This window comes from Gossypium hirsutum, chromosome A05, assembly GCF_007990345.1.
Source record: "Gossypium hirsutum isolate 1008001.06 chromosome A05, Gossypium_hirsutum_v2.1, whole genome shotgun sequence".
Taxonomy (NCBI): Eukaryota; Viridiplantae; Streptophyta; class Magnoliopsida; order Malvales; family Malvaceae; genus Gossypium; species Gossypium hirsutum.
This window is the reverse complement of record NC_053428.1, coordinates 14073495-14145357: the sequence shown is the minus strand read 5'-3', so window position 1 is coordinate 14145357 and position 71863 is coordinate 14073495. Positions and strand designations below refer to the sequence as shown.

General features: G+C 32.3%; 5 protein-coding genes and 2 long non-coding RNA genes across 12 annotated transcripts; 6 read left to right on the top strand and 1 right to left on the bottom strand.

The window, feature by feature from the left end:
* Window positions 1-9499: 9499 nt before the first annotated feature.
* On the bottom strand, window positions 9500-10676 carry LOC107961311 (uncharacterized). The gene is made up of 3 exons (XR_001701253.2): window positions 10226-10676; window positions 9919-10111; window positions 9500-9808 (listed from the first exon to the last, which is right to left on the bottom strand). It is a non-coding gene; the product is annotated as an uncharacterized lncRNA (long non-coding RNA).
* A 4322-nt stretch (window positions 10677-14998) lies between these two features.
* On the top strand, window positions 14999-21470 carry LOC107958310 (phosphatase IMPL1, chloroplastic). Of its 2 annotated transcripts, none has more exons than XM_016894037.2 (12): window positions 14999-15259; window positions 16893-17300; window positions 17409-17476; window positions 18247-18380; window positions 18644-18732; window positions 18901-18958; window positions 19051-19103; window positions 19492-19590; window positions 19700-19813; window positions 20189-20290; window positions 20405-20536; window positions 21120-21470. In XM_016894037.2, exons 2-11 carry the CDS (start codon window positions 16995-16997, stop codon window positions 20501-20503), a joined length of 1122 nt encoding a protein of 373 aa, XP_016749526.1. In that variant the 5' UTR covers window positions 14999-15259; window positions 16893-16994; the 3' UTR covers window positions 20504-20536; window positions 21120-21470. The 2 variants fall into 2 exon arrangements, with proteins under 2 accessions (XP_016749526.1, XP_016749525.1); XM_016894036.2 differs by having other exon boundaries at window positions 20405-20544.
* A 753-nt stretch (window positions 21471-22223) lies between these two features.
* Window positions 22224-26064, top strand: LOC107958311 (phosphatase IMPL1, chloroplastic). 3 transcript variants are annotated; one of them, XM_016894039.2, is made up of 10 exons: window positions 22224-22786; window positions 22916-22983; window positions 23605-23738; window positions 23992-24080; window positions 24250-24307; window positions 24401-24453; window positions 24804-24902; window positions 25007-25120; window positions 25412-25513; window positions 25626-26064. In XM_016894039.2, exons 1-10 carry the CDS (start codon window positions 22670-22672, stop codon window positions 25722-25724), a joined length of 933 nt encoding a protein of 310 aa, XP_016749528.1. In that variant the 5' UTR covers window positions 22224-22669; the 3' UTR covers window positions 25725-26064. The 3 variants fall into 3 exon arrangements, with proteins under 3 accessions (XP_016749528.1, XP_016749527.1, XP_016749529.1); XM_016894038.2 differs by having other exon boundaries at window positions 24212-24307; window positions 24788-24902; XM_016894040.2 differs by lacking the exon at window positions 22224-22786 and having other exon boundaries at window positions 22911-22983; window positions 23610-23738; window positions 24212-24307; window positions 24788-24902.
* Window positions 26065-26496: 432 nt separating this feature from the next.
* Window positions 26497-33371, top strand: LOC107958312 (peptidyl-prolyl cis-trans isomerase FKBP17-1, chloroplastic). Its single transcript, XM_016894041.2, has 4 exons — window positions 26497-26878; window positions 27002-27124; window positions 32593-32709; window positions 32913-33371. Exons 1-4 carry the CDS (start codon window positions 26549-26551, stop codon window positions 33030-33032), a joined length of 690 nt encoding a protein of 229 aa, XP_016749530.1. The 5' UTR covers window positions 26497-26548; the 3' UTR covers window positions 33033-33371.
* Window positions 33372-34102: 731 nt separating this feature from the next.
* LOC107961316 (uncharacterized) lies at window positions 34103-36233 on the top strand. Its single transcript, XR_005927113.1, has 4 exons — window positions 34103-34625; window positions 35092-35323; window positions 35447-35696; window positions 35801-36233. It is a non-coding gene; the product is annotated as an uncharacterized lncRNA (long non-coding RNA).
* A 1544-nt stretch (window positions 36234-37777) lies between these two features.
* Window positions 37778-41385, top strand: LOC107958423 (vesicle-associated membrane protein 721). Of its 2 annotated transcripts, none has more exons than XM_016894187.2 (5): window positions 37778-38253; window positions 38656-38797; window positions 38899-39019; window positions 39542-39604; window positions 39920-40281. In XM_016894187.2, exons 1-5 carry the CDS (start codon window positions 38064-38066, stop codon window positions 40070-40072), a joined length of 669 nt encoding a protein of 222 aa, XP_016749676.1. In that variant the 5' UTR covers window positions 37778-38063; the 3' UTR covers window positions 40073-40281. The 2 variants fall into 2 exon arrangements, with proteins under 2 accessions (XP_016749676.1, XP_016749677.1); XM_016894188.2 differs by lacking the exon at window positions 39920-40281 and adding an exon at window positions 41020-41385 and having other exon boundaries at window positions 37816-38253.
* Window positions 41386-56949: 15564 nt separating this feature from the next.
* LOC107958315 (BOI-related E3 ubiquitin-protein ligase 1) lies at window positions 56950-58749 on the top strand. 2 transcript variants are annotated; one of them, XM_016894043.2, is made up of 3 exons: window positions 56950-57388; window positions 57512-57878; window positions 58031-58749. In XM_016894043.2, exons 1-3 carry the CDS (start codon window positions 57333-57335, stop codon window positions 58613-58615), a joined length of 1008 nt encoding a protein of 335 aa, XP_016749532.2. In that variant the 5' UTR covers window positions 56950-57332; the 3' UTR covers window positions 58616-58749. The 2 variants fall into 2 exon arrangements, with proteins under 2 accessions (XP_016749532.2, XP_016749533.2); XM_016894044.2 differs by having other exon boundaries at window positions 57004-57388; window positions 57515-57878.
* Window positions 58750-71863: the final 13114 nt, after the last annotated feature.

Genomic DNA, 71863 nt, shown 5'->3' with positions numbered 1-71863 from the left:
TTTGTATTTCACCCTTTTCTTAAAATCTATTTTCCATAAAAATACACAAAAAGAGTTAAAACTTTATCTGATTAAGGTAGGTGATGTGGTGGTTGTGATTGTGAATGTATATAGAAGGAAGAGGAGTCTTAATTTCATTAGGTTTCTTTTATATATATATGATATAACTATATTCATTTTAAATGTTTTCTTGCATTTAAAGGGGAAAAAAAATCTTTTCGTTATTATTTTTGGTCCCACTTGTGTGTTATAATACAGCTTATGTTTCTTTCAAGATATGGCTTTCCAGATGCCTTATGTTTGTTCCACACATGAGTCTATACAAATTCCGATCCGTCACCGTTTTGAATATTTCTTTTACCTCTGGTCTTCATTCATCATTGACGTAAAATTTACAGAGAAAAAAAGTACAAGTTTAACTACATAACAAGAAAAACATACCCTTTTTAGTTATATGATAATAACATTTTTTTTAAATGATAGATAAATATTAAAAAAAAAGTTTATAATATAGTGAGAGAGAAAGTTATAGCTGAATTACAAAAAAGAGAAAAATAGAAAGATATATGTGAAGAGGTAGTTCTACAATTTAAATAATTATAAACAGAAAGTTATTCCCTATTATAAATTTTAAATCTTATTTTCATATTTTTTTAAAAATAAAAAAAGGAAAAAAAATATTTTCAATTGAGTTGATGTTCAATTAATCAAATTATTATTATTTTTTTGGATCTAACCTGCCCTTAGTATGTAAAAATGTTAGAAGAAATATTATTTAATTCATTCAACGCGTGGAAAAGTTATTTAATTTTTTGTAAAAACCTTTTACTACTCAACTCAATAAATATGAAAAAACTGTTTTCAATATTCTCCCTCTCTTCAGACAAAAACAAACACCCATTTTCAAAATTTTCAAGTTCCCAGTTTTCCAAGTTTATGTAGAAATGGGCATAATTAATCGTTGATCCTTGATTGAATTTCACTATTTGGAAATCAAATTCTAGGCAATTAGCTAGCTAGCTAGTTTTGGTGCACATGGAAAATGACAATAACTGATTAGCCACAGAGGGGAGGGGGGACTTGGTGTTTTGTCTGCTCCCTTTGACCTTTCCATACAAAAATATTTTATTCATTGGAAAATTAAATTTGTTACTTGTCTTATCTGCCTTCAGTATATATTGATATGTCAATGTTAATATTCTTCTTAGGCTTATCCCGTGAGAAGAATAGACATCTCTCTCTCCCTCTTTATCGTTTGCTCATACGCATGTGGAATCTTTTTTAACTTAAATTCCTGTAGTAATTGAATAAGTCAGAGCAATTAAACGCGGATTTTTATGCCTTCTTTTAACTTTTTTCACATCTTGTAATGGCCTAAATCTTGAAAGCACTTCCATACAATAATCACATACATTTCCACATTTCAATGTTCTCTTCTATGCTTCGAAGCCATGCATCGGGATTAAACTTTAACATACATATATAGAGAGAGAAAGAGAGTTCCAAAAACATGTATGTACACACACATATTTCATTAAGTTTCCGAGGACATATGTTTATTTTCGTGTAAAAATTTTGAACTCCTTGAATTGGGTTTTTGGGATATTTTTTAGGTCGTACAACTCTCTCTCTCTCTATATATATAGAGAGAGAGAGATGGATCTTCTTACCATTTTGGGTTGTGAATGGAAATATCAGTTATGCATGCAGAAACAAGGAGAATAATACAGCTTATGCACTGTGTATATGTCTGCTAGGAGTTCATGAATCTAGAGCTGATACATTAACAAGGGGCCAAACAAGAGGAACCTTTTTTTTAAAATTTAGAATATCTCCTTTTCGTTATATATTTGAAACCCCAAATTAATTTAATTAATTCATGGTGTAAAGCAACATTAAATTTCAAATCTTAACATCTATGATCTTTCTTTTCTTTTTACTCTTGAATTATGGGATATATATTTGTAACCGTAATTTTCTCAAATCTAAACTTGAATAATTCACCAAACATTTACCGTGATTTTTGCCAACGACATTGAGGTATAGAGGCGTGAGACAAAACTTTTTTGATTTGTAGTTTGAAGAAAATTAAAGTTGATGATGATTAAAGGAAGGGTTGAGAAACTTTCTTTTTGTTTTTTTTCCCTCATCCATTTAAACAATGTTTTAGGGTCCATCTAAAATGTGATTATGTTTCTATGTTTCCTATGTTGATCATGCATTATTGAAAAGTTAATGGTAGCTTAAATAAATATATATAGGAATTAATATGGGCATGGCAAACATGTTTAATCAAATCCAATTCCATATGAATAAATAATATAAATTAATGATCATTATTCAGATACATTAACTATATGATTACTAGCCTCTCTCTTTTTTAATAATTATTAATCCCAATTGCATTATTTGTATTAATGAGAATTTGACTCTATAATGAAAATTTAAGTAAAAAGTTACTGAACTGTTTTACCAGAGGAAAAACAAATTCAAAGTCGACATGGATTTGAGCTTCCTATTAAACATATCAATCATTGTGTTAATGCCATTAATTAGCAGTTGGGAGGTAGCTTAGCTAACAGTTTTAACGAATGTATTAGGACCAAGTCTTGATGAAAAAGGCATTAGGTGATGTTTGGTAGCATCAACCAGGGTCACACCAAATTTTAGCAAATAATTAGTTCAAGCATTAATTGGGACAGATCCTTTCTTAATTTAGTTATCTTGTGACATACTTTTATATATAATAAAAATAAAAAGTCACAGAATAAGTTAATTTATGAAAAAAAAGGGGAAAGTATTTAATAATTAATTATATATTTAAATCATTTGACTTATTATCTCATCCATGTATGAAACAGATATAGGAGGTTTTTTTTCTTTATATATATATTAAGATATTATGATATTTTATTTCTTAAAGGTAATTTTATTTTTATTTCTAAAAATAATGTTTTTTTATTGGATTCTAAAATTAATGCCAGTTATCTTATTGGAACCCACCCATTGTTTGAAAAGTCAAAAAGGGTGGGCACCGAAAGTAGAAAGTAAAATTGGTTGGCAAGTTGGGTTAAAAGTTGGCATGGGATAATTGCAATTTTGGTCCCTAATTGTATAGGGACATTGCAAGTTGATCCTTGAACCTCAACTATAAATAGGCCTAACCATTTCTTACTTTCTTCATCCCACACTTGCCATTCTCTACTTAAGGCAATTGTTCTCTCTCCCTATTTGTAAACTTTCACTTGTATTTTTGGAGTGAAATATATTTGGTAGTGCCTGAGGACGTAGGCAAAATTTGCTGAACCTCGTTAAAATTCTAGTGTTCTTTATTTTTGTTCTGCATATTTTGCAAGTGTCATTGTAGTGATTTATTGTGCTATTAAATTACGATAGAGGGATATTCTGGCTAGGAAAGATCTGGTATGTAAGCGATCCTCGTGATCCACCTCTCTTTCCTGGGAATTGAACTTAGTGTGATTTTTCAGTACAATAATTTTACTCTTTCACACGCTTCCGCGCAACAATTGGTACCAGAGCCAGGTTCGTACTTGGGGAATACGACCGTTTACGGTACTATTCACGTATACGGCACTATTCACGTATACGGTACTATTCACGTATACGGCACTATTCACGTATACGGTACTGTTCACGTATACAGTAGTTGGGATTGAGGAGAAAAATGGCAGCAGCATCGTCATCAGCAAGGACTACTGTGACAAATGCAAAATTTGAAGTAGAGAAATTTGACGGTACCAATAATTTTGGTATGTGGCAGTGTGAGATCCTGGATGTCTTATGTCAGCAAGAGCTGGATATAGCCCTTGAAGAAAAACCTGACAAGATGGATGACAAGGAGTGGGCCAAGATCAATAGACAGGCGTGTGGTACAATCCGCCTATGTTTGGCCAAAGAGCAGAAGTACTCCGTCATGAGGGAGACATCAGCGAAGAAGCTGTGGGATACATTGGAAGAAAAGTTTCTAACGAAAAGTCTTGAAAATAGGCTTTATATGAAAAAGAAACTTTTTCGGTTCACTTATGCACCCGGTATGTCGATGAATGACCATGTGAACTCATTCAATAAAATTTTAGCAGACTTGCTAAATTTGGATGAGAAATTTGAAGATGAAGACAAGGCATTATTGTTGTTGAATTCCCTTCCTGATGAATATGATCATCTTACCACCACATTGCTTCATGGGAAAGATTCAATCACATTTGATGCAGTCTGTAGTGCGTTGTATAGATCTGAGACTCGAAAGAAAGATAAAAGAGATCACAGAGATACAACTGCAGAAGTCTTAACAGTAAGAGGTCGTTCACACAGCAGCAAACCTGGTAGAAGGGGTAAGTCCAAAGGGAGACCCGCCAAAGATGAATGTGCCTTTTGTCGTGAGAAAGGGCATTGGAAAAAGAATTGTCCTAAGTTACAAAAGGGCAAGTCTATTTCTAATGCATGTGTAGCGGAGCATGATGAGGAGTCAGACTTTAGCTTGGTTGGCATGGCAATGGCATGTCAAACGGATGAGTGGATATTGGATTCGGGATGTACTTACCATATGTGTCCTAATAAGGACTGGTTTTCTAGTCTTGAAGAACTAGAAGGTGGAGTTGTTTTTATGGGCAATGATAGTGCCTGTAAGACAATGGGTGTAGGTACAATCAAATTGAAGAACCATGACGGCTCAATCCAAGTTCTGACAGATGTTCGCTATGTACCCAGCTTGAAGAAAAATCTCATCTCATTAGGGGCCCTAGAATCTAAAGGGCTCACAATCACTTTGAGAGATGGATTACTAAAGGTAGTAGCTGGGGTATTGACGGTGATGAAAGGCACTAGAAGAAATAACTTGTACTATTTAAATGGAAGTACAGTTATTGGATCAACATCAACAGCTTCTGCGAAAGATGCAGATTCAGAGGCTACCAGGTTATGGCATAGGCGATTGGGACATGCTGGTGAAAAAGCTTTGCAGACTTTGGCGAAGCAAGGCTTGTTGAAAGGTGCAAATTCTTGCAAATTGGAATTCTGTGAACATTGTGTTCTGGGCAAGCAGACGAGGGTAAAATTTGGTTCAGCAATTCACAATACGAAAGGAATTCTGGACTATGTTCACAGTGATGTGTGGGGACCTACCAAAGTGGCTTCTTTGGGAGGTATGCACTATTTTGTCACTTTTCTTGATGATTATTCAAGAAAAGTATGGGTGTATCTAATGAAAAGAAAAAAATGAAGTTTTGGATGCATTTCTGAAGTGGAAGAAGATGGTGGAGACTCAGACAGGTTGAAAGGTCAAACGACTTCGATCAGATAATGGTACTGAGTACAAAAATGATCCATTTCTACAAGTATGTCAAGATGAGGGCATTGTGCGACACTTCACTGTTCGAGATACACCACAGCAGAATGGGGTGGCAGAACGCATGAATCGGACTATACTGGAGAAAGTTCGATGTATGTTGTCCAATGCTGGATTGGGCAAGGAATTTTGGGCTGAGGCAGTTACATATGCGTGCCATCTAATTAACCGATTGCCATCAGCTGCAATAAATGGAAAAACTCCTATGGAGATGTGGACTGGTAAACCTGCTACTGATTATGATTCTTTACATGTTTTTGGTTCCACTGCATATTATCATGTAAAAGAATCTAAGTTAGACCCAAGAGCAAAGAAAGCATTATTCATGGGTATAACTGGTGGTGTAAAAGGATACCGTCTCTGGTGTCCTGATACAAGGAAGATTGTTTTCAGTAGAGATGTAACTTTTGATGAATCAACCATGATGAAGAACGAGGATTCACAAAAGGATGACAAAACCAGTAGTACTTTGCAGCAGGTGGAGTTTGAAAAGGTTAATGATGATCCAGCTAATATTGAAAGAACAAATGATGAAGAAGTTTCGACCCAAGAACTTCTACAGCAACAAGATTCAATTGCATATAGGAGGCCAAGAAGAGAGATTCGTAAGCCTGCTCGCTTTGACGATATGGTGGCCTATGCACTTCCAATTGCAGATGATGATGTTCCTTCCACTTACACAGAAGCAATAAGTAACTCTGATGGTGTAAAGTGGAAGCAAGCTATGAATGAAGAAATGCAGTCTCTTCATAAAAATAGGACTTGGGAGTTGGTGAGACTGCCCAAGGGAAAGAAGGCAATTGGATGCAAATGGGTATATGCAAAGAAGGAAGGATTTCCTGGTAAAAATGAAATTCGATACAAGGCTAGATTGGTAGCAAAGGGTTACGCTCAGAAAGAAGGAATAGACTACAATGAAGTGTTTTCTCTAGTTGTGAAGCATTCGTCTATTCGAATTTTGCTAGCCTTGGTTGCGCAATACGATCTTGAACTAGTTCAGCTTGATGTGAAGACAGCATTTTTACACGGTGATTTGGAAGAGGAAATCTATATGACTCAGCCTGATGGATTCAATGTTGCTGATAAAGAAAATTGGGTTTGCAAACTGACAAAGTCGCTTTATGGATTGAAACAATCTCCGAGGCAGTGGTACAAGCGATTTGATCAGTTCATGAAAGGGCAAAGGTACACAAGAAGTAAATTTGATCATTGCGTATATTTTCAGAAGCTACAAGAAGGAACTTTCATATACTTGCTCTTATATGTTGATGATATGCTAATAGCATCTAAGAGCAAAGTTGAGATTGAGAGATTGAAGACTCAACTCAATCTCGAGTTTGAGATGAAAGATCTAGGTGAAGCTAAGAAGATTCTTGGCATGGAAATATGTAGAGATAGAGCTCATGGCAGAGTTAGCTTGTCTCAGAAGCAGTATTTGAAGAAAGTACTACAGCAGTTTGGCATGAACGAGCAGACCAAACCTGTAAGTACCCCGTTGGCTTCTCATTTCAAGCTTTCTGCACAACTATCTCCTTCGACGAATACAGAACGAGAATACATGTTGCAAGTTCCGTATTCTAATGCAGTGGGTAGCTTGATGTATGCAATGGTGTGTACAAGACCCGACATTTCACAGGCAGTTAGTATAGTGAGCAGGTATATGCATAATCCTGGAAAAGGACATTGGCAAGCTGTGAAATGGATTCTACGGTATATTCAGAAGACCGTGGATGTTGGATTACTGTTCAAGCAGGATAATACACTTGGTAAAGGTGTTATTGGGTACGTTGATTCTGACTATGCCGGTGATTTGGACAAGCGAAGATCAACCACCGGTTATGTGTTTACACTTGCTGGAGGACCAATAAGTTGGAAGTCTACACTACAGTCTACAGTTGCATTGTCAACCACAGAAGCCGAGTACATGGCTGTAACAGAGGCTGTAAAGGAGGCTATTTGGTTACAAGGTATGGCTAAAACCTTGGGGTTGGTTCAGGAGCATATTAACGTGTATTGTGATAGTCAAAGTGCTATTCATTTAGCAAAGAATCAAGTCTATCATGCACGTACAAAACATATCGACGTACGATTCCATTTTGTGCGGGAAATTATTGAAGAGGGGAAAATTTGTCTTCAGAAGATCAAGACTGCAAATAATCCCGCAGATATGATGACTAAGGTGGTAACAGCAACCAAGTTCGAACATTGTTTGAACTTGATTAATATCCTGCAAGTTTAACAGTTGAAGAAGGCACTATCAAGTATTGTTGTCAAAGGCAGAAAGAATTGTGTGAAGATAAGATTATCCTAATCAAATCTTCAAGGTGGAGATTATTGGAACCCACCCATTGTTTGAAAAGTCAAAAAGGGTGGGCACCGAAAGTAGAAAGTAAAATTGGTTGGCAAGTTGGGTTAAAAGTTGGCATGGGATAATTGCAATTTTGGTCCCTAATTGTATAGGGACATTGCAAGTTGATCCTTGAACCTCAACTATAAATAGGCCTAACCATTTCTTACTTTCTTCATCCCACACTTGCCATTCTCTACTTAAGGCAATTGTTCTCTCTCCCTATTTGTAAACTTTCACTTGTATTTTTGGAGTGAAATATATTTGGTAGTGCCTGAGGACGTAGGCAAAATTTGCTGAACCTCGTTAAAATTCTAGTGTTCTTTATTTTTGTTCTGCATATTTTGCAAGTGTCATTGTAGTGATTTATTGTGCTATTAAATTACGATAGAGGGATATTCTGGCTAGGAAAGATCTGGTATGTAAGCGATCCTCGTGATCCACCTCTCTTTCCTGGGAATTGAACTTAGTGTGATTTTTCAGTACAATAATTTTACTCTTTCACACGCTTCCGCGCAACATATCTAAATAAGGGTGAATATATCTCAAAGATGATTCTATTATGGATTAAATTAATTTCTCTATTATTAAATAAATTAATTTTATCTTATATTATTAAAATGAGTAAAATAAGTTCAATTTTTTTTAAAAAATTATCATTATTATAATTAATTATACTTCTTTTACTCCTAATACATAGATAATACAATTATTTTTTTGGCAAATTTAACCTAATAATATATTTTCTACAATTTCATCAACTAAAAATAATATTAATCATTACAAATATATAATAAACTATTTTCAAACAATGCATGCATATTCTAGAAATTAACAAAATATTCAACATATTTCACAACAATTATATTAATAAATCAATTTGTAAACATAATTCACAATATATTCAACATATTTCACAAAAAATATATATTTTAAAAATTCTTAAACCATCATCATATTAAACTATTTTATTAATATGCTTGGATTTTTAAACAAAACTTTCATCAAATACATAAGTAATATAAAAAATTAATTATCTATATTCATGGATAATTTACAAGTGCTATTGGAAATTACAAAACCCTAAAAAAATAATAATTTAATAGTGCTAAAAAATAATAAAATTGTCTAATTAATCGTAAAGTAACTTTTAACAAACTTACCATAAAATTATATAAAGAGATTAAGTGGGTGGGACTAAATGTTGGTTCAATAAGGATTGGTGGGGGTTGGTCTGAACATGGAAAAGTGTAAAGATATTTCTTTATCCATGCTAAGTGCAAATGAATCTCTATATTTGGAATACTATTATTTTTTTAAAATAATTTTATTATAAATTCTAATCTTTTTTTAAAGTAATACTTAAAATTACTTATAGCCTTTCCCTAACATGCAAATAGTAAGATAATAAATTTTAACGCACTCAAATTTACTTATTTCTACATTGATAATAATACCTATACTAATAGAATTAAGACTTAATCGATAAAAACTATTATTTTAATCTGTCTAGATCACCACCAATTGTGTTAATTATGTGCCGGGTCGTACCCCTCTTAAAAACATGGAATTTCATGCTGTTTGAGTTAATTTTAGTCCTACGTCATTTGCATAAAAAAATTTTAATATTATTTTGGTAAAAATGACAATTGCTTGTATTCGTTATAAATGCCGAAAAAAAACAGCAAATTTATCAACTGCTTAATTCGAAAAACCATATAGAAGAAAATTCATTTATAAATACAGTGACGAAAGGGCTGAAGATATATCATGCATGACAGCTCAAATGAAGCATCGGCAGAAGGGTTATTTCTATGTTACGGATCCCCAAAAGAAAATTACAAATTAATTTGTAAGTTCGGCCGAAATACGACCTTAAAACAAATTTCTAATAACAAGATTGTTTTATTGTGAGGTGAGATCAAGACTTACATGTAATGAAAGGAAGTGATGAAGTAAATAAATAAAATCTGTAAAATGAAGAAAAAGAGGAAAGCCGGTGAGCCAAGCACAGGCAAAGGAGATGGTATGAGTTATGAGTCCTCACTCAAAAGCAGCAACAATCTAGGAGGCAGCAGCAACACAAGGCAGCACAACTGTGTCATCAAAAACTCACAAACCAAATTAATTTCATTAATCAACACCAACTATTATGCATTGTATAAAGAGAGAGGAAGGAGATAAAAGAAGAAAATGTCGGCTTTACCATCCCTTGCAGAATCCACTTCCCCTACGCTTAGGCGGTGGGGGCACTTCATCTTTCATGGGGTAAGCTACAGGCGGTGGAACAACTTATGGACCCTGGACTTGAGGAGGATAGTATGGTTGAGCCATAGGTGGAGGACAAGCTTGCCCTGGAGCCGCCGAAGGATATGAAGTTGGAGGTGGAGGATATGCCACTACAAGACGCACAGGAACCCGTTAGTTTAACTTAAAACTTTGCTTCATTCTATTTAAATATATACCGGACATATATAGAATGGGTTGCTCTAATTTTCATTGTTATTAACTACCTGGTGCTTGTTGTCGATTGTAGTAACTCATGATCAGACAAAACTATGAAATCTTACAAAACTGGAATCCTGAGGAAATCCTAGAAATGAAATGATTGACCTATAATTAACGGGCATGCAGTGGTATCCCCCAAAGAAATGAATTGATAAAGTTATATTTATACATCAGATTTTATAATCGGCGACTGCTGAATTCTTACTTATAAGCCTTTTGGTTTATTACATGCGGCGCGCTTATTGACTTTCCCTCTTCGTTGATATGGCTGAGTCAAAGTTTTAGATTGATTTCCAGTTGATTGAATCCAAGAAAATAGATACAGGAAGGTGGTATGGCAGCCTAGTTTTATTACAAATCAAATCTATGCTTCCTTTTTTTCTTGTTTTCATCCATTTACACGCTAAATTGGAGAGAATAGTGTTTTTTTTCTTTTTTGGCAAATTAAAGAGAAATAGTTGAGTTTAAAGACTTTCTAGAAATAATCAAAATTCAACCAATGGAAAATGAAGCAATGACTTAGCTTGCCTCTAGATAAGTCTACCTCAAAGTTGGAAAAAGCATTGAGTCTGATATGAAATGTAAGGGTTGATTTTTGGTTTAATTGAGCTGGATTCTCAAAATTCATTTCAAATTCAGTTTCTCATTTTCACTTTATATGATTTTACTCATTGTTAAGAATATATTCCATGACATTAAGAAAGTTCAATTACTTGTAGATATAAGCAATTTTAGTCTTTTCTATCTGGTGTTTTAAAAGTATCTGAATTTATTAAAACAAACTATCAAATTATTAATTATCATGTATATTGATTTTTTTTTTGGCTAAAGAAAATTTAATTAAAGATCAAATTATCAACTTTCGATAACTGAACCAAAAAACCAACCCAAAAAAGGTAAAATAAACAAAAGATACTTAATGGTCTTGCATGCTCAAATCATCGATGCCTCAATTTAAAGTCGTGCTTTATCTTGAGCCACCCACCAGCATCCGCCTGGTGCGTGGATAGTGCACGAGGCTCGAAGAATGAGGACCGATGGAGAGAAAACTGAGGGCGTTGAATTCTCCAAGCCGTCAGGAGGTGTAATCCACTTGGATGGAAGAGTATCAGGTCTTATCCTCCTAACCTTCAGACAAAATCAATCCCCCTCCAAGAACAAAGTAACTTGAACATATAGTAGTCAGCACGAAAACCAAAACCACCCCACCCCTCTGATAGGATCAATGATCCTTTAAGACCTGCTAATCTTGTTGGGCGCTGGAGGGTCACACAAACCTTTCTATAACTCCTTTAATTGAATCTAGTTTCCGCTTAATAAATCTAATAGCAGAAGATTTTCCTCAAATCGATTAAAGATTAAAATCACATTTCAACATCTCCCTGTCTTTCTTTCTCTTAGGCTTTGCTTTGTCTTTCATAACCTTCAATCCCGTATAGCTCTTTTGATTTGTAGAAAATTTTTGAACCTCTTTGTGCAACTGCTTTCCATGATTTCTATCTCAGTGATGCTCCTAGTCTTAGACTTGAATTACTCTTTAGATCCTATCCCCACCTCATCATAAATCACTTCTAATGTTTCTACTTCCGTGTTTATCAGTTTTTCTTTATTTTTTTTTAACCTAAGTGGAATTTAATAAAGGAATAGTATAATTTTTGATCCTTGACAATTAAGTCTATTTTAATATCTAAACTTGAAATATATAAAAAAATTAATGACGTGACATAATTTCAGAGTATCATATTCAGACTAGTGGTTGAACTGATCAAAGTATTGAATCACGATTTAATCAATTCGGCTATTAAATCAATAATAATTAAATAATTAATTAAAAATTTATAAAAAATCTAAAAAATAACTTTTTTATTAAACCAATTCAACTTGTTCATCGGTCGATTTTTGTCTTGTTCAATAGGTTCAACCTCTTTATTCGAATTGTTATACTGATTGATTCTTGGTCAAATCGGTCTGGTTGACTAAGCCGATTTTGTTCGAATAACATAGATCATATAATCAAATTTTGACAGAATCAAGTTAAAAGGATTAAAATGGATCTAGATGTCAAAATTAGATACCAAAATAGATAAGAAAGAGATTATAAGTATCAAAATATATCTAGTTGCCAAATTTAAGAGCCAAAAAATTATATCACCCCTTTGATAAAATACATGGCTGAATTTGATAAAAAATTTATGACATAATTGGCCTTTATACTTTGTTAAATATTCTAATGTGGTAGATGTAATTTAAAAAAAATGATCATTTTATTAAACTAAAACCTAAACCTAGCAATGTTAAAATTTTGCTAACATGCATGCCAGGCAAAATTATTGACTTTTGACTCGTTCCTTAGGAACCTCTGCGCAATTAATTTAAAATATTTTTTAACAAAACATTGCGTGAATGTATGACATTGATCCACGTGTTAAGTGAGATCAAAATTTAACGCCCTAAAAAGGTGAAATTATATAAGCTCTTCCTATTACCTAAGACATGGCCCAGCCAATCAAAATAAACCAAGTTATATTTATTTACATGTCATATTACAGGTAAGCATTATTTTTAACCCAATCATTAACCACCAAAATAGAAAATAAAAACAAAAACCCTGCTGACTTTCTACCCAACTTCACCCCTACCAAACCACTGTTAAAAATTGCCAGAAACACCTTAAAAATCTAAGCAATTGAAGTGTTTATACATCAATCAAAACATCTGGGATCGAAGTAAGGCTCTTTGAAATTCGACATTTATACAGAAAATTGCTCATAAATGACATGTGAGCGAAAATGGCGACTAATGACAAGCCCTACTGTGGAGAATTTGCAACAAGAGGCAGTTCCTATGGTGGTTGTGGTCTAGCATCAAACCCTGCAGATTGGGGTGATGATTTGCAGGAAGTTGTAGATCAAATGGGTTATATTAGGGGATGGTGAAAGTCTTTTTCTTTTTCCTTTATTTTTCATTCTTTTAAAGCATTTGTGGAATTTGATTTACCGGTTTTCTTTTTTTTTTTGGTAATTTTTAGCAAGCAAACTATGTGAAAGAGATTTATGAAAAGAACCCTAGTTTCAGATTTTTGGTCTCTACTGCTTATATATGTGTGTAATACTTGTTACAACAATCTTGTATTTAGTACACAGCTCCAAGAAAGTCGATTACTACAGATGAAGTATTCTCGTAATTTTTGATAAGATGGTTTGGTAGGGGTGAAGTTGGTAGAAAGTCGACTACTACTCAATCTTTTTTGTCTGTTTAATGAATAAATTAAAAAATAATGTTTAGGGTGTGTAAAAAGTTTTAAAATATTTTCTATATTTTTTTAGTATTTATTTCTTGTAAAATAATTTATAGGTTAATGTAAAATAAATTATTTTTCTTATAAATAACTTATAGGTAAAAATAAAATAAATTATTTTTTATTTAAAATGATTTACCCTTTTAATAAATCAAGTTTTATTTTTATTTGTTAAAGTATTTAAAATTATTAAAATATTATATTTTTTAATATTTTTAAACATACATATTTAATTATTTATATTTAGTCATACAATAAATTATTAATATAATAAATAAAATTTATTATTTTAATAAATTATTTAATATTTCAATTTTATTTAATAATAAATTTTAAAAATAATAATTTTAAATAATATTATTTACATATTATTGAAAATATTTAATATTAATATTTTAATAATAAATGTTTATTACAGTTATAAATATATTAATAATAAATATTTTATAGTATAAATGTTAAAATATGTCATAAGTTTATTTACACTTTACAGATTTGTAATTTAGTCTTTGTACTTTTATTTTCAAGAATTTAGTCTCTTTACTTTTCAAATTTGAAAATCAAGTCCAATTATTGACATTGTTAAATTTTTTTGTCAATTTTATTGATGTCATATTTTTTAAATAAAAATACTCACTTAGTAGTCATGTAATTAAAAAATGATATTGTAATGGATCTAAATTTAACATAATATTTTTAATATAAATAATGTAAAATATAAAATTATATATAAAAATAAATTCAATTAAACAATGAAAAAATAAGAAAATCTTAAATGTATATTTGTTTCATTGAAAACAATTTTTATGAAATACTTTTAAGAAATCTACTAAATAACAGAATAAATTTTACACGGATTCATCTAAAGTCAGAAAATATTAACTTTTCTAGAAAAGTAAATCATTTTTCAAAAGTCATTTTTAGTGAAAATGTAACACCCCGAAAATTTTTACAATAAGTTATTATCCTTTTATATAGTAAAATGAGGAAGTGACAAGAAGAGGAAAATTGAGTTATGTCATTGGGAAGTATATTATGACATATTAATTCAAGAAAGAACTAAATTGTAAAAGTGAGAAAAGTTTTGTTGTCCAATAGTAAATACTCAAAATTTAAGGGATTGAAGTGTAAATATGAAAAAGTTAAAAGACCAATAGTGCAAATATTTTATGGGTGGAACAATCTAAAAGCTAAGAAAAATGGATGAATTAGGACCAAATTAAATAGGTGAAGAATTATGATGGACTAAATAGTAATTTTACCAAATTAAGTGATGACTCAATGATGAAATTTTAAAAGATCACATAGGACAAAATGGTCAATTGAAAGAGAGATAGATCTAGAAAGTAATGATGATGTTGATGATATTTTATAATTATTTAATTAGAAAATTATTATTTTATTAATATTTAATAAGATATTTATTAATATTTTATTATTTTATTTAGTATATATATCTATGTGTGTGGAAAGAAAAAGAAGAAGAGAGGAAACAACACCATACATTTCCATGCATCCCACGTTAGAAAAAAAAAGAGAAGAAGAAGCTTTTTTTCTTTACAATTTAGTCCTTTCACCAAAAATTTACCATTTTCACCTAGAAATCAAAAGAATTTTCATAGCTACCAAGAGAGAAAAATGTTCAAGAGACTGAGGGGAGTTAGAATATCAAGTTAGATTCAAGAAACAGAAGCTGAAAAAGAGAGAAAATCAAGTTAAAGATTGAAATCAATAAGACAAGGTAAGAACTTTAAGATTTCAATATATTTTAAGTAGAGTTTCTCATGTAAGGTAATATCAAAGTATGAAAATGATGTTAAGGTAGAGTTTTCTTATATAAGGTTCTATGTTCTTGATATATTAGTGAAGGGAAATAAGAGAAAATGATGGAATATATGGTAAAGAATGGAAAGAAGGGTATTATAAACTTGGTAATCAATATGTTGCACTAAAATAGTCTTAAACAACAGCAGTAGTCAAATTTTGGAAAATCATCAAAAATTGTGGAAATTTAATTAGAAGTTAAATAAAATATGAAATTAAAGGTTACTGAGTCTAGTTTTTCATAGAAGAAACGGTGTAAGAAATGAAATTATAAATTGTGAGATATAATAAAATTTATGAGATAAGGTTAGAATGATTTTGGGTTCCCCTATTCTGATTTTGGAAAATCATCAAAAATTGTAGAAAAATAATTAGGGACTTAAATTTATATTTTTAGAATCCTAAATGAGTTTATTTTCAATATAAACAAACGAGAACATCATTTGAATCTTGTACAAGGAGATAATTAATTTTTAGTAAAGAAGGGTTAAAACTGTCAGACAGAAGAATAGAGGTGACTTTAAAGAATAAACTGTACTTATTGGCTAAATCAAAAATTCTAAAAATTTTATGATAAGAATATATGTAAGTCTAGTTTCAGGGAAAATTAGTGGATCTTAATTTCTAGTTCTGTAGCTCAAGATATAAATAATTTAGTGATTATGACTCAAATGGATAGTTTTGAATATACATATAAGTAAATAGTAAAATTATTGATAATGTCATTTATAGCATGTTATATAAATTAAGAATGTGGAATGGAGAGGAGGAGGAGGAAAATATGTATGAATATTCAGCTAGCATGACTAATTTGTATGTTTTAGGCTTAGGGACTAAATTGAATAAAAGTAAAACTTTATAGGTAATTTTGTAAAAATGTTAGAAATGACCAATTTGCATGAAATGGATTATTTTATTATTTAAAATTGTAAGAATTTTATTTTTTGAGGCTATAGATAAAATCGTCATTAATTAAAAATTTAGGGGCAAAATGATAATTTTGTTTACAGTATTAATTGAATGTATTAGAATATGAAATAAATGAAAACAATTATCAAATTTATTTATAAAGATCCGGATGACAAATACGAGAGTTGAACGTGGAAAAGAAAATATATCGGATTAATAAAATTATAAACATAAAGAAGCAAGGAGGTAAGTTAATGTATCTTGAATTGTATTTTTTTTAAAATGCCAGATGAAATCAAATGTCTAATAAATAAATTGATAACTCCGGTAATACTCCGTAACTTTATTCCGATGACGAATTCAGATTAGGGGCGTTACAAAACAAATGGAGCCCTACTTGTAATATGACGTGTAAATAAACTTTGCTTATTTTTATTGGTTTTAGATAGTAGGAGGGGCGTATGATACAATTTCTCCGTAAGGGAAGGTAACATATTAATTGGTGGAATTAAAGTTTAAGTACCAAAACAGAAATTTTAAAAGTATAGATACTAGATTGGAAGGTTTGATAAAATACAGGTCCAAATATGCTATTATCCCTGTTATAAAAAACAAGATGTCATCTGACGTCTGTGGCGCAGAGACAGTAACTGCAAACTACCCACAAAGAAGATCTCAAAAAACGTTCATAAATTGGTAAGGCAAAGGGTTCTGGGTTCTCGCTTAACGTCAAAAAGGAAGAAATGGAAAGGTCCTTAGTTTTCTCCACCAACATTCCTCTCAGATTTTCACGAACACCCAGATCAATTTCACCTCGATTTCACCCAAATCAGTACCAACCTCACAAATTTAGTGCAAAGTCTTCAACTGGGTATCGAAAAGTTGGAATCTTTAATACAAATTCCAAAAGAAAATTATGCACAAGAGCTTTGATATCAGAGGTTTCTAACCAGAGACAGTATCCTAAAGTAGCTGCCAAATCAACCGGACCAATCCCTCCATCTCAGCTCATTGAAGTTGTCGAGACTGCTGCAAAAACTGGGGCTGAGGTTGGCATCCCCCCCCCCCCCAAAAAAAGGAAATTCTTTTATGCCAGTTAATTTTGTTCTACTTTACAAAATTCATTTCTTTCAATAAATACCTTTATTTTCTTACAGGTGGTGATGAATGCTGTCAACAAACCAAGAAATATCACATATAAAGGACTAACTGACTTGGTAACCGAGTAAGGGCTTCTCAATCTTCTCATACTGATTCAGATTTAAGCTATGCCCTATATATCAGTATTGGGGATGAGGTAGGCTGTTTGACTAGTGTATGATTAGATAATTACAGCTTGATTTACCAAACTGCATTGTCATTGTGCCTGGTTGTGCTAATCTGCCTCCCGAATGTTATGATGTAATTTTCATAATGTGAAATAAGAATCATGAGGTTAAATTTTTGGCACTGACGTTTGCTTTTTCATATGAATAGGACAAATTCAGTACTTGAAACATTAAAAAGTAAATAGATTGAATTGTTTATTGTCAGAAAAAGTTTTTTAGTATACTTCTTCATTCATATTCGTGGAAGCAAATGGAATCCATGTTATAATCATTCTCTATACCGCAAATTTGCCTTTCGGTTTTCTTCATGTACTTGGCTTACAATGAGAATGGTATAATTTACCCTAAACCTTTGTCTACATCTTGCTGTTTCCCAATCTATAACTATAAAAAGAACCAGGCATCTTATATTTAAAAGGTTTGCTTATCACTACTCATTGCAGACTCACAGTTGCTTGTATTAGCCTTCACATGAATATTTACGTCTAAATGTTCTTCCTTACAGTTTACTTTTACTAACATGTTATTGATTATTTTATGAATTTACCATATAAGGGATATATATATATTCAATATCTCTGTGGAATGTTGAAATCATGTTTCATTTGCTATAAACTTATTATATTCCTTGCTTCTGCTCACAATTATCATATGATGTTACCTACAGCACAGATAAAATGAGTGAGGTTGCTATTCTTGATGTAGTAAAAAATAATTTTGGAGATCATCTGATCCTTGGGGAGGAGGGAGGAATTATAGGGGATACCTCATCAGGCTATCTATGGTGTATTGATCCTTTAGGTCTGTCTTTCATCCCTTGGTTTCTTTAACTAAAACAATTTGTATGTTTATATTTTATAAAGTATTAGAAAAATATCCTATAATTTGGGAGTTATGTTTTCACTTTTCAGTCTATAATGTATTGCATTCTTACCTGAAGAGATGCTTTAGCATGCTGTAGTTTATACTGAAGATTAATTCCCCTGCTTGTTTGTGTTAATATTTACTTTATGTAAGGGTTAGATATAAATGCTCTGCTGGTTTCACTTTGCTACCTTCTGTAGATGGAACAACAAATTTTGCACATTGTTATCCTAGCTTTGCAGTTTCAGTGGGTGTACTGTTTCAAGGAAATCCTGCCGCTGCTGCTGTGGTATTATTTTCTTATGTGAATTTTGGCAATATTCCATTTACATAAGTTTACATTCAAAATATGATCACTTAAAGAATATTGAGTATAAAAGTTACAAAATCAGTTTCTTGCTTTTTTAATTTGCATGACGTAGGAGGAAAGATGACATTATTGCTTTTTTACGTGTAGGTGGAATTTGTTGGAGGACCTATGTGTTGGAATACCCGTACATTTACTGCTACTGCTGGTAGGAAATATGGAACTAGTTAAAGCTCCTTAAGCTTCATGCCTATGTTAATAGTAAATTAATGGCTAAATATTTGATGCTTTGGGTTCTAGGTGGGGGAGCATTTTGTAATGGACAGAAAATCCATCGCAGTAAAACGGATAAGGTAAGTGATCACACTGAATCAAACAGTTAAAAATATTTTGAATAATTTAATTAGTAGATGTTACTATTTTCTGCTGAACAGTTGTTGCTTTATACTTCAACATGCTTGATCCTGGTTGATGACACATTTTATGCATTCTGGTTGGACAAATATTGTTGGGGCTCAATGATTATGTGCCCTCTAATATTTTCTATGGAGGTTTTTCATGGTAACTTCGCTTCAGCAAACTTGTTGAGTCACAAGCCTTAGATACCTTCGAATTAGGATTAAACTGATCAGCATATGCTTTTGCGAAATATATCTTTTAAAAGTTTGGTTCCCAGTGCATGCCTATGATTTTTAAAAGGCCAAATGTTTTGACATTTTGGAAAGAAATACTTGTTTGCAGGTGGAGCAGTCTCTTCTTGTGACTGGGTTTGGATATGACCACGATGATGCATGGATTACCAACATTGAATTATTCAAGGAATTTACTGACATCAGTAGAGTATGAGCCTTAAAAGATATTTCTGTGGTCATAAACTCTTTCTCCAAAAAAGACTAAACTCGTGATTTACCCTTTTTGTCTCTAACTTTCCCCGACTTACAATGACTAGGGTGTAAGAAGGCTTGGTGCTGCAGCTGTGGACATGTGCCATGTAGCTCTGGGAGTTGCAGAAGCGTATTGGGAATATCGTCTAAAACCATGGGATATGGCTGCTGGTGTATTGGTAAAGCTTTATAACTTAATTCCTTTTGTGTAATCATTAACTTAAATGTTAAAATAAAAGTAATATATTTTCCTTCCTTTACTTAAATGGTTTTTGAGCCGCAGCAAATGTTAAAATAGATGTCAGTTGTCAGTTTATTTTGCATTGGACATAACTACTTATTTTGCATACCGTGAAAAGATAAATAAAAAGATCCTTAAAATACTTTGAAATTGCTTCGAACATATTAAGTCGCCAAACTGTTTTCTATCATATATATAATTTTAAATTTATCTAGTGTGAAAACTGTGGTGATAATTAAGACAGTGAGCATGCTGAATGAGGTTTGTTCAGATTCAGCAGTTCATATTAAAATTGTTAATTCTTTGTAATCAGATAGTCGAAGAAGCTGGTGGTGCTGTGACTCGGATGGATGGTGGAAAATTTTGTGTCTTTGATAGATCTGTTTTGGTATCTAATGGTGCAGTTCATGCCAAGGTTCGACCTTTTTCATGGTCCTGTCATGTTGTAGAAAGGAAGATAGAATCCAAAGTCTTATTATGCTTTTGGTTGTAACTAAATGGTATGATATTCAATTGCTATGATGAGCAGCTTTTGGAGAGGATTGCACCTGCAACGGAGAAACTTAAGAGTAAAGGAATTGATTTCTCATTTTGGTATAAGCCTGAAAATTACGTCACAGATCTTTGAATTGCCAAAGTCACACTTCTTTTTCCTGACACAGTAAGCAGGTCTTTCTCTCGTAACTTGAATTTATACAATTTTTCAATTTGGTCAAATGCTGCCATTTATGGATGTTGCGAATTTAGTCTCTTTACTTTAATTTCGTCATTTTTTAAACTAAAATGATGTGGCTTTCTTGTGAGAATTATATGCAAATAGCAAGTTAACATGACACCTAAATCTACTGTTAAAGCATATTTGTTGTTTCCTGTGTCTTTCATGTATGTGTCACAAGCTTGGATTTTAACCTAGCAATGAAGCTGTTGTGTATGAGCCCGTGACACATGCATGGTGCTGAAACTTAATCCAAATTAAGCCTTTCTACATGGCTCCCCCCCCCCCCACCCCGTGTCCGTCTTAGAAACTGTTCTTTCCATTCCCTATGTTCAGACTTTAGGCTGAGATCCTCCCATTTCCAACGGCCAGTCGTAATTGTTCGAATTTAACAACCAACATGCTTCGAAGGCTAAACATTTGATAAAAGCATATTAACGGGAAGAAAGATCAACATCTTTTTCATATGCTTTTGGAATCCTGATGAACAAAGCTTTTAATAAACTTTGGTCTTGTTGCTGTGTTGCAGAGCCATATAGTTTTGCCAGCAAACTCACCATCATTGTTTGATTAGAAACATAACAAGGATACAGAAGAAGCAAATATCTTGTGAAAGGCAGAATAAGAAGAAGAGGAATGAAGTGGTGGCAGTTAATTGTGGAATGAGTATGCGTTGGCATTTGTAGTTATATGTTATCGTTATTAATGAAGTACCATGCAACTGTCCGCCGTTGTTAACTGTTTTATTAAAGTTGTATTTTTATTTTTATTTTTACTTTTACTTCATCTCTTGTATCTTGTATATGCCATCATGGTCGTTGGTTCAATTCACATAATTTGAATTTTCCCAAGTATGAATAATATATTTATTTATTCTTAATATTATTTGACTTTTATTTGCGACCAAGGAAAGAGAAGATAATGCTCAGCACCACGGTACCTCTGAAACACCCACCATCCGGCATTCCATTACCTTATCTATACAACATTTCCTCAGCCCTTATCTTCTTCTTCGTCTTCTGCAACAAGCACTTAGTGTCCATTTCAACCCGGTTTTTCTACATTGATCTTGTCACTCTATGCTGCTTCTGCTCCTTCTAATTACACCATTGGCACCGCTTTTTTTCGTGTAAAGGCCTTGGACCTTTGTGCTGGCACCGGTGCAATCCCTGCTGATGGAGACCAGGTCCTTCTTTCACGGGGCTAAATTCTTCTGCAATCCGTGACACTTTTCTCTCCTTCACAATACTACCTAATTTACACAATTGCTAGATACTACAGGATCATAAGTTAAAATTCAAAATTTATAAGAGGGGTAAAATGTAGTTTACCCTATTTACCCAAAAGTATTTAGTAGGTTTTTTTCTTCTTATGCCTGAATTTGTATTCAATTACTCAGATAGATAACTCCATATTGATATTATTAGTTTGTATTGATGTAGCACTAATAGTCAATAACTACTATTTAAAAGAAAAAAGAAATGCTACTAAAACTAAACCAACATGAATATATAGGTAAATATACTATGGAGGCTCTTATACTATATATCAGATTATATTTTGTCCTTTTTACTAAAAAAATAATGAATTAATCTTTATATATTAGATTAAAAAGTAAATTACTTTTTCTATCAAAGTTTTCATTTATTATACTGTTAAGAACTACCAAAGTTGAAATAATTACATGTCACGAGCCATCTAAAATATAATTAGAGTACAAGGCTTTCATTATAATTTTACCGAATATGTAACTGCAAGGCAAAATCTGTGAGTGGCACAGAGGGAGTAACTGCAAATTGAACTACCCACAAATAAACCGGGAAAAAAAAAGTAACAAATTTGTAAGGTAAAAAAACTCTTTCGATTCTTAGCTAACCTCGAAAATAAAATTTGGGAAAGTATTTAGTTGTCTCCACCGACATTACTCTCAGGTTTTCGCAAACAACCAGATCAATTTCACCTCGGATTCACCCAAATCAGTGCCAACCTCACAAATCTATTGCAAATTCTCCATTTGGGTGTCTATAAGTTGGAATTTTGAGCACGAATTCGACAGGAAAATTATATACAAGAACCTTGATGTCGGAGGCTTCAAACCAGAGAAAGTATCCTAAAGTAGGTGCCAAATCAACTGGATCAATCCCTCCTTCCGAGCTCATTGAAGTTGTTGAGGCTGCCGCAAGAGCTGGCGCTGAGGTTGGCCTCCTTTTTTTATTTTATTTTATGTCTTTTCATTTTTGTTTTTATTTTATTTTATGTCTTTTCATTTTTGTTTTACTTTTCAGAATTCATTTCCCTTAAATAAATATCTTCATCTTCTTATAGGTGGTGATGGATGCTGTCAACAAACCAAGAAATGTCACATATAAAGGACTAGCTGACTTGGTAACCGAGTAAGGACTTCTCAATCTTCTCAAACTGGCTCAGATTTTAAGCTATGACCTTAATATTAGTATTGGGGGTGAGGGAGGGTGTTTTGACATATATGGTTAGATAATTACAGCTTACCAAACTGCATTGTCATTGTGCCTGGTTGTGCTAACCTGCCTCCTGCATGTTATGATGTTATTTTCATACTGTGAAATGTGAATCATGAAGTTAAATTTTGGCACTGAAAGGTTCAGTGTGCTTTCTGATTCATATTCTTGGAATAAAATAGGTTCCATGTTATACTTGTTCTCTACCCCACTAGTTTACCTTTCTGTTTTCTCCATCTATTTAAAAAGAGAATGGCTTAATGTACCCTAAACCTGCATTATGCTGTTTCCCAGCCTATAACCACAAACAGACATGGACGTTTGCATATTACTACTCATTTCAGACTTGCAGTTTTGTCCTGTAAGCCTTTGCATGAGCATTTACATTTAATGTCCTTCCTTATTGTTTATTTTTATTTGCATCTTATTTACTGTTTTATAAATTTACCTTAAGAGAGAGACATTCAGTATGTCTGCGGCATGTTACTTATTATATTCCTTTCTTTGTTGACAATTGTCATATGATGTTATGTGCAGCACAGATAAAATGAGTGAGGTCGCTATTCCGGAGGTAATAAAAAAGAATTTTGCAGATCATTTGATCCTCGGGGAGGAAGGAGGAATTACAGGGGATACCTCATCAGACTATCTCTGGTGTGTTGATCCTTTAGGTTTGTCTCTTTCATCCCTTGGTTTCTTATCCAAGGCAGTTTATATGGTTATATTTTATAAAAATTAAATGAATGTATCCTGGAACTTGGGAGTTATGTTTTCAGTCTATATGCGTGTTGCACTCTTGCAGAAATGCTGTAGTATATCATGGTTCATGGTTCATGTTGATGATTAAATCCCCTGCTTTTTTGTATCAATACGTTATCTAAGTGGTAGATATCTCTATTGGTTTGACTTTGCTACCTTGTGTAGATGGAACAACAAATTTTGCACACTGTTATCCTAGCTTTGCAGTTTCAGTGGGTGTACTGTTTCAAGGAAATCCTGCTGCTGCTACTGTGGTATTAGTTTCTTGTATGAATCTTGTCAATATTATATTTACATAATTTTTCATTCAAAATGTGATTGCTCACTGAATGTCAAGTATAAAAGTTGCGTGATTAAGTTTGTTGCTTTTTTCTTTTCCTTCAAGGAAAAAGAAAGATGGCATTATTGTTTTTTTATGTGTAGGTGGAATTTGTTGGGGGACCTATGTGTTGGAATACCCGTCCATATACTGCTACTGCTGGTAAGAAATGTGGAACTAGTTAAAGCTCCTTAAGGTTCATGCCTATGCTGATAGTATACTTATGGTTGAATGATTGATTGCTTTGGTTTCTAGGTGGGGGAGCATTTTGTAACGGACAGAAAATCCATCCCAGTAAAACAGATAAGGTAATTGATCAAATTGAATCGAACAGTCAAATATATTGTGAATTATTTAATGAATATATATTACTATTATCTGCTGAAAAGTTGTTGCCTTATACTTCAATATGCATGATCCTGGCTGATGACACCGTATGCATTGTAGTGGGACTCAATGATTATGTGCCCTTTAATATTTTCTATGGACAGCTTTGATGGTACTTTGCTTCTTTAAACTTGCTGAGGCATGAGCCTACCTTCGAATAAGATTAAATTGATTAGCCAGTGCTTTTGAAAAATATGTCCCACTGTCAATATGCTTATGATTTTTAAAGGTGGAATGTTTTGACATCTCGCAAAGAAATATTTGTCTGCAGGTGGAGCAATCTCTTCTTGTGACTGGGTTTGGATGTGAACATGATGATGCATGGAATACCAACTTCGAATTATTCAAGGAATTTACCGGCATTAGTAGAGTATGAAGCTTAAATGATGTTTCATGACTCTCTTCTTCTAAAATTACAGGGCTCGTGCTTTACCTCTTTTCTCTCTCTAACTTTTACTAAATTACAATGACTAGGGTGTAAGAAGGCTTGGTGGTGCAGCTGTGGACATGTGCCATGTAGCTCTAGGAGTAACGGAAGGGTACTGGGAATATCGTCTAAAACCATGGGACATAACTGCTGCTGTATTGGTAACACTTTATAACTCAGCAATTCTATTTAAAATAGTGGACTTAAGATGGTAAATAAAACTAATAGCTTTTCCTTACTTAAAGGGATACTGAGCTGCCGCAAATGTTAAAATGCTTTCAAATTGCTTCAATCTTTTAAGTACCAAACTTTTTTTTTATTTTTTATTTATTTTAACATTTCATTGAAATTTATGCTAATGTGAAACTTATGGTGATAATTAAGACATAAATCACTTTGAAAATGAGAGCCTCAGATTCAGATGTTTATATTTAAAATTTTAAAATAATCAGATAATTGAAGAAGCTGGTGGCGTTGTGACTCGGATGGATGGTGGAAAGCTTTGCGTCTTTGATAAATCTGTGTTGGTATCTAATGGTGCAATTCATGCTAAGGTTAGACTCTTTCCATTTTTTTGTCATGTTGTAGAAAGTAAGATGAGACCAAAGTCTTATTGTGCCTTGGTTGTAACTAAACGGTATTATATGCAATTACTATGAAAAGCAGCTTCTGGAGAGGATTGCACCCGCAACAGAGAAACTGAAGAGTAAAGGAATTGATTTCTCATTATGTTATAAGCCTGAAAATTACGTCACAGATCTTTGATTTGCCAAACAGACACTTGTGTTTCGTGACAGCAGGTCTTTCTCTCATAGCTTGGAAAACCCACCAGCATTATGCGATTAGAAACATAACAAGTATATTTTCTCTTTGTTAATAAAGTACTGTCTGCCGTTATCAACTGTTCTATCACAGTTGTGTGTGTATTTTACTTTTCTATTTTGATTTGCCATCACATTTTATTTCTGTTTATGTTTGTTCGATATATATATTTTTTTTGATGTAAAATAAACAGAAGAAATTAACAAAATTATCTAGAAATATCCAGCGGATATGCTGTAAACAACTGTACTCCTGCATTTTGTTAAAAGCTAGTTTAGTGATACTATCTGTTTCCAAGTTTTCTTCTTTGGAATATGTTCAAACTCCCAAAGACCTATTTCTAATCGAAGTTGATGAATGCGTTGATAATTTTACCTTGCTTTCGACTTAAGGAAAGTGATTGCAAAAACGTTCTGAGTTTTTAATTAAGAATCATAAAGTTCACAGGTTTATATTTGATTGACAAAATGACAGTAAATATATAAAAGGATAATTAATTAGGGCCGAAGGTTTTTAATTACAAAGGTTGAGTTAATAAACCATCATGTGATTAATTAATAATTAATTGATACTTTAATTAAGAAAGATGAATGGTGTCTTGCATATTCTTCCATGCATGGTATTCATTCGGTGGTAAATTTATCCACAGGGATTTTTAACCATCATTTGGGTTTTCTCTAATGTTAAAAGAAAGTAAAGGGTATATTTATTTTTAAATTTTAATATTGATCGACTTTTATTTGCGTCCAACGAAAGAGAAGAAGATAATGGTGGTGGTCCACTGCCACGCATCATCACCGTACCTCCGAGATCCCCACCATTCGGCCCTCCATTACCTTCTCCGGAGAGCTCCCCCGTCACCTCCCATCATCTATGCAACATCTCCTCAACCCTTATCTTCTTCTTCGCCTTCTGCAGCAAGTACAAGGAGAACGCTATTAGTGTCTATAGCAACCACCAGTTTTTCTTCACTAATCTTGTCACCTCCTTCAAAATCCGCCACTAACACCGAGTTTTTCGACCTCCCTAACTCCGGTGGTGTCAAGGCCTTGGACCTCCGAGCTGGCACTGGCGCAACCCCCGTCGATGGAGACCAGGTCTTTCCCTCTCCTTCATACTACCACTTAAATTCACACAATTACTACTACTAGTAATTTTCTTCCTTGTAGTTTTTAATTACCCTTTTTTTGTTTTGCATGTCAAAATAAAAATAAAAAAAGGTTGCAATACATTATTATGGAAGGCTGGCAGCAAAGCAAGGGTGGCGGTTTGATTCCACTTATGATCATAAAGATAGCACTGGAGAACCAATTCCCTTTGTCTTCACCCTTGGCTCCGGCAAAGTAAGTTGGCAAAACTGATACTGATTGCAACTTTCAAGTTCACCTACATTTAATAGACATCACTGACTTGCAAATCCATATAAATACAACTTTGATGTATATATGTATTGGGAATTATCCATATTTATGGAAAATCAAAGATATGGGTATCAAATAATAGAAAGTCAAAGATATGGGTATCAAATATTGGAAAGTCAAAGATATGGGTATCGAGATATTGGCATAATAAAATCTGAGATATTTGCAATATATGGTCCCTAAATTGTAAAGTGACTTTGCAAGTTGATCCCTGAACCTCAACTATAAATAGGCATAACCATCTCTCATTCTGTATCTCAAACTTGCCATTCTCTACTTAAGGCATTGTTTTCTCTCTCTCTCTTTGTAAATTCTCACTTGTATTTTGGAGTGAAATATATTTGGTAGTGCCCGAGGACGTAGGCAAAATTTGCTGAACCTCGTTAAATTCTTGTGCTCTTTATTGTATTATTCTGCATGAATTGTGTGTGTGATTGTAGTGATTTATTGTGCTATTAAATTACGATTTAGGGATATTCTGGCTAGGAAAGACCTGGTACTTAAGCGATCCTTGTGATCCACCTCTCTTTCCTGGGAATTGAACTTAGTGTGATTTTTTAGTACAATAATTTTACTCTTTTACACGCTTCCGGACAACAATTGGTATCAGAGCTAGATTCGTACTTGGGGAATACGATCGTTCATGGCACTGTTCACGTACTGTAGTTGGGATTGAGGAGAAAAAAATGGAAAAGTCATCGTCAAAGACTACTGTGACCAATGCGAAATTTGAAGTAGAGAAATTTGATGGTACCAATAATTTTGGTATGTGGCAATGTGAGATCCTGGATGTCTTATGTCAGCAAGAGCTGGATATAGCCCTTGAAGAAAAACCTGACAAGATGGATGACAAGGAGTGGGCCAAGATCAATAGACAGGCATGTGGAACAATTCGCCTATGTTTGGCCAAAGAGCAGAAGTACTTTGTCATGAGGGAGACATCAGCGAAGAAGTTGTGGGATACACTGGAAGAAAAGTTTCTAACAAAAATCTTGAAAATAGGCTTTATATGAAAAAGAAACTTTATCGATTCACGTATGCACCCGGTATGCCGATGAATGACCATGTGAACTCATTCAATAAAATTTTAGTAGACTTGCTAAATTTGGATGAGAAATTTGAAGATGAAGACAAGGCATTACTGTTGTTGAATTCTCTTCCTGATGAATATGATCATCTTACCACCACATTGCTTCATGGGAAGGATACAATCACATTTGATGCAGTCTGTAGTGTGTTGTATAGATCTGAGACTCGAAAAAAAGATAAAAAAGATCACAGAGATACAACTACAGAAGTCTTAACAGTAAGAAGTCGTTCGCGCAGCAACAAATCTGGTAGAAGGAGTAAGTCCAAAGGGAGACCTGCCAAAGATGAATGTGCTTTTTGTCGTGAGAAAGGGCATTGGAAAAAGAATTGTCCTAAGTTACAAAAGGGTAAAGCTATTTCTGATGCATGTGTAGCGGAGCATGATGAGGAGTCAGACTTTAGCTTGGTTGGCATGGCAATGGCATGTCATACAGATGAGTGGATTTTGGATTCGGGATGTACTTACCATATGTGTCCTAATAAGGACTGGTTTTCTAGTCTTAAAGAACTAGAAGGTGGAGTTGTTTTTATGGGCAATGATAGCGCTTGTAAGACAATGGGAGTAGGTACAATCCAATTGAAGAATCACGACGGCTCAATTCAAGTCTTGGCAGATGTTCGCTACATACCTAGCTTGAAGAAAAATCTTATCTCATTAGGGGTCCTAAAATCTAAAGGGCTCACAATCACTTTGAGAGATGGATTACTAAAGGTAGTAGCTGGGGTATTGACGGTGATGAAAGGCACAAGAAGGAATAATCTGTACTATTTAAATGGAAGTACAATTATTGGATCAACATCAACAGCTTTTACGAAAGATGCAGATTCAGAGGCTACCAGGTTATGGCATATGCGATTAGGACATGCTGGTGAAAAAGCTTTGCAGAGTTTGGCGAAGCAAGGCTTGTTGAAAGGTGCAAATTCTTGCAAATTGGAATTCTGTGAACATTGTGTTCTGGGCAAGCAGACGAGGATAAAATTTGGTTCAGCAATTCACAATACAAAAGAAATTCTGGACTACGTTCACAGTGATGTGTGGGGACCTACTAAAGTGGCTTTTTTGGGAGGTATGCACTATTTTGTTACTTTTGTTGATGATTATTCAAGAAAATTATGGGTGTATCTAATGAAAAGGAAAAATGAAGTTTTGGATGTATTTCTGAAATGGAAGAAGATGGTGGAGACCCAGGCTGGTCGAAAAGTCAAACGACTTCGATCAGACAATGGTACTGAGTACAAGAATGATCCATTTCTACAAGTACGTCACGATGAAGGTATTGTACGACACTTCACTGTTCGAGATATACCACAACAGAATGGGGTGGCAGAACGTATGAATCGGACTATACTGGAGAAAGTTCGATGTATGTTGTCCAATGCTGGATTGGGCAAAGAATTTTGGGCTGAGGCAGTTACATATGCGTGCCATCTAATTAATCGGTTGCCATCAGCTGCAATAAATAGAAAAACTCCTATGGAGAGGTGGGCTGGTAAACCTGCTATTGATTATGATTCTTTACATATTTTTGGTTCCACTGCATATTATCATGTAAAAGAATCTAAGTTAGACCCAAGAGCAAAGAAAGCATTATTCATAGGTATAACTGGTGGAGTAAAAAGATACCGTCTCTGGTGTCCTGATACAAGGAAAATAATTTTCAGTAGAGATGTGACTTTTGATGAATCAACCATGATGAAAAACAATGATTCACAAAAGGATAACACAACCAGTGGCACTTTGCAGCAGGTGGAGCTTGAAAAGGTTAATGATGATCCAGCTAATATTGAAGGAACAAATGATGAAGAAGTTTCGACCCAAGAACTTCTACAACAACATGATTCAATTGCATATAGAAGGCCAAGAAGAGAGATTCGTATGCCTGCTCGCTTTGATGATATGGTGGCCTATGCACTTCCAATTGTAGATGATGATGTTCCTTCTACTTACACAGAAGCAAGAAGTAACTCTGATAGTGTAAAGTGGAAGCAAGCTATGAATGAAGAAATGCAGTCTCTTCATAAAAATAGGACTTGGGAGTTGGTGACACTACCTAAAGGAAAGAAGGCAATTGGATGCAAATGGGTATATGCAAAGAAGGAAGGATTTCCTGATAAAAATGAAGTTCGATACAAGGCTAGATTGGTAGCAAAGGGTTACGCTCAGAAAGAAGGAATAGACTACAATGAAGTATTTTCTCCAGTTGTGAAGCATTCGTCTATTCGAATTTTGCTAGCCTTGGTTGCGCAATATGATCTTGAACTAGTTCAGCTCGATGTGAAGACCGCATTTTTACACGGTGATTTGGAAGAGGAAATCTATATGACTCAGCCAGATGGATTCAAGGTTGCTGATAAAGAAAATTGGGTTTGCAAACTGACAAAGTCGCTTTATGGATTGAAACAATCTCCAAGGCAGTGGTACAAGCGATTTGATCAGTTCATGAAAGGGTAAAGATATACAAGAAGTAAATTTGATCATTGCGTGTATTTTCAGAAGCTACAAGAAGGATTTTTCGTATACTTGCTCTTATATGTTGATGATATGTTGATAGCATCTAAGAGTAAAGTTGAAATTGAGAGATTGAAGACTCAACTCAACCTTGAGTTTGAGATGAAAGATCTAGGTGAAGCTAAGAAGATCCTTGGCATGGAAATATGTAGGGATAGAGCTCATGGCAGAGTTAGTTTATCTCAGAAGCAATATTTAAAGAAGATACTACAGAAGTTTGGCATGAACGAGCAGACTAAAGCTGTAAGTACCCCGTTGGCTTCTCATTTCAAGCTTTCTGCACAACTATCTCCTTCGACAAATACGGAACAAGAATACATGTTACAAGTTCTGTATTCTAATGCAGTAGGTAGCTTGATGTATGCAATGGTGTGTACAAGACCCGACATTTCACAGGCAGTTAGTATAGTGAGCAGGTATATGCATAATCCTGGAAAAGGACATTGGCAAGCTGTGAAATGGATTCTACGGTATATTCATAAGACCATGGATATTGGATTACTGTTCAAGCAGGATACTACACTTGGTAAAGGTGTTGTTGGGTACGTTGATTCTGATTATGTCGGTGATTTGGACAAACGAAGATCAACCACTGGTTATGTGTTTACTCTTGCTAGAGGACCAATAAGTTGGAAGTCTACACTGCAGTCTACAGTTGCGTTGTCAACCACAGAAGCTGAATACATGGCTGTAACAGAGGCTGTAAAGGAAGCTATTTGGTTACAAGGTATGGTTAAAACCTTGGGATTGGTCCAGGAGCATATTAATGTGTATTGTGATAGTCAAAGTGCTATTCATTTAGCAAAGAATCAAGTCTATCATGCACGTACAAAGCATATCGATGTACGTTTCCACTTTGTGCGGGAAATTATTGATGAGGGGAAAATTCACCTTCAGAAGATTAAGACTGCAGATAATCCCGCAAATATGATGACCAAGGTGGTAACAGCAATCAAGTTCGAACATTGTTTGAACTTGATCAATATTCTGCATGTTTAACAGTTGAAGAAGGCACTATCAAGTGTTGTTGACAAAGGCAGAGAGAATTGTGTGAAGATAAGATTACTCGAATCAAATCTTCAAGGTGGAGATTATTGGGAATTATCCATATTTATGGAAAATCAAAGATATGGGTATCAAATAATAGAAAGTCAAAGATATGGGTATCAAATATTGGAAAGTCAAAGATATGGGTATCAAATATTGGAAAGTCAAAGATATGGGTATTGAGATATTGGCATAATAAAATCTGAGATATTTGCAATATATGGTCCCTAAATTGTAAAGTGACTTTGCAAGTTGATCCCTGAACCTCAACTATAAATAGGCATAACCATCTCTCATTCTGTATCTCAAACTTGCCATTCTCTACTTAAGGCATTGTTTTCTCTCTCTCTCTCTTTGTAAATTCTCACTTGTATTTTGGAGTGAAATATATTTGGTAGTGCCCGACGACGTAGGCAAAATTTGCTGAACCTCGTTAAATTCTTGTGTTCTTTATTATATTATTCTGCATGAATTGTGTGTGTGATTGTAGTGATTTATTGTGCTATTAAATTACGATTGATGGATATTCTGGCTAGGAAAGACCTGGTACTTAAGCGATCCTTGTGATCCACCTCTCTTTCCTGGGAATTGAATTTAGTGTGATTTTTTAGTACAATAATTTTACTCTTTTACACGCTTCCGCACAACAATATGTGTTATTTAAAAGCCAAAATTGTATTGGTTCACTTTGAATGTTTATATGCAGCAGTAATTAACTTGGACACAAAAAAAATTATAAATACAGGTAATTTCTGGGATCGAATCGGCTGTTAGATCAATGCAAGTAGGTGGAACTCGTCGAGTTATCATTCCTCCCTCCCAAGGATATCAGAACACTTCGCAGGAGCCTATTCCCCCTAATGTATGTGATCTACTCTTCCCCATTTTACTATTTTCTGGACTCCCTAATATCACAATTGATGCAAATGTTAAGAGGCCACAATTGCTAAAACCTGATTTTAAAACATGACTTGTTTCCTTTACCGTAACATGTTTTTCTTGGCTGCATTTTTCATCAAGTTGTTAGCACTTACCAATATTTACCTGTATTGCGTTGTGCTCCAGTTCTTTGACAGACAGAGGCTGTTTACCACCATTTTCAACCCGACCCGTCTTGCCAATGGAGAAGGCTCAACATTGGGTACTCTAATATTTGATATTGAGTTGATCAGCATAAGTCATTAGCAAACTCAACTTCCATCTCATAGCACTCTGTTCAAACACCCATGTTTTATTGCAAACATCCAAGCATGGAGATGATTTTCATTTCCTCTGCTTCTAGAACTATTGTTCCCCTCATTGTTAATCCGAAGTGAGAAGAAATTTCTCAATCGGTTGAGAGTAGTAGTAAGAAAAAGATTCTTGTCCTACTTTGTTTCTTGTGAGAATTCGGATTAACCGACTAAGGATGCGAATATAACAAATCCTCAGAGATTCCATGTTTCAGGCAGTCTGATGTTAGCTTTTGTAAACTTAAAAAATGTATCCATATGCGAAAATCAAATCAAAATAAGCACTTTGCAGGATTCCAGTATTATTTTCTTTCTTAACCACTGCTGTATTCCCCAATAACATTGTTTCCGAAATGGATTAAATTCAATGAAGTCAGCCATGTAGTAAGTTTAATTGTTTCTTGGGGACCCTAAGTGTTAAAGGGCTGCTTATTAATCATTAATTCATAATTTGTTGTTTTTATTTTTCTTTACTTATACCAAAATTCGAACCCCAAATTTATAAATGTCCCAATCCCGAACCAAGCTTTGAGCTCTTCCTCTTACTGCATTGACAAGCCTCCATATCAGTTTTTTTCCCCCGCATTTGATTCAATCAAGTCTGCGGTGCAGCGACAAAAGACATGTATTAATATCAAGTCTTGGACGACACGTAATCTAAATTTGATCCCGGATAATCCCTTCTCCGTCTCCTTGTAATAAAAAAAGCTTTCTCTTACTTTGGTTAATTAATATTAGTAGTATTCCTATAGATGTGGTTTGGGTACTAGTGACGGCTTTCTTGAAAGAAACTGCATTTATTGAACATGCCAAAAAATTTCAGAGAGATCATTTTTAGGCGCAGATCTATCATCTAATAGTTTTACCAAACAATGATTTTGCATATCTATAGGATATTAAAAGTCTCCATACCAACTTTCAACTAATAGATGATTTAGCACAAAAGAACCACAAAAACCTCTCTCTATATAAATCAACCTTTTCCTGGTTTTCTATAGCCTCAATTCGTTGCATCATGGGCACCATTTTAAACATGTCTACCATAATTTCTGCGATATTGTATCAGATTTTAGTAATCCAGTTGTTACTAAACATGTGCTCTGCAAAGGAAGTTCCAGCCATTTTCGCATTCGGAGACTCTCTGTACGAGGTAGGGAACAACTTCTACCTTGACACACTTGCTAAGCCAACATTGCCAAATGGTATTGATTTTACAAAGGGAAAACGAAGAGCATCCGGAAGATACACTAATGCCAGGACTATTCTGGACATTATAGGCAAGTCTTGCAATTTATTTATATATATATTTGTAAATTTTTAGACCCAGATTATTATCAATAGTTTTGAACATAAAGAATGTAGAGCTTAGCTAGCTACTTTTAATATATTTTGTTAAGAAATTGTGGTTTTAGCAGAAGAGGAATTAGGTTTTACAAATTACACTCCTCCTTACTTGAGCCCCCAAACTACTGGAGATGTGATCTTGAAGGGTGTCAACTATGCTTCTTCTGGATCAGGAATTTTTAATTCCACTGGTTCTAAATTTGTAAGATTTTTTTTCCCTTGCTCTATTTTTTCATAAAAGTTGCTCATTTCCTAACTTATTAGCTTTATTAAATCAACCTCAAAAAATATATTATTCCGTAAATTTAGAGTGCAACATCTCTTATTATTGGATAACAGTTTTTTATTATTATTTATTATAGGAAACTTCTTTTCTAATTTCTTATTTTATATAATTTAATGATAAATATGGGCATCAACAAATAATCTGATTAGGCACTGCATGGGTTATGTCGATGGGTGAACTAGAGTTGCTGGCCAGAGGCTTTAGTACTCTAAAAATAAAATTTAAAAAATATGTTTTACATTTTGGATCTCATAAAATATTATAATTTAATTTCAACTCTCAAAAAATATTTTTTGGCTTCACCTTTAATTACGTGAAAGTGATGGCTGAAATTTTAATATGAAAAATGATGAATGGAAAATTTATGCCTTTAATTGTGTAGGGTGATCATATTTGCATGGATGAACCAATCAACAACTTTGAAAAATCTAGGCAAGATATCGTTTCAAAAATCGGAGCAGCAGCAGCTCGGAAGCTGTTAAGAGATGCACTTTACTTTATTGCAATAGGTGCAAATGATATCATGTTGCTATCTTCGAATGTCTCATCGTCGCATGTTGAGAATATTAAGTATCTGGATAATATGATTTTTTAAATTCAAATCTCAACTTATGGTAAACTTTTCTTCTACTTTTGTAATTGACTCATATGAACTATATTGAAATGACTCGTATTTATTTTATTTTTATTTCTTCAATAAAGTCTTTAACGGCACGAAATTCAATTCTACGTTGCAGAGAGTTTATAATTTAGATGCTCGAAAGATTGCAGTGACAAGTGCCGCTCCTCTGGGGTGCATCCCTTTCGAAAGGGATAAATTTTCCATAGACGATTGCGTTCCACATGTGAATGAACTAGCTAAGTTATACAACGTTAGGCTGAAGATACTGCTGTCGGAGCTTACAAAACATCTTGCAGGCTCAATATTTATTTACATGAATTCTTATACGACGCTTGAAGATGTCTTACAAAATTATAAATCATACGGTGATGATCACATCAATCATTCCCTCCCTCTCCCATCAATATTGAATGTATTTTTTTTCTGCTCTGTAATCTCTCTACATCTTCTTTTTCCTTTTCTGGTTCAGGATTCATGAATGCAGATTCGGCTTGTTGTCGAGTGTATGGGAAGCATGGTGGTAAACTCCCTTGTATTTTTTACGCACGAGTTTGTCCAAACAGGACACAGTATGTGTTTTGGGATGCATACCATCCAACAGAGAAGGCTAACTTTATTTTGGCGAAGCATGCATTGGATGGTAGCCGCCAATATATTTCGCCCATCAACATCCGACAACTCGCTAATTCGTAAAATGATTTAAACCAATTGAAGTTCGTATTCTGAATAAAAATATGTTGAAATTTTGGTTGGTATCCATCCCTAAATGGCTAATATAAATGTACTAAATATAATACTTTGTATCGGATTCTTTTCTTTTTTTTCCTTTTAGCAGTCCATTTGAAAATGGAAGCAACGTGCATGGCTTCACTAATTTCAACTAATGAGAAAAGCGAGAGATATCAAAATCATTTAATATGCATATAGGGAAAGATATCATAATTCTTCTTTAGGGTGTTTAATTAGGGCAGCAAGTTTGGCATCAGCCATCAATATCATGTTTAGGTCCTTAAAAAATTCTTTTGATTTACTTTTAGGCTACAAATTAATGCAATGGCGATCATTGATGAAATTATTGTCCCATTCTTTTTAAAGAAAAGAAAAAAAATTCATATAACCTTTAGGTAATATTAACTATTGTGACATTGACGGTACCCGAGGTTTAGGACTAGAACTCTCCATACTAAGGCCACTCGGATCAGACGTCCGTTCGAGAAGGGGAGGGTTTAGGAAAAAAATATAGGTCCGAAATTTAGGATTGAGCAAAAAAAAAAAGAGGACTATTTTGGAAAACTGATCAAACCTTGGGTAAGACTTTTTTGGTCCAAGTCAGGCTTGAATTTACAAAAAGAAAAAAATCAGTTGTTTTCTTGTTATTTTCCTACTATTTTGCTGTTGTTTTCTTTCTATTTTCTCGTTATTTTACTGTTATTTTACTATTATGTTGTTATTATTATTTAGATATTGTCTAACTCTTATTTTATTGTTAATTTTGTCACTATTTTAGAGGCATTTGTTTGTTAAGTACAAAGATTTTTTAAAATTTATTTTCAATTTGTTAAAAAAATATTTATTTTAATATTTTTAGTGTGTTATATTTTTAAAAAACTATATAAAAATATTTTAATTTCTTTATCTAGGTTGATTTTTGACAAAATTTTAAACCTATTTTTCGAATTAAGTTGAGCCTAAGCCTATAATTTTGTCAAGATTTAATCTGAACTCGACCAGTCTATAGATAAGACTATTTAGGACGGATGGCATTTTCATATATTGTAAGAAAGAGGAAGGTTAGCATAGGAAGGAAACTGATTGATGGAAATTTATGCATTACTGGGCGTTATAATTACATTATATGAATTTTGTAGCAAGCTTTTCATATTTAAATCCATGTGGCCATTGGACATCACCAAGTTAATGGAGACCTTTTCCAGCCATCAAAGTGTCGCACACAAAATGAATCATCAAATTGCATAATATAACGAAGATAAATTGATTAATCGAAATTTTCATTTAAGATGTAATGCATTTTAACATGAATTTAATCATTAAAAAGATATTTGGGAACTTTAATACGATGAAAATGATATTGGATTGATGAATTAATTAGGTGAAATGTTGACATCATTCACATAACACTTCACTTTTATTTTACAACTATATTTCAGTGCCATTGCTATCAACATAATAATTTCTTTTCACTTTTAATTTTTCTCTTTTGATACCCACACATTCTTAAATTTACATTGAAATTTTACAATATATACAAAAAACATTTATCTATTTATTTGAGCCAACAATTAATTATTATATCTCAAACTAAAGATCTTCAATTTCTACTTGAAAAACCCTAACACAGTTTAAAAAGAAAAAGGAAATTAGTTTGAAAGAGATGCAACAACAAATATCATAAAAAGCGTTCCTTAAAAAAAAAAGGTAACCAAAGTATTAAACTAAAAATAAAACATGTCTTGATTTTAAGCTAATCAACGAATTAGAGCGAAAAGTTGAAGCAATTTAAACTAATTGTCTTTCCCAAAATGCTTTGTAATGTATTTTGTGGCTAACCCCTAAAGTTTTGCTTAAGCATCATTAAATTAAACCCCTTTTTCACTTTTTCTTATTTCTTTTAAGAAAAGCCAACAAATGAGTCATTCTTGAGAGAAGAATACGAGAAACAGAGAGCCTCTGAAATCCCAGATCTCTCTTTGGAACCCATATTTCTAAGGAAAATGGTGCACAAATCGTTGATCTATGCATTTGTATCTCGTGGGGAAGTTATCTTAGCAGAATATACTGAATTCAGTGGTAATTTCAATTCCATAGCTTTTCAATGCCTCCAAAAGCTTCCTTCTTCCAACAACAAGTTCACTTACAACTGTGATGGCCACACCTTCAATTACCTTGTTGACAATGGCTACAGTTAAGTTCTCTTTTTCTATTCTTATTCAAGGAATTTAAATTTCGGGTTCTTCATTTTTAGAGTTTAGGGTCTTTCGGAATTGAGTGCAAAAGCGAAATGCAAGTGAAGCTTGGATTTGGTTTTTTTTTTCCCCATTGGATTTCACTACCTAGAGGGATAAGTTTGGATTTGGTTTTGTTGCTTTACTTTTAATTAAGTTCAGCTCTGGTTATTGTGCATTATAGCATTTGAAAGTACTCAGATTGACTGCTTAGTAAACGAGGCTTTATTATGGTGAAGCAGAAAAGGGGAAGAGGGATTGGTATTTGTCTATTTCAGAACCTTTTACTGTAATTGTCATTCTCGTTGACTGCTCCTTTTCCTATATTGTTGATTGATTGGCTGATTTTTCGATATTGCAGCATATTGTGTTGTTGCAGATGAATCAGCTGGAAGCCAAGTACCGATTGCTTTTTTGGAGCGTGTCAAGGAGGACTTTGTGTCAAAATATGGTAGTGGAAAGGCTGCTACTGCTCCTGCCAACAGCCTGAACAAGGAATTTGGGTATCTTTCTCCGACTAGAATCGTTAAAATAATTAATTGGAGTGGTAGTGAGGGTTTTAATTATTGTTGTTGTTGCATGTATTACGTGCTATTAAATGCAGGCCAAAACTAAAAGAACATATGCAGTACTGTGTTGAGCATCCTGAAGAAATAAGCAAGCTTGCTAAGATCAAATCTCAGGTTTCTGAAGTCAAAGGTGTTATGATGGAGAACATAGAGAAGGTAGATATGCTTTGTTGGTTGTACATCTATTATGCTTCTATTGTTATGTCAGCTATTTGTAAATGGATGGAATAACACTAGAGTAGATGATATAAGCTGGTGCTCTCTCTTTTTATGGGTTTACCATTCATTTGCTCTTAAGCTGATGTTTAGTATGCGGTGATAGTGAACTACAGCTTTAATCATGTTAGTAGTTTTATGATAATACTTAATTTCCTATAGTACTTCCACTTTTAAATCTTAAGGGTCTGTATGAAATTTATGGGGGATCAAAATTTTTAAGCACTTTCAATTATTTGTTGGTTTTGACAAATGTGAATATGTATCCTATGTCACTATGGAACTATCTAGTTGGCTCTTCAAATTTCACATTTTCTGGTAGGCTTTTAGCTGCTGTTGCCACCCTGCAATGCTTCAGGCAAATTGCAATTTTCCCATATTAATTTATGAAAATAATTTTGGTAATCAACCAATTTACCACACGCATGCTTTTGGTAATTCTTACTAATTTCCTTCATACAGGTGTTGGATAGAGGGGAAAAGATAGAGCTGCTAGTGGATAAAACAGAGAATCTTCATCAGCAGGTCGGTGACTCTCTCTCTCTTAAATATATCAGTCGGATATCCACACAAATTTAAGCATGTAATAACTTCAAGAAATTTGTTGTTTGTATTGATGGCATTGAGATATCAGGTTAGGCTAGCAGTCTTCAACATAACGAATTATCTACTACAGGAGTTTTAATCCTTAATTTGTTATTTTGGCAAAGAAAAACGTGAGAAGGAATGATGGAAGTACAATATAAGAGAGATCTGCTAAACTTGACATGCTTTTGTCCTGTTTCATCTATAGCTACACAATTTAATGTTTACAACCTCCTGAAAAATGATTCTTTACAGGCTCAAGACTTCCGGAATACTGGGACGAAAATCCGTAGAAAAATGTGGCTACAAAACATGAAGATCAAGCTGATTGTTCTAGGAATACTGATTGCATTGATCCTCATCATTGTCCTCTCTGTTTGCCATGGTTTCAACTGTGGTGGAAAATGAGTGCCATCTTTATTAGGCTTATTATTAGAGTTTTCACCAGAGCTATTATGATAATATTGTGATGAAAAGATCAAAAAATATTTAATATGATTTCATATGCTATATATAAGATTAGCAATCACCAGATGTTTGGTGCAAGATATTTTTGGATGTGAGCAAACCCTGTAAGTGCTTATTGCAATACATGAATTTGTTTTCTGCAACAATCATATTATTCATCTTCATGCTTCAGAGTCAGTAGGTAAAATATTATTCAAGACAGGAAGTTGTTCGATGCTATATTTTTCGGCTCAAACTTATGATCCTTTGTTGGCTGTTTCAAGTAACCAAAATATGTGGAAATTCTTCTTTAGCTCTTGGCTTGAAGTTTTGCACCAATCAACAAGAACTGCAATTGCTTTTGTAGAAATAGCACTATGAACCATGTAAATCCTCGCGAGTTTGACCTGAAAATTGAGAGTTAATGTATCTGTGTTTGAAGACTGTTCAATATTAAGAAGATTATTTGTTGAATCATCTAAAAATGCCCGTCACCATCAGGTCTAAAACTTGATTCGAGAACAAATAGTTGGTGCTGTTTCTTCTTCTTTTTTTCCAACCATTTTAAATGATTAATTCAGAGACGATGGTTCATACATCACAAACAATGGAGGGCTCAACTTAATAACAGATGTGAACTACCTAATGCTAAAAGCCAACCTATCCTGATTAGTATGTTGCACCTTCTAAACCATCCAAATATATCGAAAAATATTTTTAAAAAATAAATGAATTTACTTATCCTGATTACATAATGTATTTAACATACAACTGAATAATGTAGTGACATAGTTACTATAACCTCATACTACCCATCATTTATGTTGCTAGCTTTTGTTTCTGGATTTAATTTAACAAATATCATTCACTTCTAATATTTTATTATCACGTTTAATTAATGAGTGCAGGATAGTCCTCCGGCCTTTGAATATTAACACCTTAAAGCATATACTTCGAGAAGGGAACACTTGCGCAGACGCATTAGCTCGATTATACCTCGCCCTTGGGTGATTTAAATTTCCAAATTTTACTCTGTATTTATAACTCTCTTAATTGCGTTGAACCCCCTAGTTGAAGCTGATATCGAATGACTTTTTAAATTTGTGTGTAATAAAATCTATTCCCCAAAAAAAGAAAACTGTCGAGGATTTTGAGTCTGCAGGCCCAATTGTGAACCTGAGCCGCGCTGTCATTCGACCTGCAAATTGTACGTGCTTATTAAATACGATTTGGGCTTTTAATCAGCCCTATGACATGGCTTGATTTTTCTTTTTTCTGGGGGCTCATTTTGGATAACAAATATTATTTTTTAATCTCCTCGAAGCATTTTTTATTATCAACTTCGTCAAGGTTAATATTGAAGTGAGTGGACAATAATTAGTAAGGTGAAAAAACATTTTGCAAGTGTGGTCTCAAACCTTGTCAATGTATTATAGGCTTGGTACGTGGAAATCATATCTGATTCCTTAGTCAAAGAGTATTGAAATCCCACAAAGAACATGTGAACTTCAATGCTTATATTCAAACTATTAGCTCTACTGAATGCTGACCAAAACAAACTTAAAGAATGGTTCAACCCAAAATTGGTAAACCTGAAAAAAGAAATCCATCCTAGACTAGCAATAAATACAGCGTAAAACCACCCAGGATGAAGAGGGTTTAGCATTTGCCAATGAGAATAAAGAAAATTTTGCATTTTTAGGCGTATCAATCACCCTCCAATATACCAAGACAAAAAACAACATTAATTAATACACACTACGTTCTTTCACCATCTGTTTTGTTCTCAACTTTCATCAACCTCATTCATTTGTCTCACTGGCCAAGTCTTCAAAATTTGTCATAATCAGTGCAATTTTTCTGATCCACTCCTTTTTTTTTCTTGTTTAAATTTATTTATCACTTCATTCCAACTTCCAAATCTCACCAAAAGCCAAACCCATCTACTTTCTAAATTCTCTCATAAAAATTTATTCTTTCATATCAGGGGCCCCATCTTATATAAACCAGAAAACATTATGCCCATAAAATCTACACAATAAATCCAAGAAAAAATAAAGGCCAAATCAATCTTTGGTAGGTTTCTGCCCCCATTCCATATTTAACACAAATACAAAAAACTCTGGGGTTAACATCATGCTCGAGAATCAGTCCTGTTGCTCTCAATTATTTTGTTTTTTTTTATATATATAAAAAAGAAGAAGAAATCATCATATATAAAAACAGAGGAGTTCAAAACTAGATGAGATTGCATGTGCATTGCCTCACTGCCCACTTCCATAAATTCAGATGCCCATATATGGGTCAAGACAACAATCAAACACCCCAAAGATTTAGACCAAACAATGTGGGCCTACCCAAAATCATCATTCTTTTTAATGCAATTTGAGCTCAAACTTATGACCCCCAAACAGTGAATTAATTTTCTTATCACAAAACAAGACAAACTTTTAAGTTATCTCTACTACTCGTACTCTCTATCAATGCTGCTATAAATAATTATTTAACTTTAATGACTTTCCCACCCACGAAAAAAGAAACAAATCTTTATTCTAAGCTTACACATTTATGAATCCATTTTAAAAAAAAAAATGATTTGCTTCTTTCAACTTCAAATAATTACTATAGACAGCACGTTTCGTGGTGCATTTGACGGTTCACCAAAAAGCCATGTTGCACACCTCATTCTTTATAAATATTAAAATATAAAATACACATGAATTCTACCTTGAAAAAATGTTGAGATTCTAATTTGGGCAGCCACCCTTGTTGTCATCTATTCTAAGGTTAGTTTAGCTTTTTACGCATTTTACACTTTTGTGTGTGTGTGTGTGTGTGTGTGTTTTCTCTTTATAATTATATATACAAGTAATCGCTGTGCTGATGTCTGTGGTGATTTGAACATTGAAGCAATAAAAAAGAAAAAAAAAGTTAAAAGCACCAAATAATGGTTGAAATCATAATATTTTATCTTATGCGAATCTCAAAATGATGGATAAGGAGAAACATTGAACAAAAAAGATATAATATATATATATAGGGCGGCAAGTGGTGCAATACACAACGAACCACTTGTGAAATACCGATGATACTGCATGAAATGAGGATCGATGCTTTGTCAATTCTTTTATATATATTTTCATTGACATAATTCTCCAAATGTCACCTTAGTACACAAAAGTCACAAATACATGATGACCGAAAAGTACCCATTCATTGGTAATAATTTAATTATCGATTTCTAGTTTTCGTTTTCGACCCTTTGTGGTCCTCCACCCACCAAAAATTTAAAAATCTTTTAGAATAAATTAAAAAAAAAACAATGGACATTGAAAAAGAATATATAATGGAGTAGTGTTTGGTTTGATTAGCTTGGCATGTCTTTTCAACCTGTCTTTTCTTCTTCTATATCAAAACCAAACAAAATTGACGGTTTCTGCAATACTAACATTTTTTGTAATAAAAAAAAAACCAGTATTAGACTTTCACACGCTTTTAGAATGATAAAATATGAAGCAACCTAAATCTAAAGAGTATGTCTAATATTATTTTATAATTCGTTGGTTTTAATGCAAAAGAGAGATTACTATTAGGAAGATGTTTTATTTATTGATTAGCATCAACCATCGCCTTATTCACTATATCTAATTAATCAGTTAATTACTTTAATCAGTGGTTGCAACGTTAACTAATTAAGTAGAATAATTAAAGAAGGGAAAAAAAAAGTGAACTTGTCCTTTTTCAGGTTTTTAATTATCACATATATGAGCATCACTTAATTGGAAAAAGAAAAAAGTTACTTGGGTTGTATGCAGTTGCTACGACATAGCACATTATTAGAGATTTAAAATATAAATAAATAGTTTTTTTATATTTTTTTATTATTTTATTCTTTTAATTATTGTTATATTTTATAATCTCACTTGTACCATCATAAATAAAGAAATCTTTCTTCAAAATAACTCAATTTCTTAATTTGAAAAGCTTGGATTAATTGACCAGTCAAATTGTAATTTGGTTGAATTCGAATAAATATAATTCGAAATTTTATTAGGTCAACTTTTTATGTTATTTATTTACTCTCAACTATGAGTTTACTTGATTTATTATTATTGAAAGCTAGGCTACACCAAAGCATGCAGAAGAGACACATGCATTCACAAGGATCATACTCACTCAACAAATAATATATTTTTATTCGGCAAAAATCAGGCAATAATTATATTATTATTCATAAATTGCTACTCATTCTTATAAAATAAATTATTGACTAATACATGAGCAGAAAAGAGGTTGAATATAATAAATTGCATTTCGAATATTGGCATGTATATAATCAAAGAGGTTCAAATGCTGCTTTTCATAAAGAAATGTTGGATTTGCTAACATTTGACCTTGGCAAGTAGTTTAACAATTTAATTAATTTGGTAATAATGATCCCACGGGACAAGTAAAAGATTAGTTAAATGTCCATATATATATATATATATATATAATAATAAATGAAGGTGTCTAGACCATTTCCTACGATTCTAACGTCAAGAAAGGTGTCCAGCAATGAATTACATATGGCCAACGGAAAAGGAGAATATTATTAAGAAATGAATAAGCAATTATTTCAACTTGGAAAGGCCCAAATTTTCAAGAGTAACTTGTAAGAAAAAAGACAAAACCATATCCTGATTTGTCTATTACAATGCATCTATAATATTAGACTGTTACAGTAATATTATATCAGAAATTTACCAGGTTCGACTGCTGTGATGCATGCAATTAATGCAAAAAAGAAAGAAACAAAACTTTATTATGTATTGTTGAAACGTCCAATCTGTGGTTTTCTTAAGTCAAAACAACCAAAAACATAACAAATGCATGGAATTGTCGACACTTGATTCCGTTACTAAAAAACACAATAAACAAACTATGCCGGTGCATTCTTCAGCAGTAATCTCATGGCCTGCTTTTATGACCAAAGGGAAATAATTCAAACAAAAATATGATTGCGTACATATACATATATAATCATAAAATAGTAGATACAGATGGGTGAATATATTTGGAAGGTCCTTCTAATTAAATTAATCCACCTTCTATTATAATGATTTTTTTACTAGTCAGATGGTCAACTATAAACATACAATGATTAATTACGTTAGTCAAACTTTTGTTTGAATTCTTTAACCAAGATGTTTCACATAGAGAAAATGAATCAAAAGTGAGGGAATCTTCTTGGTCAAAAATAAAAACTCTATTTTGAGGCGTCAGCAAAAGAAGAAAATCGTATTTTCTCTTATAATAAATTCAAAAGAGGATTGCTTGAATATCCTCGATACATATACACATACAGTCAATGAAAGATTTAGGTGAAATTGTAGGGTTTCAAAGATAAAGACAGATGGTAATCTGGTGATGATCAAATAAGCTACCTAATTGTTGTCTCAACCTCTAAGAAACGCGAAAAAAGAAAAAGCGTACCAATTAAAAATCTTCAAAAGGAAATGCATGAATATAGGATGATTAAACCCATCAGAATTAGGCTTAACATTGACGATTAATGACAACATTTACGGGTAAAATGTAGCCATCATGTTTCGTTAGCAGCCCTCAATCGTATAAACTAGATTTTCTACGGTTGGCTGCCATCACAGTCTTCATGTTTTTCTTTCCTTGCCCATCATAATCTTCATGTTTAGTTCGTTTTCTAAGTGATACGTAACATTGAATTTATTCCAATTTTTTTGCTTGGGAAAACCCTTGCTAAAAATAATCCATGAAATCTTCAACCACTTATTCCTCTAGGTAGTTAATTAAACAAGTGCAATTTTTTTAAAATTTGAGAAACGTGAAATGTATAATACATCTATGACATCTTTAATAATTTCCAAAATGTGTGAAAACTATAACTCTTCATAAAGAAAGGATTGTATGAAATAAGGATATTACCAATTTCTAATAGTTTAATCTCACATCAACAATTTCATCTTAAATTTTAATATTTTCATTTAAATTTAATTTTTTTCAGATTAAAAATATTCATGTGACATTAAATTATTAAAAAAGGAATAAAGATGATGTGACTCCCCTATTTCATACAATCATTTTCCTCCTTCACTAGGTGAAGGAAATTTGAGATGGAATTGCTTTATTTGTTATACATGTACTACTATTCGTAACACTTAAAAGCCAAGAAAAAAGAAATGTGTCGTTGTGTGAATGGCAATAAACAACTCTTCAATACTTTCAACTCAATATCTTAGAGTTCGAACTTTAATTTTTGCACTCTTTCTAATCCTCATTCGACGAGAAATTGATACATCTTTGATTTTGTGGTTGAACTCATGGTTGCTTGAAAATCAGGCGATGTTGCATGCTCCAACAAGTTCCTTTTTCATTTGTCGTTTTAAGACAAGTTATTTGGTGTGGTTCAAATTTGTACAAAATTTAAATTTGTTCACTTATTAACCAGATTCAAAAAGACGACTCAACAAGGGCGGCTAAGTAGCTAACTAGCCAAGGGCATGATGCCGAAAAAACAACGGAATTAGCTGCCAGACAGTTCCTCTGCTCACTTTCAAGAAAGAGGTATTCACAAGCCTAAAATTTAATTTTATCATAGTACTAAATTATAAACTTACTATAATTGAAAGATGAAAGTAAAATTTTAAAAGATTTAAAAAGGTAAATTTCCCATTTGAGAGGCTACCCCAAGCTATGAAACTTTCAAGTTATTGAGGTCAGATAAATTTTCCTCAAACTTAATTGGTTATAGTTTGTTAGCCAATCAATTTGAAATTCATTAGGGTTGTATTCATATTATATTTTATTCTTAAATACCCTAATGGATATGTACCATCATGATATAAGATTATTAATATATGGATTACTTAAACTTCAAGTCATGTTAAGGGCTGCATATTAATAATAAATAGACTGTTAGGCAGACAGTTCTTCATTAATTTAATTTTGGATCTTATAATTAGTCAAAGAAAATGACACCTCAAATTTTGGTGAAAATTAAGAGAGAGAAAAGAGGAGCTAAATATCATTTTCTTCTAGGGTTTTCATCATAGTCTGTAAAAGACATTATCATATAATAAATTAAGAGTAAAGCCAAAGAAGTGCCCACCTTTAATCTAAAATTTGTATTGAACATAAAAACAAAGACGTAGACCACTATCTATCAACATCATTTAAAGCATGGAATGGGTGGAAATTTGGTCCACAATTAATGGGGGTAACATTAATTATTTTGATAAAGTACGTGATGAATGATAACACCCAAAGGCTCCATCGTACAAACACATGCAGTGACTCCATTGAAAAGGTTTTTTTCGCAGCCTCCAAACGAGAATTTTCTCTTCTTGATAACGATTTCATATCCACCCATCCCCATCCTTATGGTTTAGGGCAAGGTTTCTAAGTTTCTTTGTCCCTTTACGTGCTCCGAAAACTGTTCCTTTTTCACTCGAATCTCTTTCTTTTCTGGGGTTTTGTCAATTTATACGAAAATCATGTATGAACGGAATTTCTTTTGTTCAAAAAGTTGTGGGGGGAATGGTTATCAAAGCTCTGTCTCGATTCAAAGCAGACAGCAGCGGCTCCACCCTAATCTGCTTACGCGTCGGTCACTGCCAAAGGTTGATCCAATTTAATTTATTTCTATGCTTGATTTGAAAGCTAAATGAAAATTATAATAATTTGAAAACTTTCCTTCTTCATTTTTTTTCCATTATTGTTATTACCCTAAATTTTGATTTAAATTATATTTTAGTTACTTAACTTTTAAAAAATTATATAATTGTCATTAAAATTATTAAAATATTACATTTTTGTCACTCATACGCTAATTCCTGTTAAAAAGATGGTGTGACGCGTTAATTTAAAAGGTTCAACTTAACCCTTGAACTATAACTGAAATATCAATTTGACATTTATAAATTTTTTCTTAATAATATTTCTAAAAGAATTAAAGCGTAAACTATTTAGCTAGTCACACAAGTTTTAATGCATTCCTACTTTGGTCATTTTTTTTTTGCTAATTTAGCCACTTTCATTAGATTAATTGTTATTTTAACTCACTTCACCATTAAAATGCCTTGGTCATTGAACGAAATGATGAAGTTTGCAGACTTTTGATTGGTATAATTCAATAAATTTAATCCTTAACAGTTTACATATTCTATCAAGTTAGTCCGAATTCTAGAAAAATTTAATAAATTTAACTCTTAATATTTGCACATCATATCAATTTAGTCCATATTCAAAATTTTCAAAAAATTCAAAATTTTAAAACTTGAAAAATATATAATTTATTATAAAAGGACATAAAAATTATATATAAAATTTAGTCCATTCTTCTAACTCTGGTTATGGCTTATAATGGCTTTTTCGACATGAAATACCTTGGGAATTTAATTTCTTCAAGAAATTGGTGTATTTATGAATTACGGAAACCAATTTGATCGGTTAAATCCCCGAAAGTTTCAATCATCTTTCGAGTTTGGAGCATTTGGATTTGTCGAGTGACAATTTGGAAGGTCCAATTCCAAGTGATCTGTACTTACCTTCAAGAATCTAACCATTGTGTATCTCTTCAAAAATCATCTTTTAAGTGAAATACCCAAAGTCATTGATGCTTTGAATTTGGTTGAAGTTGATCTTTCCCAGAATAATTTGACCGGTAAAATTCCCTAAAAGTTCAGTGAGTTACAGTCTTTCAATTTTTTAACTTTGTTCTCGAGCCAGTTGATCGGAGAATTATTGGAAAGTATCGACCGACTGCCTGCTTTGAGAGATTTTAAGGTTTCTGACAACAAGTTGACCAAAGTTTTGCCAATGAGTTCAGGCTTCATTCTAAGCTGAAAGTATTCGACGTGTAGCAGAATCAATTCAGCGGCAAATTGCTGAAGAATTTAAGTGCAAATATATCGAATATGTAAAAAAAAATTAATATTTAATATTTTTGTCTTTTATAATAAATTTTTTACATTTTCAAGTTTTAAAATTATAATTTTATTGAATTTGGACTAAATTGACAAAATCTGTAAAAATTGAGGACTAAATTTATTTAATTTTTTAGAATCGGGAACAAATAGATAGAACTTGTCAAGTGTTAATGGCTAAATTTGTTATTATACTAATCAAAAGATTGCTATATCAACATTTTGTCTAGTGACCAAGTTATTTTAATGGTGGAGTGACTAAAAATGACAATTAATCTAACGGGGGACTAAATTAACAAAAAAAAAATCTGTGACCAAAATAGGAAAGCGTTAAAACTTGGATGACTATATGAGTAGTTTACCTTTTAAATTTTTTAGAATTATTGTTAAGAAAAAGTTTTTAAAAGTATCAAATTTATATTTTAGTTATATAATTCAAGGCTAAATTGGTTATTACCCCTTTAAATTAATGTGCCTTGTTATTCTTTTAATATGTGAGTGACAAAAATATAACATTTCAATAACTTTAATAATAATTACGTAATTTTTAAAAGTTAAATGATTGAAATGTAATTTTTATCAAATTTTAAGGACAATTAATGTAGTTTGCTCCTTCTTAAAATTAGCGAGTGTTAGGCAAAAGAAAATAAATAAATAAATGATGGAACCCTTGAGTTAAAACATCCATCTAAGAAAATGCCAAGAAATTTCAACATCGACATTACGTGCCCAGATTGTTGGACTCTGTTTAATCTTTTCTTTTTCTTTTTTTTGATTGTTTCATAATATTAAGAAAGTTTTATTCATAAGAAAAAAAGAGGAAGCTAGAATTCAATTTGAAGATAATTAGGGTTATCTATTAGAGCGAGGTTGAGCCAAGTGCAATTAGCTTATTATCACAGTAAGTTGTCTTCTTATAATAGTTAAGTTTTTAGAAAAATTAATTTTTTATATTTTATTTTATGTTAATTTTTCATTTATAACAGCATTATCCATAGTTACGAAGCATTTTCTTTATTAAATTAGTTATCTAAAACAACATATGGTCTAAAATTTTAAATAAAATTATAGCTATTTCATATAATATATTAAATATTAGTTCTGTATAACAGCATATGATCTAAATTAGTTTTCTTCAATGTGTGGAATTAAATATATTAATTAAATATTCTATTGTGAATTTGGAACATTATAAACATATAAATTGAGTACTTGAATTTAGTAACTCATGATAAAATAATTAATTCAATTTGATAATTCATTAATTAATTAAACTTATTAGATTTATAAATTTTATAATTAATCATGTAAAATAAAATATGTATAAAAGCAATAATACATGCACCTCTTATACGTCTTTTAATTTCATTGTTTTGATTTCTACTTTCTTTCTTTTTTGAACATAATTCTCACTTTTTGTTTATGGAAACTCACCATATAAATTTTATGGTAAACTTACAATAATTATCTTTCTATAACATGTTATAGATGTATATAGTAGTCATATCTTTATAACAAGCAAAATTTAGATAGACAATGAAACTATTATAAAGAAGGTCAACTATATACAATTTAGTTGTCTAATATCATTGAAAAATATAACAAGCAAATATCTATGTTAAGTTTTCAATTAATATCTATTTTAAAATTGTGCCACGAAAAATTCAGATCTTCTAAAAGGAAAAAGAATTAAGTGAAAGAGTATGAAAAACTTGATTAGTTACTAAATAATAAAGATGGGTTTGGATGAACATTGTGTTTGCTTGTGGTTAGTGTGAAAACAACGACAATAGTAAGATTACATGTTATAGTGATATTATAATGTAATATAAAAAGTAAAGTAAACGCATGATGCTATTCCGTACCGTACTATCCATCCAAATTTACATTAAATGTACGAAAAAATCATATATCAAATTGTGTATATATATATTAAAAAGCGAATTCAAATAAGCAAAGCAGTAGAGTAGGTAAAAAGGAAAATTCAAAACCCAATTCCATTTGAATCCAATGTATCAGATGAAGTGAATAGTTCTACACTTAAACTGGTTTACTGGATAGATTAGTTAAATAAATTTGGGGTTTAAAAAAGAAAAAACCTGTTAGCACTTACCACATGGTAGTAGATTTGAAAGGTTTCTTATTTTATTTTAATATTTGGGTTGAATTGATGAAGTGTTAACTCTGGCAATAAGAAGAATCCAAATAGGTTACCATGTAACTGAGTTGACCAATCAGTAATTAAAAATTAATTAGGGGAGGACAATCCATAAAAGGACTGAAACAAATCAATGAAAATTAAATATTTACCCGTTATGAGTTATTGGACCGCCTGCAAAATTTAATGACTTTTTTTTTTTAATATATATATTTCTTAGAAGTGCATTATTTTAGGTCTTTAGTATGCATGAGAATTAAATGCAAGTAAACCCCCAATTCAATTGAGAGAGAGAAATAAATGTGTTCAATAAAATTACCCAACAACGCCCATTAATTGATCCCTTTCGCCTCCAATTATTATTTGTTTAAAGTAAAGATATTTGTTGGGATTATCACCTTAAAACATTCTTTAAATTTTTATATTTAATAAATCTCGTGGCATAGCAATTAAGATAATCACTATTATAAATGTGATTTAAATTTTAAGTTGCATTACTATTAAAATTTTATCTTCTTTTTATAATTCACTGAAAAAATATTATATATAATATTTAAAATTTCGAACCATATCAAACAATTTTGATCTGAATCTGTAAATTAAAATAATTAATTTCAAAGTAGTTATATAAAAAATAAGACAGGATGGTAAAATCTTAAAACTTTAAAACCTTTAACTTTATTATTCACATTATAATCTCTTTAATTGATGTATAGAAATAACGAATAAATGTTATGACTCGAACACATTAACTATTAATTATGAGGATGGTAACTGTTGATAGGCAAAATTATTTACAGAAATTGCAGCAAACATCCAATGAACATTGTCCCCACAAATGGGAACTCATTGATTCTTGAAAACCAAAACTTTTAACATCTCCACATATAAATCATATCAAAGGTGGGTGACAGAAAAGAAAAAAAGAGATAACAACTCAATCAATTCCATCATTAGGTGCATGATCTTTCCCTTAGATACTCATGTTGGGGTAAATTTTTCAAAAGCAGCTGTTTAATTTAGGGTAAGTTTTTTTTTTTGTTTGCACTAATCAACCAACATTATTGTAATTAAATTAGTTGAACCAAGGGAAAGTTCATGTGAAACCGATGACCACTTGATGGGAAAATATTGTATCCGAGAAAAGAATAAATATATATATGAAAACATGCTAAGGTGGTGTCAAATCATTTAGTGTCAATGACAAACCTAATTTTATTCTAATTGAGGTTTATTATTTTATTGTTCTCACAAACAGGTCAATAATCACAGCTCAAGCACATGTCCTAAAATTAAGGTTTATGGAGGGACCCCTAACTATTTTTAGCCACTTTTTTGCCTTGCTACAAAAGCATGAGCACTTTATCAATGATTTTTTCCATTTTACTATCATTTAGCCACCCACTTCAAAAGCCCCTTTTACATGCCTTTTTAATTAACAAGATTACATTTTTCATTAGAAATTTAGTAACATAAGAAATATGATTTAAAAAAGAAAATTTCTGAAATTGGTGGATCCCATACTTGAGAGCTTTTTTGAATCATAATGGGATCTCCCAATGCTTGGCATACAAAACCTACCTTTGAAACAAGTGGGCGACTACCATAAACTAATTAACTTTTAAAAGTGAAAGTATGGGTTTTCTAGGAATCCCATTCGAAACTTGTAGGAAATCTTCGTTTTTTATAGTTCAGTTTGCAAATAAGTTAATATCCCAAAGTCGTCGGCAAATACAGATAATTGTCCTTAATCATAATGAATGGGTATTAAGTATAAGCACCCACTAAATCAGATTAGGTCGAGTTCTTGACATCACAGTGTAGAAAAATGGATTGATATAACTATTCAATCTTTTTAATTATGGTTGTTTAAATGTTTGATGTATATAGCATTTTGTTTTTTCTTGGTTAAAGTGAAAACCGGAATGGAACCAAACCAATAATGGGAATACATAAGTAGTGAAAGATGAGAAGGGAGGGGATGGTGGTGGATGTGGGTATCCATCTGTCTATACATTTATTTGCTCTATATCTATCTTTCTCGGTGGTCACACCTCCTTTTTTCTCATTTTTCTTTACCCTTTATTCTATCAAACTTTTTGTCCATCAAATCGGTGTTTATAAAAATCAGTTTTTTAGATGTACATGCCATTAACTCCTTGCTTTTTCTATTATTTTTTTAATTTAAATTTATTATCATCATCCAACCTTTCCATTTCAATGTGCGTGGGTGCGAAGGAAATCAATTAGGGGGGATGTCAGATAATCTGGGACATTGTAAATGGGGGTCACTGTTCTTATCCCATTCAATTGGGTCCCTATTCTTTTGTGGTTTCAAGATTTGGCCATCAATGCAATTTCTCGTGGAACAAAAAGAAAAAAAAAGGAGGGGACCAAAGTTTGGTTGCGAGGAGACTTTGAATCATCAATACCAATTTTGCTAACGAATATATTTTTTTTCTGGGAGTAATTTATTAAATAACTTACACACATTAAATTAATAATGAAGTAGCATATTTAACTTAAAATATTAATATAAACAGTAATTTAATTGCCTTTGTTAAATGGTAAAACATTTTAAGCAAATCATCTTTAAATTTATTTTTATAAATAAAATGAAATGGGCTACCATTTCTTTCTTCAAATGCCAACCAAGATAAGGAAAACTCATCCAAACAGATTTTCAAAACAGGGAAAAAAAAGCTTAGTCAAAACCCAAAAATTCCAATTATTAATTAAAAAAATAATGGCAGAAACGTTGTCCGGCAAACTCATAATTTCGCACAAATCCCGATGTGTTGACCTTTCTTGAAAATCGTTTGCTTCGTTTGACACGGTAATTTGCAGTATAATATTTTTCTGATTTCTTCAACACATTTTTAACCTTGGTCGCACAAAAATAAACGAAATTCCAATGAAAGCCACCGACAGAATTAAAGCAAGAAAAAAAGAATAATCTACATACCAAAAAATGAACATTAATCAGGAACGGGTAATCAAGTCTCCCTTGCTTCCTTGTCTAATTACCCAAACAACATTTGGGATTTAACTTAATATATCATTTTAAATAAAATAATATCCAACAAATCTAAATTTTAAATTTCTGCAGTAAACAATGCAAATTTTGTTCCTACTCTTTAATTCCCATCTCCATCGTATGTTATCTTTTAAAGAGCAAAAGATGTTGTTAATTATCGTAAATAGGATAAGCATTGTATCAAAGATTACCAAATATTTGATGATTTGATAGCAATTTCACCATCAAGATTTTGTAAACACATGATGCTTTTTCTTTTCTATTCTTGGACTTCATTGCTTTAATTATATTCCATACAAATAAAATGCATTAAAATTAGGTGTTTCTTTTCATGACTTTAATGGCAAATAGCTCGAAATTAGGTATACAGTGATTAATTTTGAAATTTTAAATAAATAAATATTAATAGTCTATTAATGTAATTACAAACTATATTATTAGTGATAATTATGTCACGTTTTTAAATAAATTTGTCAAGTAGCATATTTCAATTAATATAAAGTTGAATAAGAAATCATTTTACACAAGTAAATTGAAAATATATTAAGAGTACATAAATATTGAAGAAATAAAAGCATATCTTATTAGGTTTGAGAGCATATAGCAAATAGAGTAATTTTTGAGTAAGCATGATCAAATATGTCATTCCACGTACCTTATTCTCAATTAACTGTGAAAAAGGTTATCCATCACTGCATTTTTTGTTTTTGAAGTTTTAGCTTAACAAACTATTACAAATCTCCATTCATCAAACACTGCAATTAGAGCGTTTGACTATCTAACCCTTTATTTATGCCTAAATCAATTAAAAAAAGTCTAAAACTCTGTTTAATAATTTTGATGAATCACTCTTTTTTTTTTTATCTTCCAATGTTAAAATTTTATATTAAAAAAAGGTAGACTATTATAGTAATCAAGAATTCACCTCATTTGCATTTGAATTTAATAACATAGAATCTAAACATTCTTCTATTTTCTTTTATGTTACAGAAACCATTTGCTATAATTATACAGTGCTTTTAATGTTTCTAATATTATGAGTTTGAGTTGAGACTAATGCAACTAAAGTAACTTAGTGGTTTTTGTTTTATTCTTTCTTTTTCTTTTAATCTAAAAACTATAGAGAAATAATAATATCACATTAAATCTCCTACGTATCTAACTATGTATCATGCAAAATCAATTGAACTCCTAATTACTTGTCACACAAAATTGTCTAGTTATCGCTCTTGAGATAATCCATTTTTATTCGTTATAAATATTATGGCAATATAACTACCGTATGAGTTCTTAATCTTAATGACCTAACGATATCTAAGCCTATGAATTAATTATTTCATCAATTAGCCCTCAAGTAAACAGGAACGATGAGACAAATGACAATTATTGCACTTATTGCCTATTACCCAATGCTTATATGGATCAATGTTTGACTAAATTAAGTGTTTCCTTGCAACTATCACCCATATCTTAATTCCATTAACTGCTTTAATTAACATTGCACAACACTATTCTATTGCACCTCGCCGAATTAATTACATAATTTTCTTTTCTTATTAAAATTATTACTTAGGAGGTCCCTACCATAATTTTATTCCATACACTATCAAAAAGAATCAAATAAATTCATATTGTAAGAGAATTAACATTTTACAATATAAAAATAAGTATAAATATTATTTTCGATTCTAGTTCAATTCTAAACTAAAAAAATTTATTCATGGACCAATAAAATTTTAAAATATTAACTTTGTTAAACAATAATTTATGTTTTTAAAATAGTAAATGTTAAATTTATTTTAATATAACTTTGTTTAATTTTTTTAATAGTATAAAGATTAAATTGATGAAAAAATTAATTCGATCGAGAAATATAGAAAAAAATTTCAATTAGTGTATTTAATTATAACCAATATGTAACTAATTATAAAAGAAACACCCACCAGAAAACCTTGAATAAATTCCTTCATAAATATAAATGAAAAAGGAAGATGTTGATTTAAAATGTCAACAATAACTCATTAACATTTACGTTTTATTAGTTAAATAAATCAATTTCTTTTAGTTCTTTGAAACAACGCAAGAAAATAATAAAAGAAAAAAATACTGTAATAACGAGGGTCCCACAATAGATTTATTCATTCACTGCCATCCCATGCTTATTTGTCCGTACACAGACAGCAGCTGAAGAAAGAAAGGGGACAAAAACAAAGCTAGCAAAATGAGAAACCGTAACTAGGCCCACAACGGGAATCCTTTTTCTTTTTAAATATTTAATTTATTTTTAAAATTTGTATCATTACTAGTAATAAAGGGAAAAGATCCCACACTTCGCACGTGCGATAAGATTGTGGGGTCCAGAACCGGGTCACGTTCACAACGGGCCTTCACCTGTTTTTTGTTTTGTTTATTAATTTTCTTTTAAATTGTTGATGATGATGACGGAGGGGATTCTTGGACCGTAGTGATCGGCTGCTTACGTGGAAGAAGTGCATGTAGTTGAGACGTGGCAGATATGCCGGATGTCAGTTACTCGGATAAAAATCACAGCCACATTGTTTTTGGTTATAAAAAAACACACGTTGGACAGACCGAAAGAAAGAGAAGGGAATATCGAAATTCCCTTATTACCCCTTCTAGTCCACTTTTAACCGAGACAAGCACGGGGTGAAGAAAAAAAAAAGGTAAAATGTAAAAAAAAAATAAAAATAAAAATCCCCCTAAAAAGGGGAAGAATTTATATAGTAACCAAATCTAAAGACAAAAGCTGCTACCCCATGTTTTGCTAATTTGTAAAGGAAAAATTTTGTGTGCAATAAATAACAATTTGATTCCCTCTCTCCCCCCTGCTTATTATAAACAAACAAAGTCTTCCTCGACTTTCTCTCAAAACCAGTCGCCACCTATATCTGTGTTTATCTTTATTTGTTTTGCAAGCTCATCTCTTTCTCCCTTATTCTCTCCTGCTTCAAAGCCAAAGACTCTCTCTCTTCCCTTTGTATCGTTCCCTTTTCTCTTTTATTTCTAAACTAAATTACGTTGAAGCAAAGAATAAAAGAAGCCCACACCTTAGCCTTTTATCCAATGGCAGTTGAAGCTCCTCATATGAATCCTTTCCCTCCTCAGTTAATCACCAACAGGTTCATCTTCTAATTACCTATCTTCTTCTTTTTTTCTCTATGACAGATGGATTTTATTGTTTTACTTTGTTTTCCATGTTTGTTCTTGTTTTGATATGAGTTCTGTTTTTTTTGTTGTTGCAGCAGTGGTTTTATGAAAACAAACCAAGGGAGTGGTAATATATGCAGTGGCCAGGTGGATTATTGTATTCCGTTGGTTGATTCAATGAAACAAGATTCCCAGTTTTTTCCATTATATCAATCCATTGTCTGTGATCCGGTTTCGGCCAAAACTTCAATCAACAAAGCTGACAGTGGCCTTACCTATAATATGAATATCCCAGTATCCGCAACAAGAAAAAGGCCCAGAGATTCAATCATCAATGGCTTTGATTCATACACTGTCTCCCAAAAGAACAAACTTTGTGGTGTTTCCTCTCTTCTTGATGATGATGTCTTCTCCCAGATCCAACAACAACAAGAAGAAATCGAGCGTTTCATTGCCGAACACGTAAGTTTTCTGACAAAAAAAAATCCAATTTTTCTTAATACAGTCGTTTCAATAAGGGAAAAAAACAAACCTTTCTTTTTTTTTTCCTTTAATGCTAAGTTGACATGACAATTTAATGATATGAGCCCTTTTTTATTTTGCATTGATTACAGACAGAGAAAGTGAGGTTTGAACTTGAAGAAATAAGAAAAAGGCAATCGAGAATGTTGATTACTGCAATCCAAGAAGGGGCAATGAAGAAACTGATGGAAAAAGAAGAAGAGATGCAGAGAATGGGAAAACTGAACTGGATTCTTCAAGAAAGGGTTAAAAGCCTGTACGTAGAGAACCAACTATGGAGAGACCTGGCACAAACAAACGAAGCCACTGCCAAGTCCCTGCGTACCAATTTAGAGCAAGTCCTGGCGCACGTCAGCGAGGAACGCCACGTGAGCGGCGGAGGCGCAGCCGCGCTGGCTGATGATGCGGAGTCTAGCTGCGGAAGCAGCGATGAAGGGTGGCGCACGGTGGTGCCACCGCAGCCACAAGGGAGCGGTGGATGTGTGCCGGATAAGGCGGTGGTGGTTGGGAATCATAATATTAGGAAGTGTAGGAAGTGCGGGGAAAGGGAGTCAAGTGTGCTGTTGCTGCCATGCAGGCATCTTTGTCTCTGTACAGTTTGTGGGTCCACTCTGGTAGGCACTTGCCCTGTTTGTGATTCTATTACCAATGCCAGTGTTCATGTTAACATGTCATGAAACAATTCTTTTTTTCTTTCCCCCTTCTTTGTTAAGATTTCTTTACTTAGTCAAAACTCCCCCCAAAAAACAGAAAAAAAGAAATGCAAATATCTTTTTAGAAATGGATCATAGAGAAAAGAAATTCAGTATTAGCATATCTTTCATTTTCTTCTTTAATTTTTTTGTCCATTTTTATTTGGTATTGAATGATGATTTTCAGTAGTTTTAAGAAGTTGGGTCAGATGCCTGAGAAATTTTGATGAATTGAAAGAACATCTGCAATGAAAAAAGAAAAGATATGGGCATATGGGGTTTAATCAATTGGTGGTGGGCTGACTTGAGAGAGGGAATCTTTGAGGGAAGGCATGTAGATGACCAAAGCGTAAACTAAAAATGGCAAAGTTGAGCATTATTGTTGAATTACAAAGTGGGGACAATTATTCATTTTCTGTTCTCTGGCAACACAATCCTTTTTCTTTCTCTTTAATTAAAGAATGAGTTGAAGAGGCATTAGATACTATTTGATTTCTGATTTCTAGGGGTTAGCTTTATCGGTTCTTAGCTTCATTCCTTCCTTCCTTTACCTTTTTTTTTTAATCTTTTGTATGAAACTTAAAGAATCTCATATGGAGGTGGTCACTTACTATTTCCCCTTTATCCTTCTCCACACCTATCAATGATTTATAAAATCAATTGTATCTGAAACACAATCTTTGCATAATCTAACAGTAACAAAGGGTAGGGCAACTTTTGTTTTAATGGGTTTAAACTTTAAATTCAGTTTCTTACCCTTTAATTTGAGTACAACATCTCTTGAATAGTTACATCATGCAGGATGTCATCTCAATGTCTTTGCTGTTAAGCCACACATTGAGGTAGCATGACATACAAGGCAATAGCCAAAAGGTGAGTTGAGAAATGGAGTTTTAGGGTATGGCCTCCCTATCACCTATGACAAGTACTATTAGGTGTAAAACCCAATTACCCTAAGTTCACACTTCACATAGGAAGAAGAATTTAGTGGTCACTTTAGTGAATGATAACAAAATGTAAAGCAATTGTACTTTAGAAGAGAACTCGAGTTTAAATATAATATTTGAATGATTATAAATTAAAAAGAAATAATTTTCTTTAATTGTACTAAAAAACCCCAAAGATATAGAGAAATCTTATTCTTTAATTTTCCTTTATTTTTCTATTTATAGAGCTTCCATCTTTATTCAATTCAAATAAGTAGACAGTATGATTATAGTTTGTACTTACTGCTTAATTGAAATTAGGTGAAAAGAAATGAAGGATATACATGACTCAAGATTTCATTTTCACCTTTTCAATGTCTTTTGTTTCTTAGTCCAAATTTCTTCATTTCATAAAAGCTTGAAAGGCAAAGGCATCTAAAGTGAAAGGTGGCAAAAAATGTACATGTTTTCAATTGGCTTGTCAGATAATCATGTCACTCATTACTATTTCAGCTCCCACCAAACATGAAGATTATATTATGATGTAATCATATCACTATGAAATGTATTTGACAAAATATCACCAAATCCGTTTTCCTTTGGTCAGGTGGGATGCATGCTCTCAAAATTTTCTTTTCATAATTATTGTAATAAGAAATTTTAAATGACCGGCAAACTTAATTATGATGGGGACTCAACTTGATACCTCAACAACCGAGGAATTGGAGCTATCATTTTTTTAGGCAACCAAGTGTTAGATATCTTTTGCTTTCCCATTGATTTAATTACCTCTCCCTCAACTGAGTAGTATTTAACACCATCCTACTAGCTACCTATGGTTGCCTAACCTTAAGAAGCTACTTCACATATTGTAAGCTATCTACCCAACACTCTATGAAAGGTTGGGTTATTTGGTTCTGGATTATTGTAATCAATAATCAAATATGTTTATTTTAACTAGATAGTTAAGATAAATAAGATACTTGTATTACATATATATGTTGTAGGATAAAAGGAATATTGTAATTCCAGGAGTATACCTGTGACCTTGTAAACCTAATTTTTATATACCAAAATCATAATACTTGTGTATAATTAATATACATGGTTAGGTTATCAAGAATTAAATATTGCTTAAACTAATTGATAAAAGGGTTTGAATATTGTAGACTCATTTACTCCAAGTTACCTAATAATTTTAAAAATAGAATCTGAAGCTTCAATTCTAAAACAATGTTGTTGAGTAATCAATTTCCTTCAAACTTGAATTGAAACAACCATCCATTTGTTATGTTTTTTCTTACAATGTGACGCACATCAAAAAATTTTGATAAAGCGTAAATGATGTCTAATTATTAATTAAAAAGAAATAGATAAATAAAAAATTAAATTAAATTAAATTAAATTAAAAGGTAGTGCATAGAAGTGAGAGAACGGGAGGGAGTGGGGAGGTGGTGTTCACCGTTAACACGTCCGAAAAACTATAAAAATTATATTAAGTAGAACAAATTTATAGTTTAATTAAATGAGATAGAGGGAAATCTGTCTGCATGGGCATGGCAATGAGCAGTCCCATAATTGAAGTTTGCTTGGAAAGGGGCAGCGTAAAAGATAAAAAATATAAAAGAAGCCTAAATTAATAATAATAATAAAAAGAGTGATATTTATTAAATGTGAAGAGTGAGAGTGAGAAGGACCAATGAGAGAAAATAATTTTGTCTGACTGTCTGGCTGTCAGCATATACCCCACACACTTTTTAATAGGCGTGATCCAGGTGTTCACTCCTGCCTTTCCACACACATCCTTTCATTTCATTTTCTTGTCCCTCTCTCTCTCTTTTTCTTCATTTAACTTTACCTGGTTTTAGATGTAATTTTGAAACATTTCTTAACAATATTCGTATTTTTTTATGTCATTTTATTGATTCTCTCCCCTTTGTTTTTTGTTTGTTTTATAATTGTCTAGTTTTTAATATACACTTACCAAATTACTATGATCATAGCGAGTGAGTACTCAACAGTGTGAAATTATTGTAATACTTTCTACTTGTATAAATGTGTATTCGTAAGGAAGCGTTTCTTTTTCATTTTTTAATTTTTATATAAAATTAATAAAAATTTATAGATAATAAAATTTTAATATTTAAACATTCAATTTTATCATTTTTAACTAAAATTTCAATTGGTTCTTATATAAAATTTCAATAAATATAATTTTTTACATATTATTCATCAAAATATAAAAATCCTCATTCATTTTTACTATACACAATATAGAATACATGTAAAGAAGGGCACACTGTCGCAGAGAAGCACCCAAAACCCTTTCAAATAACACAATAATATTGTTGTTAATACTAATTTATTAGAGTTGGTTAACAAAAAATCTAAATAATAACAACATATTTTTAATTTTAATTTTTATGAAATGCTGATCATGAGGGTGAAAAGCCGACAACATCGGAGAAAGGGTGAGCGACAGAGAGCGAGGTAAAAAGCTGGTGGTAGAAAAAAAAAAAAAACATTGGCCGCGGAGTTGGGGGGTTTGCTTAATTAGAACAAACATCAGAGAAAAAGAGAAAAAAGGACATAGCCTGTAAAAAATTTGTCACACTGTGACTATACCCTTCCATGGAGGGATCCACGTGAAAGAGAAACGACTTTTGCTTTGCTTTACTACCCTCTCTTCCTTTTTCCCTTCTGGGTTTTCGACACGTGTAACTCTGACATCCTTGTTCACGGTTTCCCTTTCCCTTCCTCTTTCATGTTATGTCATGTTTTTGGGCCCTGTTTCTTTTTCATCTTTTATCTTCTTTTGTGTCGAGTTTCACTTTCTTGTAGTTACTTATTCGATTAAAATTGCTTTCTTTTGAGTTACCAATTGAAGCTTCTCGTGACACAAAAAATTGAGATAAGAAAATAAAATAAAATAGGGTTGATGAAGAAACCATGAATTTATTTAATAGGTGACACTGTTTTTCAGCACCAAATTCAAACTTCATACCTCTTATTTTCTTTCACAAAAGTCTCAGTAGTTGTTACCATGCATCGACGAGTTTCCATTTGATTTTTTTTTTTGGGGGGGGGGGAAGGGGTAGAAATTTCAACATGCATGTAAGAAATGCAAGCGGACAAACACTACTTTACCAGTTTTAACTTTCAAAGTTAGGCAGACATCAATATGTATAAATGTATCGCCAAGAAGAAAATGCCGAAGTTTATAATGGATTACTTGAAGAAATTTATACTATAAAATTATGGAAAAGGTTAATTTAGTAAAGGATGAAGTGAGTACCCAGATGATAGACTTTTGATGAAAGTCAATAATAGAAAATTTATTTTGATGTTTGAATAAAGTAGATGAAACTTTCTTACCGCTTGAATTAGGTTTAGGTTAGATTTCATTGAATTCAAGTCGGAGTTTGATATAATTTGGATATAATTAATAAATTTTCACCTAAATTTAATTTTAATAAAACAGTAAGAGCTTTATTGTTATTTGTAATACGTGAGAAGTTGAATCAAAGTTGGGTAAACAAAATTAATGACTAACCAAAATTGACACCATCTGATTTAGATCTAGAATTTCATTTTTCTATTTTTGGGTAGTGGAAATAACTAAAATTGGAATTTGTAAGGGTGGTGGGAAATTTTCAATCAAGGACTGCTTGCTGTTCAGCTGACCAAACCATAATTTTCTTCAACTTGAAATCACCTTTGAGATGTCCCCATTTATTCAATGGAGGTTTTTAACAAATCATGGTCCAAGTCCTCAAACAACATAGATATATATATATATATATATATATAAAGAAGCTTCTTTTGAGATATTGTGTGGACATATTTTCTGACTTTAGAAGTGACTCAATTAATAAATATTATTATATATTTCTTGGGTGGTTTTGGAAAGTTAAAACGTGTCCTAATTATAAGTTGAAAATGTTGTACAGATGAGTTCAACTTCGATGAAGAAAGAATGGAATAATGCTGCAAAGACAATGGCATATCACCAACTGCCCTCCACCCCTCCTTTTTTTTTTTTTCTTTTAATTACATCAATTGATATATCATGATCCACTTTCTTTTAAAAATGTTGGTTTTACTTCAATGATATATGTATATAGGCAACTACTATGGCTAAAAGGGACAGGCTAACTTACATTGCTCACCAAAGAGATGATTCTTAATCATTATATATAAATTATTCATTTCTCCATTCATATTAAAATCAAGAATATATAAGAGATTTATTTCTGTATATATTTTACATTTTCCTTGTTATAAATATTTGCTTAGGGTTATTCAAGTAAACCGGGCCGCACAATTAAGCATCAACATCCAAACAAGCATTCTCTCTCTCTCTATATATGTATATTTTATATATCAGAGTCTCTTTTTGTAATTAATTTATTTCCGTTCCAAGTGCAAGCTTCGAGATTCCAAATCGAGATAAGGAATAAACATTTAGCCAAAAAGATTATTTGTTATCACTTAATAATAATGGCATCCATGAAAGCAACGTTTGATGATGGGAATTTATTTATTTTCAAAAAAGGAGTAAAAAATTCCAGATGATTCCTCCATTGTCAAGGTTTCCTTGTTTTATGCAATTGTCCCAATCTCCATTTGAATTTTATAATATCTAGATTTAGACAAATGGGAATAAAGATTAATCTAGTGATTGTATAATATTCTATTTCTTAAATCATAGTAGAGTTTTTATTATAATGAACAATCACTTTGATTGTGACCACCTTTGCATGATATTATACTATCTCATATTATATATACATTCTTGATTATAATAAATCAAAAGCACTATTTCTTTACCAAAAATGGATTCCGAATAATTAAACGACTTACTTTAAAAAGAAAACTTCTACTTTACTCTATATAAAATTATATATATCATTTTATCTTTAATTGTTGAGCAAAATTTTTATTTATTTAAAATTTTGGTTTTATTAGTATGTGACTTCATGACTTTTTTAAATAAAAGTCGTCACAATAAATAAATTAAGATTTTCAACGCATCGAAATTCATGAAATTGATAATCACTTATTATAAATTACTATATATTTTTTACATTATAATCACTTTGGTATTTTTATGATCAAATATAAATTTAACAAATATTTTCAGAATATTTTAAAACTAACTTAATATGTTATTTACTTATTTTATATTAATAATTCTAATTAGATGTAACTAAGATCTTGTTAAATAGAAATTATTTTTAGGAAAAATGGAGAAAATTGTTTGTGTAAGGTTGTCTTCCTGTGGCTATGCATTGGATGTTCAACTAAGAAACTATATTGTAGACCAAGGAACCACCTAACCCTGATGATCCCATAATGGATGTGAAAGGGATGGCGGTGAACTTGAGTCGTGGCACAAACGAATCATGGAAAGATAAATTGATGGCTAATAGTGCTGTTGGTGAGAAACACCAGAAAGAGGAGAAGGGTGCTTAATCGAGGGGTCAGTTTGTTAGAATGGTGGTTTCTGAGGATATGGGGAAGCCTTTAATCTCAAAGTTCAGGATTGACAGTAGGGTTTAACGGGTTGAATATTAATCATTACCCATAGTTTGTTTCGATAGTAGAAGGTATATGCATTATAGAAAAGTTTGTCCTCACAACGCCGGGCAAGAAATGGATATGGTGCTAGAGGAAGATAAACCACAAAATAGAGCAACAATGTTGCAAGAATAGGTAGAAGCGGAGAAGTATATGATGGGGATGATTGTTGAACGAAGCTAAGGGAGGAAGGTAAGAACAACGATGGCGAAGGCGAATGGCATCGTGGAGGCCAACATAGTAAGTGGTTGCAAATTTAGAATTTTGGGTGGGAATCATGGGGAATTGGCAGAGGAAAATCTAGGGAATTAAATGATAACGATGCTAATAAGTTTTTAAGGGAGAAAACGAGGGAGATTAAAGATGTTGGAAAGGAATGGTAGTATGGTGGAAAAGTAAATAAGGGAAAATGCAAAGGCGAAAGAAACCCTAAGAGTAAAAGGAAAAGGCTACTGTTGGTTAATGGGTCGAAACATAATAATAACATACTAAAACAATACAACAAAATATGTGGGTCTTCTATTGGGACAAACATTAAATATTTTGATGATTGATAAAAAATGGGGTCGATTTAAATTGGTAAGGAAGTTGGTCAGATTAATTTTCAAGCGGTGGGTCCATATTTAAACAAGAGGAAAAATGTTGCAGTAAAATTTCCTTCGAAAACAGGTATGTCGCAGAAAGAAAGTAAGGGTCAGTGCTCCCACATTTTATATTCACAAAATAAAATGGGACAAAATATTGGGCAAATACTAGATGACGAGAGAGAAAGTAGAATAAGTGATAACATCGGTCATGAACTGACGAACCTGTTGAAAAGTGACTAGCCTGTAATGTTAGTGGTGGGGAAATAGAAGATATTCTATAAGTGCCGATGTAATAGCCTAAATTTTTAGTGGTATCGGAACAGTGATTCGAGATTACTAAATTCGACAAATGAGTAGAAAATATTAATAATTTAGTGAATATAAGTTAAATGTGAAGTTAGGAAAATTTTATGATAAGAAGATATGTGAGTCTAGTTTCAGGAAAAATTAGCGGATCCTAATTTGAAGTTCTATAGCTCAAGATAAAAATAATTTAGTGACTATGACATGGACGGACAGCATTGAATATACATAGATAAATAGTGAATTTGCAGATAATGTTACTTATAAGCGGGTTATAAACATTAAGGATGTGAAATAAAATGAATGTGAAGTCAATACTGATAAGTGAAAAATTTTATATTATAGATCAAGAAATCGAGGATAAACGAGAAAAAGAGAAAATTCCAGAATAGTACCAGAAAAATCCGGGTAAGTTCGTATGGTTAAATTATTAAATTTCACTATTTATGTATGTATATTCAATGCTGTCCGTTTATATCATAGTCACTAAATTATTTTTATCTTGAATTACAGAACTCCAAATTAGGATCCGCTAATTTTTCTTGAAACTAGACTCACGTATCTTCTTATCATAAAATTTTTCTAATTTCGCATTTAACTTATATTCACTAAATTATTAAAATTTTCTACTCATTTGTCGGATTTAGTGATCTCGAATCACTGTTCCGACACCACTGAAAATTTAGGCTATTACAATTCTCCCTCTCTTAAGAAATTTCGTCCTCGAAATTTGTTACCTGAAAATAAGTTCGGATATTGTGATTTCATTGATTCCTCTGTTTCCCACGTTGCTTCTTCCACACCATGTCTATGCCACAACAAATTTAACTAATGGTACCTTTTTATTCCGCAGTTCTTTAATTTCTCGAGCTAAAATCTTCACTGGTTCTTCTGAATAAGTCATATCTGACTAAAACTGATTTTTTGTATGCGGAATCACATGTGAAGGGTCTGATCTATAACGTCTCAGCATAGACACATGGAACACATTATAAACCTTCTTAAGCTCTGGAGGTAAGCTAACCTATATGCTACAAGGCCGACTCTTTCAATAATCTCATACGGTCCAATAAATCTTGGACTTAGTTTTCCTTTTCTGCCAAATCGTAATACTTTTGTCCACGTCGACACCTTTAAGAACATTTGATCACCCACATTAAATGTAATACTCCTACCCGTATTCATTGCCGGAATAGGGTACGAGGCATTACCGGAGTTTACGAATTAATTAATTTTTTTTTCAATTCAACATATTTTCATGATAGATTCATGCATTTATATAAGATAACGTTATCACATATCTATAACCAGGTTTGTTAACCATACTAATGGCTAACTTTACATTCATTTCACGTTAACATTTACTTTGTTAGCTTATACATGTCATTGATTTCCAAAATAAAGTTTCTTTATATACCGAAATCTTGAGGTTGACAGTATGATGTGTCTCCGACCAAATCCGACCTCTGAGCTATTAACACTACAAAACAGGGAAAAAGGAAACGGGGTAAGCACTTTGTACTTAGTAAGCTCATGTAACAAGAATTATACTTACCTAATATTTTCAATACAATACAATAAACATCCATATATCCATTCAATGCATTATTACCCTAATATGCACAAACTTAACATTCAAGTTAGTACAATAATTTCCGTGTACCAATAATATATACTATGATTGATGAGCTCATCAGTACCATGATTTCCATTTCCTTGTTATTTTTCCATATTTATCCCGTTGAATTTCTTAGAATTTTCGATGGATTTTCAGAGATACACTTTTAGTGTACATTTCCGGGTCCGTCAATTCATATTCATGTGCGCACATATCCATTTCAGAGAGCACACTCCCGCGAACCTCAACCTTGCAGTAGGATTACCAGTCCAAGCTAAATCCCCTGCAATTTAAACTCATAGAGTATTGTCGGGATTACCAGTCCAGGCTAAATCCCCTGCAACGACAATTACTCTAATGAGCTTGGATCTGAATTACCAGTCCAGGCTAAATTCAGACCCTAATTCGAATTACCCGTCCGGGCTAAATCCATTTTACACATATTCTTCGGGAGGGCTATATCAGGATAGGATCACCCGTCCGGGCTAGATCCTTTTTACCGTCAATTCCTTTTCAGAGATCCATCGAATTTTCCTTTCATTCAAACGGGATTTCTTCCCATTTTATCAAATATATCAATGTTTCATAAATTTTCATACAATGAACATTCAAATCATATTCATTTCAAAAACATGCATTTCAAGCATTTAAGAATATAATTCAAGTTACATGAACTTACCTTGATACTTGTTTGTAAACAGTAAAAATCTATTAATCCCGAACTTTTTCCTTTCCTCGATCTAGCTTCGTATTTGAATCTTCTAGATCTAAATAAATAAATTTAATTATCAATTTAATACATTTCATGTTCATATGCAACATTCTCTATAATTCAACTATTATTTATAGTTCATTCAAAGCTGTCTACTTGAGTCATAGTCACTAAATTATTTATAACTTGAGCTACGGAACTTCAAATTAAGATCCGTTAATTTTCCCTAAAACTAGACTCATATATATTTTTACCATAAAATTTTTTATAATTTTTGGTTTAGCCAACCAGTACAGTTTATTCTTCAAAGTCACCACTGTTATGTTGTCTAACAGTTCTGACCCTTCTTCACTAAAAATAAATTATCTCTTTATACAGAATTCAAATGATGTTCTTGTTTGTTTCTATTAAAAATAGACTCATTCAGAATTCTAGACATATAAATTTAAGTCCCTAATTATTTTTATTCAATTTTTTATAATTTTTCAAAGTCAGAACAGGGGAACCCGAATTCATTCTGACCTTGTCTCACAAAATTAATTATATCTCAAAATTTACAAATCCATTGCTTACAATATTTCTTCTATGAGAAACTAGACTCAATAAGATTTAATTCCATATTTTGTTCATATTCTAATTCGATTCCTACAATTTTTGGTGATTTTTCAAAGTTAGTCTACTGCTGCTGTCCAAACTGTTTTAGTGTAAGCTTTTAATAAATGATAATTTCGTCCCTACTCAATTAGCCTCTCAATTGAGCTGATTTTTCTCAATTAACATTTTATTCTATCACCTTAAACTAGTTTACAACCTTTAGGAATCAGAATTTCAGCAATAGACTTTAATTCCAAACATTTTCACAATTAGGTCCCAAAAATCAATTTCCATTGAAATTGCCTAATAAAATCATCTCATAAACAAATTAAAGCTTTAATTTCATTCTATTTCATCATAAACTTACAGAACTCAACCGTGGTGACTTTAAATTTCATCCATGAAATCAAAAACTAATGGATTTAATAGTAGGATCTAGTTGTAAAAGTCTTAGAAACACAAAAATTACAAGAAAAAGGCAAGGATTAACTCACTTGGTGCAAAAATTATGAAATACCAGCTTAGAGAACCCTCCTATGGCGTTTTTAGCTGCTGGAATTGAAGAGAAATGAAGAGAAATCTAGATATTTCCTATTTAGTCCTAGTTTTATTTAGTTAATTTTGCAATATTCCAATTGTACCCTTAATTTATCAATTTTTCTGCTGATTTCATACCCTTGCCGTCCAGCCCAAATAAATTTTGGGTCTAATTGCCTTTTATATCCTTTCTCATTAGACTAATAAGCTATTTAATCACTCTAGCAACTTTTATACCTATTACAATTCAGTCCTTTTCATTTAATTGACTACCCAAACATTAAAATTTCCTAACGAAATTTTAATATCACATTAATAACATTTCATAAATATTTATAAAATTATTTTTGACTCGGTTTTACGAGATAGAGGTCCCGATACCTTATTTTACCCAATTTCTTCAATAATTTCTTTTTCTAACTAATCACTAAATTGATAAAATTTTCCTATCAATATTTTCATAAGATTTTCCTATCATATAAATTTTCAAGCAAAAATATTGAAATAAATTTCTCTTTAAATCGGATTTATGGTTACGAAACCACTGTTCCGATAACATTGAATTTACGCCATTACATTAAACTCTATTTCTCTTCTTTTCAAGTCAGCATATGATTTCTGACGATCCGAAGCAGCTTTCAGACAATCTCGGATAATCCGAACCATTTCTTTAGTTTCCCGAATTAAATCGACCCCCACTAACTTAGATTCACTCAATTCTAACTAATGCAATGGAGTCTTTCATTTTCTTCCATATAAAGCTTCAAATGGCGACATCTTTATGCTGGATTGATAACTGTTGTTGTAAGCAAATTTGGCCAGTGGTAAATACTTTTCCCAACTACCACCAAACTCAAGTATACAACATCTCAACATGTCTTCCAAAATATGAATTACCCGCTCTGATTGCCTATCAGTCTGAGGATGAAAAGCGGTACTAAAATTTAGCTTTGTGCCTAAAGCTTCCTGTAGTTTGCTCAAAAACCTTGATGTAAACCTTGGATCTCGATTCGAAATAATGGATGTTGAAACCCCATGTAACCTCACAATCTCAAAGATATACAGTTCTGCTAACTTCTCCGGTGGAAAATCTGTTCTGACTGGAATAAAATATGATGATTTTGTCAATCTATCGATAATTACCCAGATTGAATCTTTTTTCTTCGAGGTCACAGGTAACCCGGATACAAAATCCACTGTAACATGTTCCCACTTCCACTCTGGAATCATAATAGGTTGTAATAAACTCGTTGGTACCTAATGTTCTGCTTTCACCTGTTGACATATTAAACACCTTGCTACAAACTCACAAATTTCCCTTTTCATACCAGGCCACCAATACATCTGTTTCAAATCACAATACATTTTTGTACTTCCAGGGTGAATAGAATACCTGCTACTGTGAGCTTTAGAAAGAATATCATTTTTCAAGTCTGAATTACTTGGAACGCAAATTCTTTTATGATAGTATAACATACCATTCTCATCAATGTTATACTCTGAATCCTGCTTGTCTCGAGCTATTTGTTTCTTTAATACCAACTTTGAATCTTCAACTTGCAACTCCCGAATTCTTTGGAGAAACACATTTTTGGCTTTCAATTCCACTATTAAAGATCCATCTTTACTAATAGACAAATAGGCATTCATTGACCGGAATGCAAACAAAGATGATTTCCAACTGAGTGCGTCAGCAACTATATTAGCCTTCCCCGGATGGTAATCGATAACAAGGTCATAATCTTTTAATAACTCCAGCCATCTTCTCAGTCTCAAATTCAACTCTTTCTGCGTCATCAAAGACTTCAAACTTTTATGATCTGTATACACATAACATTTTCACCATATAAATAATGTCTCCAAATTTTCAATGCAAAAAACAATTGCAGCCAACTCCAAATCATGCGTAGGATAATTCTTCTCGTGTGATTTTAACTATCGAAAAGCATAGGCCACCACTTTTCCTGACTGCATCAACACATAACCTAAACCATCTAAAGATGCATCACTGTATACAACATATGACACACCTGATTCTGGTTGAGTCAACACCAGAGCTGTTGTCAACATCTTCTTCAACTGATCAAAACTTTGCTGGCATTCGTTAGACCATACAAACTCAACATTCTTCTGTAGCAATTGTGTCATAGGCGAAGCAATCATTGAAAATTTTTTAATAAAACGGTAATAATATCCAGCTAAACCCAGAAAACTTCGTACTTCAATTACATTCCTTGGAGTTTTCCAATTTATCACTGTAGATACTTTACTCGGATCTACTCGAATTCCTTCGGCTGAAACAATGTGACCCAGAAATCCAACCTCATGAAGCTAAAATTCACATTTGCTGAATTTTGTGTATAATTGCTTTTCTCG

Coding starts and splice junctions, on each gene's coding strand:
- LOC107958310 (XM_016894037.2), top strand. CDS start 16,995: ATGGAAAGGTCCTTAGTTTTCTCCACCAACATTCCTCTCAGATTTTCA. Junction 17,301..17,408: donor CTGCAAAAACTGGGGCTGAG/GTTGGCATCCCC, acceptor ATTTTCTTACAG/GTGGTGATGAATGCTGTCAA. Junction 19,104..19,491: donor ATCGCAGTAAAACGGATAAG/GTAAGTGATCAC, acceptor ACTTGTTTGCAG/GTGGAGCAGTCTCTTCTTGT.
- LOC107958311 (XM_016894038.2), top strand. CDS start 22,670: ATGTCGGAGGCTTCAAACCAGAGAAAGTATCCTAAAGTAGGTGCCAAA. Junction 24,308..24,400: donor TCCATATACTGCTACTGCTG/GTAAGAAATGTG, acceptor TTTGGTTTCTAG/GTGGGGGAGCATTTTGTAAC. Junction 24,903..25,006: donor AATTTACCGGCATTAGTAGA/GTATGAAGCTTA, acceptor TACAATGACTAG/GGTGTAAGAAGGCTTGGTGG.
- LOC107958312 (XM_016894041.2), top strand. CDS start 26,549: ATGGTGGTGGTCCACTGCCACGCATCATCACCGTACCTCCGAGATCCC. Junction 27,125..32,592: donor TCACCCTTGGCTCCGGCAAA/GTAAGTTGGCAA, acceptor TTATAAATACAG/GTAATTTCTGGGATCGAATC. Junction 32,710..32,912: donor AGGAGCCTATTCCCCCTAAT/GTATGTGATCTA, acceptor GTTGTGCTCCAG/TTCTTTGACAGACAGAGGCT.
- LOC107958423 (XM_016894187.2), top strand. CDS start 38,064: ATGGTGCACAAATCGTTGATCTATGCATTTGTATCTCGTGGGGAAGTT. Junction 39,020..39,541: donor TGATGGAGAACATAGAGAAG/GTAGATATGCTT, acceptor TCCTTCATACAG/GTGTTGGATAGAGGGGAAAA. Junction 39,605..39,919: donor CAGAGAATCTTCATCAGCAG/GTCGGTGACTCT, acceptor GATTCTTTACAG/GCTCAAGACTTCCGGAATAC.
- LOC107958315 (XM_016894043.2), top strand. CDS start 57,333: ATGGCAGTTGAAGCTCCTCATATGAATCCTTTCCCTCCTCAGTTAATC. Junction 57,389..57,511: donor CCTCAGTTAATCACCAACAG/GTTCATCTTCTA, acceptor TTGTTGTTGCAG/CAGTGGTTTTATGAAAACAA. Junction 57,879..58,030: donor AGCGTTTCATTGCCGAACAC/GTAAGTTTTCTG, acceptor CATTGATTACAG/ACAGAGAAAGTGAGGTTTGA.